At 37.1% G+C, this 72,089-nt stretch overlaps 1 pseudogene; it reads left to right on the top strand.

Annotated features, from left to right (window-relative positions):
- Positions 1 to 40,955: 40,955 nt before the first annotated feature.
- Positions 40,956 to 41,596, top strand: LOC128106585 (40S ribosomal protein S8-like; annotated as a pseudogene).
- The last annotated feature ends 30,493 nt before the right edge of the window (positions 41,597 to 72,089 follow it).

The following is a 72,089-nucleotide window of genomic DNA, read 5'->3' as shown; positions in this document are numbered from 1 at the left end:
AGTAAGGTAACCCAGACCCAGGAAGACAAACATGGTATGTACTCACTCATAAGTGGATATTAGGAGTAAAGTACAGGATAACCAACCTACGATCCACAGCCCCAGAAAGGCTAGAAACCAAAGAGGGCCCAAGCTTGTGTGGCAGACACTTTGTATACTGAGCCATCTCTCCCAGAGTTGGGATCCACAGCATACACATAAATGAGCCAGGTATGGTGGTGTACATCTGTGACCACAGTACAAGGTGGGCTGAGAAAGGTAGACCCCATACTCACCGGCCAGCTAGCCTAGCTAACTGAAGGGTACCAGGTTCTGGGAGTAACTTTGTCTCAACAAAATGAGGTGAAGAACATTTAAAGAAACTAGACATTGATCTCTGATGTCCACATGCGTGTACACACACACATGCCTGTGAACTAGCATGCATGCACACACACACACTACACACGAAGAAAAAGGACAGAGAAAGAAACAAACAGGTCTATCAGATGTGAGGAATTAGTTGGGCACACTACACCACTCATAATGCTGCCACACTCTGTGAAGAAATTGTGTTTGTGCCTCTCTATGCATCTCCATTATACCACACCAACAAAAATCAACAGCAAGTTAATGTACCCATATTAAACAAAGCTATTCCCCAAGTTCCTCAGTCCTGCCCGAGGCATTCTCTCAACTGAGATCCATGGGTCCTAGGTTGTATTAGAAGTCAGTCTGTGATTTGCCTAGGAGGATTCCAAAGTTTGCATTTCTTTCCAACGTATTTGGCTCTGGCTGACCACCAGAGCAGCATGCTGTGCCAGGGAGTCTGCAGCTGCTTCTCTGTGCTGGTATCACAGCAAGTGATCACCTGCTAGGAGAGGTGGACCTACCTAGCTGCTAAAGGCTCCTCTGGATTCTGTTTCTTGAGGCTGTGACTAGAGCTCTGCAAACCACAAGGTGTCTCTGCAGGAGGCTGCAGGGCTGAGGCTAGAACCCTGATGAGGGGGAGCTAGATTGCTCCTGTCTCCTGGCTTTTCTTGTCAGCCTCACCCCTACAGTTGCCCCTAACTCCAGCCGCAACTCTCCAGTATTTCCCAGAGGAGCCTCCTACTCTCCAATGAAGTCAGGAGAAGGGATGTTGTCACTTGCTCCAAGGATCCACATGCTAATAATTCCAACTCTACCTTGGTTCCTCCATGGCCATCACAGTCTGGGATACTTTCTGCCCTCTTTTCCAGTTCTCCAACAAGGTCTAACCAATTCCTGACACTGAATATATCCATCTCTATGTCCAACTCACATGGTTTCTGTTCTCATGGCTGGACCCTGGCTGATGCAATGCACCATGCCTTTCATAGAGTGTTAAAATGTTTACTTGTGATAAAATATAGGTAACATTAAAATTACTATTTTAGCCATGTAAGTCGTAGCATTAATTCATGTTTAATTATCACCCTCACTCATCTAAACAGTGTCCGTATCATCGTTGGATGTTCCCATCAAATACTAACACCCATTTTTTTCTCCCAGTGCCTGCAACCAGCAGTCTACTTTCTACCTCCAACAAACAAACAAACAAACAAACAAAGAGGAATGCATGGATTTCCCTAGGAGCAGAAACAGAAGAGATCTCCTGAGTAAAATGGGACTAGGGAGAATGTGAGGGCTGATGGGAACTTGAGTGATCAGGTTGGGAATACGGGGTGCAAGAGTCAGTTTGGGAATAGGAAGGAGAGCTAGGGAGAAACCTGGTGCCAGGGAAACTCCCAGGAATCCACAAGGATGACCCCAGCTAAGACCGTTATCAGTAGTGGAGAGGGTGCCTAAACTAGCCATCTACTGTAATCAGATTGATGACTACCCTAACTGTTATTACAGAGCCTTTATTCACTAACTGATGGAAGCAGATGCAGAGATCCACAGCCAAGCATTGGGCCAAGCTCTGGGAGTCCTCCTGAAGAAAGGGAGAGGAAGTTGTACCAGCAAGGGGAATCAAGATCATGACAGAGGAACCCACAGAGACAGCTGACCTAAGATCCTGGGACCACATGGACTCTGGACCAACAGTTAGGGATACTGCATGGAACTGACCTAGGCCCTCTGCATGTGTGTGACAGTTGTGTAGCTTGGTCTGTTTGTAAGACTCTTAGTGGTGAGGTCAGGACCTGTCCCTGGACACTTAGCTGGCTTTTGGAAACCTGTTCCCCATGCTAGATTACTTTGATGCACCTCAACTTGATGTGCTATATTCAAGCCCGTGGGAGGCCTGCCCCTTTCTGAATGGTGATGGAGGAGGAGTGGGTGGATGGGGAGGCAGGTAGATGGGAATCAGGGAGAAGAGGAGGGAGGGGAAACTGGGTTGGTAGGTAAAATAAATGAAAGGAAAGTTAATTGAATTAAATAAATAAATAAATATAAAAAATGAAATAAAAATTTTAAATAAAAAAAAAAGAAAGAAGAGTAAAAAAAAATGTCCTTAATACACCACCTCTGAGGGGAAATTGTGGTCAGTATGTAAAATAAAGGAGAAAAATGTTATTTTTTATTTAAAAATTTAGAATTTACAAAAAGAGGAAAAAAAAGCTTTAACCTGTCCCACATCACACACATTATCTGAATGAAAACAATGGAAAAAAATCAATACAGTCAATCCCTAATATATTACATACATACACTACTTTAAGCAAGTATTTCTGATATATGTGGTGACTGTTTCTATAGATGTCATTTTATGTTATCAATTCAAACATTACTTACAAAATGATCCCAGAAAGAGGACTATTTTAAATTCAGATAAGAAAATACATATTGTGATTACTATTAACGTGCAGTATGTCACATGGTAGCATTCTAGTCCAGTTCACTCAGGTTCTAGAATTATGGTGCTGAGCAGATATTTTATATGCAAATATTATATGAAGATCAATCTTCTGTCATGTTTCACTCAGTCTGAATCTGGCATATGTTAAAGTATTCCCCATTGCATTTTTATCATCACAAACAGGAAACTGTTCAAAGCTCAGAGGAATGTAGCGAACAGCCTGTTTATGCAGTTTCATCAAAACAGAGAGAACACAAATTAGTTAATTCATCAGTTTCATTTGTGTGGGTAAGTGACTCTACCTTTGAAATTGCACCATAAGCTTCTGAAAGGCTAACTGGAATAGTTTGAGGAAAGGTCTGGGAACAATTTGAACTATTTTGCTTTATTGAAAATGGTAATTTTGACAGAAGCAATGTTAGAATTTGACCCCCAAATTTTAACATGACCCCCAAACTGGGCTGCTTTGCTTTATGGTAGCTACTATTAGTGGCAATAAATAAAATTTTAATATTTTAGTTTTGTGTCATTTATTTTATTTGTGTAACAAAGGAAGGGATTGCTTAACTAAAATTAGTTATCCCTGATTCCAAGAGTGCCTAGTTCATAAATCCTCAAGTAATGGATCTTATTGTACCATTAAAGTTCCATTTCCTGTAAAGTGAAGGTATTTCCTCTTATATTTGGTACATGTGAAGAGAGAAATAGTATTTTACATAATGAGGTAAGATGCAAAAGTGTGTGAGATAATCAAGTTGTTAAAAACAAGAATAAATATGCAAGCTCCTCTCTCCCAGACAGTAGATGTAGGTAAAAGCACATTTCTCAATAGGAAAGCATAATTGGATTCCTGCTGCACTTTAGGTATCATCGAATATTCTAAGAGAAGGAACTGTAAACTATCGGCTAGACTACAAAGACAAACTTCAAGACACAAAATTTATATTGGTCTGTTTCATATTCATTTTACAGAGAAATTATAGATCTGATAAGATAAAACATGAGCCTCTCTGAGACATGCATAGTAATACTCTCTCGTGTGTCTTTCTGAACATCCTTTTCTCTATTAACTCCCATGCTTAAAATCTAATGCAAGTAGGACATAAAGAAAAAAGAAAAAAAAACTCATCAAAACAAACAAAACCAATTTCTTCATACTGGGTCACGTGAAATTATTTTGTGTGCTGAAGCCACAACTCTCAGATTGGTCTGAGTCTAGCTTCCTGGCAAACCTAGAACTCATGCTGCTGTGGATGACAGTTGGAGCTGTGCTTCCTACTTCATTCCCCTTCATAGCTGCAATCCGGGATCTTGTTGGGGGATGGATTTGAAACATTATGGGAGATGTAATATAGTTTGTTATAATTTACATATCATGATTACATCTCTCTTAGATTCAGAAAAAAAGTAAGTGATGAAAGTAAGTGAACCAAGTTGCAGCAGATTGGGTTTCCAACAATGTTTTCAGAAATGACTGTTTCCTGTGCTCACTTCATAACCTTGCTGTTTTCTCATCAAGCCACTGGATCTCCTTCCTTTCCCCATACAATCTCCCAACTGTGTAGTTTGTTAGTCAATCAAATGCAGCCAAAATGGTACTGTGCAGCTCCTGGGTCTGAACTTGGGAAGGTGTACTGCTTTCTATAGGTGTTTGGAATGTTTATTCCTGTTACCTACCTCATTCGTTATGTGCTTTATTGATGTAGAAAATGCCCCAAGACGCCAGGTGTCCATGGTGCACATCTTTAATCCCAGCACTCGGGAGGCAGAGCCAGGCAGATCTCTGTGAGTTCGAGGCTAGCCTGGTCTACAGAGAGAGATCCAGGACAGACACCAGAACTACACAGAGAAACCCTTTCTCAGAAAAAAACAAAACAAAACAAAAATGCCCCCAACAAAAGCAACTGAAGGGAGAAAAGAATTGTTTTGACTCACAGTTCATCACACAAGGAAGTCCTGCTAGCAGGAGCTTGAGGCATCTGGTCACATTGAGTAAGTAGTCAGGAAGCAGAGATTAATGAGCATGCTCATACTTTCTCATTTTATTCAATCCAGGACTCCAGTTCATGAAATGGCCCTGCTAACATTTAGGGTGGGTTTTCCTACCTCAATTAATCCACTCTAGATAATAGGTGTGCCCATAGGCTTGGCTCCTAGGTAATTCTAGACTGTGTTAAACTGATACTATCAACCAATCAGCCATCATACCTACCCAGAGAAAGGACCTGAGGTTGACCATATGTACACAGCCATATGGATCATGACGTAGATTTTCTATTACCAAAATATTCTCTACACGTTATTAAACAACCAAATGAAGCCATGCTGTCTACTCTGCCTCTGCTTCCATCTCTCTAAAGTGACTGCTACATATAAAACAGAAAACCAGCCTACTCAAGTTCTGAGTGAATTCTATTAACACATGGTCCTGATAGGCCCTAAGTTTAAAGCTAACTTGCTAGGCAAGAATAGGAAACAAAATCATAAATCACCTATTGCATTTTGAAAGATTTTGCATAGAAATCAACTCTTTTTGCCCATCTATAAATCCAAAGGCAATTGTTCCAGTACTTATTTTTTTGGTGTAAAAAAAAAATAAAATAAAATTACATACATGTGCATATATGTTTCAATTATCAGTTTGAATATAATATATTGAATGGGATAGACAGGGCTCAGGAGATTGCTTATTATGTAAGAGTGCTAGCTACTCAAGAGTAAGGACATGAGTTCAAATGCCCATCTCTGAGATAAAAAGCCAGATGTAACTCTGCATGCTCATTTTACCCCAGTGTTTTGGGAAGGATAGACAAGAAGAGCTAGCCTCTACTCTAGCTCCAGGTTCAATGGAGATGCTGTCTCAGAGACATAAGGTAGAGAGTGATAGAGGAGAATACCCAGCATACCCAATATCATATGCTGGCTTCCACATGCATTATCTCTAGCATGCATCTGAACATACTGCACACATACTCATATACCACATACATACCCAGGAGGTGTGTGGGGGTGCCTCTCAAGGATATAACATTTTCCTGCCATGTACAAGACAACGTGTTTAATCCCTAGCACCACAAGAAACAAGAAAAGACATGGGGTACATGAAGATAAAGTATAGAACACCAGGCAAGCAGTTACTGTATTTGTAATTATCAATTCTCTGTGACTAAGAGACAAAACTCTCAAAACCCTTAAGATGTGAAATTTAAATAAGCAGTACCCGTACTCGTACTCATGATGAAAAAGTCTCAAAACTAGATCAAATATGGGCACAAGGAATTCTAAGCATTTTTAAGATAAGTACATTTATATTTTCCAGTGCATATGATGAAAATAGGAAGAAATGCCTGAAGCATTGCCTCTGGATACAGAAATAGGGCTGCCGGTTCCAATAAAGTTCAAATCAGTGGAAATCTAAAATACTGTGCAGAATACATTTTCTGTAGCTCAGCATTATTTTTGAAGAAGAACATTATCAGTCTATACTTTTTGTGGATTCAATAACTTCAAATAGCATCTAAGTATGTTATTATTATTTTAAATATAACATTTGAATAGTAAGTAATAAAAGTTGACTATGTAATAGAAACAAAGTTATGGATCAAATTTTTGCATATTAAGTTATAACAATGGTTTAAGTTTGCCAATGCCATAGAAAACTATGTGATTAAATCAATTTCATTGACACTCATGAACATATTTTGTTGGTAAACTCAATGAGACGAAGAAAGAAGAGAGGGAGAGAAGGGGAAGGGAAGGAAGGAAGGAAGGAAGGAAAGCTGTTGCCTAGCATGCACATGAAAGATCAAAGTCAGCTGAGTCCCACATTAGCTATTTGAGTCAGGGAGGTCCTAAAAGCGGAAACAGTAGGAAATGAGGGAATAACACCAGCCAGAAGTGGTGAATTATATTCACCTGAAACACACTGAAGCTTGTTTTCTTCTCCCTACCCACCCTTGCTATAGGGCTTTAGCTTTTCCTTATTTGCATAAATGTCTCCTCAGTACAGCTTTGTGATTCAAAGAACCAGACAGAGGGTTTTGTGGAGGGACACGTGGCAATGAATGGAACCTGTAGACACATGTGTCCGTCAGGAATACACGTTCAGTCTGCTGTCCTTCAAACAGATCCCTCAGTGATTTTATTCATTTTTATCTCTATCACGATCGCATGAAATTTTATATCTTCTGCTCCGTTTCATCTTTGGAGACCAAGAGGCTTTCTTCCAGGACCATTCTCTGGGCTTTTGGGAACCTCTAAATGAGCATTTATGAAATCAAATTTTACATCCCCATAGTGGCTTCCTGTCTGAGATGAATTACCTGACTCTGGTTAATAGATAATTTTGTTTTCAAAGAGAAAAACCTCATCTTCCTCTTCCTTATCCCCCTTTTCATGGATGTAATCCATGATAAATTGTGTCTATTTTACCTGAAAATGTGCTTTTATATGAAGGATCTTTTTCTCTTTCTGTCACCAATCTCAAGGTCCGTGATCGTTCTGAACTACTAAAATGAATTCACAATGCATATTAATTGATTAGAACAGTGTTTAGCTGTGATTTTTCCACACACGTGTATAAGGTAACATGGTACTACTTTCTCCATTATCTACATTTATTCTCCCCATTCCTGGGACACTTCACATTAACTGATACCCCCTGGCGGCCCTGTCTACGTTTCCTTCATTTTTCCCCAGAACTCACACATGAAAGAAAACAAACTATTTGTCTCCAGGAGCCTGACTTATCACTTCAGAGGACAATCTCCACTCCTCTGCATCATCTTGTTTTTCTTAATGGCTCATTTTTTTTTTAATTCTGTGATCAATCCATTTCCCACTATGCGAATATCTGAGATGCATGAAAGTATTCCTGGCAGCATGCCAATTACAGTCTGTGAGAATATTCCTTAACTTCAGAGATGAACCTCAATGTCCACTTCAAGGCATACAGACCCCGTTCATCCTTGTGCCTCTCATTTTTCATTTTCCCCTGCTGTTCCTTCCTGATCACAGCCCAACCACACCATCACATCGCATGGTTCCTACACCGGCCTTCCCTGCTTTTACATGCTATTTCTTCTGTTTAGAATTGCACGTTTTAATTTTTTAGCCTATTAAACCACTCATTCTTCATGTTCCTGAAAATGTTCCCATCTTCTCTTAAAGGTTCACTCAGTGTCACACACCCAACCCTCTTCCAGGCACAATAGTTGCATTAAGAATGTCCTCAAGAGCTTGGTCCTACCCCAACTTGATGTGCCATGATATGTTCAAGCCCATGGGAGGCCTGCTTCTTTCTAAATGGACATGGAGGAAGAGCGGATGGGGAGGGGGATAAATGGGAGTCAGGAGGAGGAAACAGGAGAAGAGGAGGGAGGGGAAACTGGGTCGGCATGTAAAATAAATGAAAAGAAAGTTAATTGAATAAAATAATAAATAAATATAAAAAATTAAAATTATTTTAAATAAAAAAGAAAAATAAAGAGTTAAAAAAAAGTCCTCAAATACACCACGTCTGTATCACACAAAATCTCAAAACTCTGTTTAAATATGTGTCTGACTTTTCCAACAGCTAGAAACAAAAGACAAGGGATAAAGTCATGGGTCCTTGAATCATCTATCATATTCTGAAATTCTGAGAAATAGGACTCCCAATCCTTTTAGTATTTTCAGCACCTGGAAAGTGCCTTGCCTATATCAAGCACATAGTCCTTACTTGAAATATCAATGAATGAACAAAGGTACAAAGTAATCATGAGGAGAGCCTTTAGGCAATTAGTTTAATTTTCTTTGATTGCAAACAAATCAAATTTAGGAAGTACAAAATTACAGAAGAAAGTAACAATGCATAGGAAACAAAATTCAGGGCACAGAGACTGCCAGACCTGAAGAAATGAAGAGTATTCTCAGTAAGAACTGAGAATCGGGTAACAGTGGGTGCTTAAGCTCCATCTCAGCGGAGATGTCACATGTGGAGAGGAGGGGCACATCAGCATGAGGATATTGCAATGTGAGAATAAAGTTAGTGAAATATAATCCGTAACACATTAGAGATTACGTCTGAGTCGCCATTGATGCATCAGTGTCACACTAATGAAAGAAATAAAAACACTTTTCCTCGGAGTAGATAAACCAAGAGTGAGTCCTGATTCAAATTCTCTGCTTCATGATCCCCATCTTCTGTCCTGTCTGTCTACCACATGTGTGAAGCCTGAATCCTGCTGTCCTGAGTCCATTTGCCCATGTCTATCCTTGTGTGTGTCTGTCTTGTGTGTCTGTGTTTGAGTGGCATCTGTCTTTATCTGCCCCTAACAAAGTGCTTCATTCTGTGTTTATTATATAGTATAGAAAATATCACACGAGAAAGGAATGGGATACATCACAAAAAATTTTAACTGAGTTTTACAAGAGATGAATTCACTGGCTCCAACTGATCACAACTGACACACATAACAAAATTCATTTTTATCAACCAATACAAATAAATAGTCACTTTCAACTTTTACTGTAGATTTTAGGAAGTTGCTTTCAACTGTTGGATTTGCTGCTTTCAGCAAATGATACACATAGCTTAAGACCTTATCCATCCATTAGCTTAGGTTGTAAAAGTTGATTTCATGACAAGTATGTTTGTTTTTACATTATTCTTCTAAAGATAAGTCAGTCAGTTTGAGTACACAGTAGGACAGTAGTCTTAAGTCTTAAGTGACTTTAAGGCAGGTTACTAACTGGCTGTGAGGTCCAGCAAAAGTACCAGTTTCTTAGAATGTAAGAGATATCTTTCGAATATTGCATCACCACAATTTCAGAGACCAATAGGGCATGCACTGTCCAAATCAATGAATAAGTAAATTTTTAGCAGCTATAAATCATAAAATTATAGAAGACCAGAATAGATTTTAAGCAGAAGGTTGTAAATCACCTTGGAGAAGGCACCAATTATAACTGTCAGGATATTTTTAAATAATTTGCTTCAACATTAGAGTCATTCAAAGAAATAACCAGATCTTGAATTTCTCACTAGGAGCATAATGTGTAAATGCTTTGTCAAAGCCAAAAGGATTTGCTACAGTTAGTAATAGTATTTATTGTCATTTCTTTGTAATGCTCAAGAAGGCTCTTAATTATTGTTAGTCACTTGTGCCTTATCCTTTCTGGCTTAGAGAACACTAGTTCTCAGCTTTGTTATAGGTTCATTCCATAGGCTTCCCAGAACTTGATCTTGATTTCCATGAACCCGCCCCCCTTTGGCTCCATGCCTTTCGGGAAAATCCTCTTCTTCATATCTATTGTTTGGAGTATTGTTGCCTTTCAAGACAGAACCCACATGTTAACTTGTCCATGAATTCTCCTGGATTGTATGGACCCAGCTGAGAAGCTCTTCAGGGATGGGTTTCACCTCTCCCTGGCCACTGTGGTTTATCTCAGGAAGACCCTTCAGGGCTCTCAATTTTCTGCTTGTGCAGGCTCTTCAAGCAGCAAACTGGGTCTCATTTACCCTGAAATTCAGAAACTTTCAAAATTTCTCATAGATCTTAGAAACTAATTGGATGTTGAAACAATTAATGAACACTGGTGATATAATGTGTGTTTAGAGTTCATTGTAGCAGGCAATGAATTACAGTTAATGAAGGATGTTTGTGTGCCTGCTTTGTTTTTTAATATGTATCTTTTTTAAAAAAGAATAGTTAACAAGCACACAGGATATCCCTCCCTATCAAATAAGCAATACATCTAACAGTCATTCATGTGTTAAGTGGTAGTAAATGACAAATTAAATAAAAATAAAAAGATAAGAGTCTAAATTTTGAAGTTAGTTTAGCAAAATTTATCAAACTTTTAAGTCTCGTTAAGTTTTAGCTATCGCATAAAAGTATGAATATTCTGGAGGACCATGTAATTGATTTTATACACACATACACACACACACACACACACACACACACACACACACACACACACACGTTATTGTGTTTGTGTGCTTAAATCAGTATAAATATCTATTTTAATTATTTATCATATATTTATGATGAACGTGTTCAACATTCTTTTAGCTTTTAAAAACATATAGTACAAAAAAAGCCCACACAGTTCATTAACTGTAATCACTCAGTGTATAATGGAACACCCGAAGTTCTTATGTCTAATTATAACTTAGTGCCCATTAACCTTTCACTCTCCATGGCATTCCCCATTCTCTCAGCCTATGATAACCATCCATCTAATCTCAGGTTCTATAACATCAAAATATATTTCTTATCTCTTTGTGTCTGCCTTATTTCATTTCACTTAGCATAATGTTCTTCAGGTCTATAATGTTGTCTCAAATGACAGGACTTCATCCTTTTTATGTTTTTTTCAAAGCACATTTTCCATTATGTAGGTACCATGTTTTCTTTACCAGTCAGTGTATGGATACCTAGGTTGTTTCCATTTCCTGGATATTGTAAGCAATGTGTCAGTGAATGTAGAAATGAAATGTTTTTTTTTTCTTCCACTACTATGGATTAAATCCAAGCCTCTGTGAATACTAAGTAAGCACTCTTTCACTGAGGTAAATCTCAAACCCTCAGGTATTCCTTTAACTTACTGATTTCATACCCAGAAGTACAACTGCTGGTCATATGGCAGTTCTGTTTTAATTTTTTGAGGAACATTCATAGTTTTCCAAAAGTTTTTTTCTAAGTTAATTCAGATCAACTAGTAATGTCGCTAGCAATATTTCCAAACCAGTATGAATTCAAAGTGGATTTCTAAAGGATAAAATGTATGAGCAAATTTTCTATTTTTAAATAGTATGTAATAAGATGGGAGAAAAACGGGCATTTTCTGACTGTGATGAGTATTAATTGTCAGATCTTTTTGCATATGATGGAATTTCAGCCAAGTAGCTTATATTCACCAGCACTTCTCTTGCCTTTCATAAATTCAGTTTGCCATAGTAACTGATCCCCACAGTCATGATAAAAATAGAATTACGATAAAATGTTTTTAAAAACTAACAGAGATTAAGGGATTATATATAATCTGCTGTATCAATCACAATAATAGTTGTAATGGAGATGGCACATTCAAGAAAAAGACTTATTTGAAGTGAGAATGTCGAGAGTCACAATATGTGTCATTTTTTGACACGGTACCAACATGCTTAACACACTGAAGATTAAGATATAGAGAATAAATTTAACATCGCCTTCATAAAATTCTTATCAAAAATGAAAAATCTTTTGAATTATCATTATTCTGGGTATGGTCTATCGGATGGCACAGTTTCCACTCTTAGTATCAATACTTCAGTACTTCTTTTTAGAAACTTGAAAATGCTTTCCTTTTGACAAGATAATTCTGCCATGTTGCTCACTAGTCATCTTGGCGCCTCCACAATTATTTACTTCGCACCATTAATGGCCCGTTTCTTTCTTCCAGCTCAGGCAATCACTGTGACAGTCACAAGTCAGGGCTGGAGATGATGTGAGTTGCCAGTCCCCTTTGTTCTTTCTTAAAAGAAACATCAATCAGAGCTGTGTCTGATCACCACTTCCCAGAGAACAAGGCAGAACAGTCGCACTTCTCACTTAGTCATTTATGACAACGTCAGCAAAGCAAAGATTGAAACATTTATAAATTTATTTGGAGGTGCTTTGGCTGCACAAATGTGCTGAGTGGGACATTTCTTTTCAATGCTTTAAAATCATATTCTCTCTTTGAAAACTGTTGTAAGAGTCCAAATAATCAGAACTGGCATATTGGGAATCATGAGATGATTGCAAGTTATTTTTAAAGTGACTGCTGTGTGTCAGTCATTTCTATGACAAAACATTTACTCTGAAATTATTTAGAATGAGGTAACCTACCCAGTTCAAACTGTGATGTTAAGGTAATAAAGATTAAATCACTTTATAAAGATCTTTGGGAAAAGAATAAGTGGGACAGGGGAGGAGAATGATAAACTACTTAAAATTGCATAAATACAAAGAATAACTACAGCAATGAGGCATTTTCAGTATTGATGACATTTACTGGTTTTATATAGTGTGTGTGAGTATCTGTGCCTGTGTACAGGTGTGCGTGTGTGCTCGTGTGTGTGTGTGTGTGTGTGTGCGCGTGCATGCATGTGTGTGTGTGTGTGTGTGTGTGTGTGTGTGTGTGTACTTTTTGTAAGATTTTGTTTCTGTGGTAATTTTCACTAAGGTATTTTTGTATGTTTGCTATTATTTCAACTACAGCTACCTGAATGATTTTATGAACACTTAGCACATTTTTATTACATGAACTACAACTCTGTTGGCTCTCTTTGTATCATGTTGAGGGTAGAAGATATGTGCTACTTGAACACAGGAGAAATACCATGCTGCCTTGAATGTGGCATGAAGGATTTAACAGTACTGTCAGTGCTCATGCCAGTGTATTCATATTTAAATGGTGTTGTGAAAAATAAATTTTGAGTGTCTAAAATTTATCAGAAAGTGCTGCAAAAAGTAATAAGCTACATATCTGTTTAAGTTTGTTGAAATGAGTCTCCCCAATCCCAGCATGATGAACATGGTGATGATTTGAAGCTGACTTTTATGAAGTTTCCAGCCCCAAAACACTCTAAAAATAACAAAAATACTACATTATACTAATACATATTATGCTGTGCATAGGTGTGAGTGTTTCTCTGTTCCACAGGCTAGCTCCCAAATCACAACACAGAAACTTATTATTAATTATGAAAGCTCAGCCAATATGTTAGGTTTATTTCTGACTAGCTCTTATATCATAAATTAACCCATATCTTTTAGTCTACTTTGTTTTACATGGCTTGGTTACCTTTATTCTGTATTGCCCATGCTAATTCTTCTGCATCCTCTGGTGTCTTCCTTCTTCTTCCCACCATCCTCTCTGCCTGGAATCCTGCCTAGCTACTGGCCATTTAGCTTTTTCTTAAACCACTCAGAGTAACACATCTTTACATTGTACAAAAAGATTATTCCACATTTCCCCCTTTTGTCTAAATAAAAAAGAAAAGTTTTAGCTCTAATATAGTAAAACTATATTCAATAAGAACAATTATCAGATAAGAATTACATTCACAATATCCTGTCTATTTGTACATGACAAATTCAGAGAAAATACACCATTAACTATCCTCTCTTGATGAATCCAGAGTTTTGTACCTAATTTCCTTTCTATCCTAACTTGTATTACCAACCTAAAAAAAATTTTTAACCTCAAAACATTTTCTTAGATAAACTATTTCAGCTTTTATGTCTCTCAACCTTATACACTTTACGCTTGTGTGTGTGTGTGTGTGTGTGTGTGTGTGTGTGTGTGTGTGTGTGTGTGTCTTTTCTGAATTTGGTAACAAGGAAAACTGTAACTAAAACTATCTAATCTTCAACTTTATTAGAGACCCAAGAAATATGTATTACCCAAGTAAAGAGGAAGTACAGAGCAACAAACTTCCAAAACTACAGAAATGATAGAAACAGCTGGCTGCCTGGATAGTCACCCAAGGTTCCTATGTAACACTGAGGCATCCATCTTCTGTCTACAAGCTTAGAATATCTGACAGATTTTTTTGTGAAGCAGGATTTTTGAAGGACTGTCCTGCCTTGTCTTGGTAAAGTTTGACATTCACTTCCATTTGTGTCTAATTTGGATAGCATAGTGTCAGCAGTCAAAGCAAGAGCAGGTTCTTGCCCAGTGGCGGACTTTTTCCACAAAGAAAGCAAACTCCATATGGAGATTCTTTGATGCTCTTCATCTTCTGTGAAGTAGATTGGTGCTCTCATATCTCACTGTCATAAAATGCCTTATGTTATTCTTATATGCTATATTTTGAAGATCTCTGAAGTGTTTGAAGACCACCTGCCTATCTAAAATATATCTGTCTGACCTTGAAAATAAATGTAACGTGAATAAAAGTTTGATTGTGATAGGTGGCTAACTACTAACCTACATTTTTATTATCTTAAATAGTTTTTAATAAAACTTTCAAGGACTAGAAATTTACATTATATTTTTAAATGAGCTGCATAAGTACAGTACTTTAAACAAGAGTAGAAATATATGCATAGTATGTTCTAACAAAAGTAACCTTAAATTTGTATCAATATAGAAAAACACCATAAACAAGAATGGGAACATATACATAGTATAACAAAAAAAACCTTATTTGTATCAATACACAAAAATACCTTAAACAAGATTGGAAAAATATGCATAGTATAAAAAAAAACCTTAAATTTGTATCAATATGCAAAAAGCCATACCAATGTAAAATATTTACAACTAGTGGTTACTTTTTTAGTTTAAAAGTTGTTTCAATGATCTACCCTCTTATCCTATCACTTCTTCATCTCCCCTTTTTCTTTTTAGAACAAGATCTCTGAATCTAATCTCCTTTTCTCAGCTTTTTTCCTGACCATTGCCAATAATAAATTGTAACCAACCCTGCTAAGTAATGACAAATGTCCATAGCCTACTGAATGACCAAGAACCACCACCGCACCTCTTGGAAATGTAGGCATCTTGTTCTCTAGACTGCTTCCTGTTGTCTGAGGGGGTGACAGCATCTCTAGGGAACCCTGAGAAAATTGAGATAATGATCAAGTCCTGGGAGAGCTAGCTGAATCATTTGCTGGCTGTCTCTGTGTAATGGGAAAATGTGGGGCTTATCTGAAGTCCTGGCTTGAGTACTGCATGAGGCTGGACCATCTCAGCTGGCCACTTTGAAACTGTCCTGAGCAGTTTGTAGTCCAAAGGCGACCTTTGGGTGGTGTTTGTCAGCTTAGTGGTGTTACTACAATCCAGGTGGAATCGTTGTGGGGCCCCATCATCCTTTTGGAGACTTCAAAGATCACTCTTAGGAATGGTCACAGCTCACTGTAGAAAATGTAAACATTTTCAATGTCATATGCAGCAGATCTCAGAGAGGTTAAAGGACCACAATTTGTTAAGTGTGTCCAGGGCACACAAACATAATTCTTAGTTACCTGATTCAGACTCAAGCCTGAAATCATGTTCAAGAAGCTAGATGAAGCCTTTTTCTAGAATTAGTTAGTACTATATATAACCATCAGTATCACAACACTAAGTTTAAATATATAATTAAAGATATATGTTAATCTTATAAATTCTGAGATAATATTTATATCTTAAGAAATGTTTGAAAAAGTCAAAATAAAACCAAGAAATTATGAGATTAGTGACAATAGAATAGTCCCTTAATTTTGATTTTTGTTCTGTCCCATACCAGGTGACTCTTCTGACATGAGACAGAGAGTTTGGATTTTTCCTTAACAAGCATCCTTGAGTTTAGAGAAGGAGAGAGTCATGCTTCAAGTCCAAAGCCAGATCTAACTTTTAGTTGAACAGGAACTACGAAAAGACCATTTGCCTTATATAACTGCAGAGAATAAGAGAAACAAACATTTGGGAAGATTTATGAAATTTTATCATAGTGGAAATGTGCTATATCATTCGGCCAGTTTACTCTTTCTCTTGGGACATTTCCTCTGGATGATTCATCCTTTCTCTTCAGATGTCTCATTTGTCTGGTGGTCTTTAGATTCCTTAGTTGGATGCCTTCATTCTCCTGGAAAGACAAAAACAAAACCTTGCCCCAACCCTAACTTTGGGGAGTTTCCCTTTTGGGCAAGTTATATATCATCAAACGAAAGTCATTTGTTAGTCTTATAAGTTAGTTTAGATTGAATGGCCTTGCTGGTTGATGAACTATCACCTCTTCTAATCAAGAGGTCTCTCCTTTTGAATCTCATCTTTATCAGTTCTGATGATAGCCATGGCTTTTCTTTCTCCTGTGGAAGCAAAAGCAAAATCTCTTTCCCAACGTAACACATATTCTGGTTTTCATCTGAAGTCAACACATCTTTAAAGTATGTAGACTTATTTAATTCAGCAGTTTTTTCTATTATTCAATGTCGCTCTGCAGTTGTTATCTGTTCACTAGCATTCAAAAAAATTCAAAATTAACCAGGTACCATATAGGGTCCAAACTCCCTGTGATATAATATTTCTCATCCTTATGTGGCTTATTTTCTTTATTACTTCTCTCTTTAAAGACCTTATTATTTTTAAACTACTTATTTTTATGACTGTCTATACTCTTTTTCTTTTTTTTTTTCCTTTAGCCTACACACATTGTTAAACACACTGTAAACTGTTTAGAGGTTTTTGTTTGTTTGTTTGTTTGTTTTTGTTTTCCATCTGAACCTGCTTTACTTCATATCTTTAACCTTTTATGTCTGCATGAGTAAAATTTTAAACTGCTACGTAGCTTAGCTCACAGCTTAGCTCATGGCATGCTGGCGACTCAAGCCCACAGGCAGTGCCTGAGAGATGCATCTCTCTACTGAGGCCCTCATGACAGAATGCAGTTCTAGGAAGCTGCCTTTGGCTCCATTTTTTTTTTTTTTTTGAGTTTGGAACTTTTTTCAAAAAGCTTTCTCAGGTCTTATGAGAAATATGTGCCCCTACACTGGATGTCATTTGTTGTGAGTCTCTCTGTCTTGCCAGCCAGCTCTTAAATCACAATACAGAAACTTATTAAATATGAAAGCTAGGTCGATAACTTAGGCTTGTTTCTAACTAGCTCTTATATCAGAAATTAACCCATATCTTTTAATCTATGCTCTTTTATGCAGTTTGGTTACCTTTATTCTGTGTTGCCCATGCTGCTTCCTCTGCATCCCTTGGCACCTTCCTTCTTTTTCCCAGCATCCTCTCTGCTCAGGAAACCTGCCTAGCTATTGGCCGTTTAGCATTTTATTAAACCTCTCAGAGTAACATGTCTTCACAGTGTACAAAAAGCTTATTCCACAACAGTGCATGGCTGTTTAGAGGAATTCATCAAAAAGGACCTAATTATTTGTATCCACTTAAATTTTAGATGTAAGTTGTGGATCTTATTCAAAAATGAAGAGAAGTTCTAAAACTGAAAACAATGAGAAGTGAAAGAGAAGGTGAGTAGAGGCTTGGCTAATCAAAAGAAGACTATTTGATCCTAGCCCTAGGGAGTCTCCATGATCCATGGGAGAGACAGAGTAGAACAAATTTCAAGATCCATGAATATCAGCTAAAGTAGAACAAAGAAAACCACAGACACAGACGAATAACAACAAAAGTATCTAATCACTAAACATAACTGAAAATGAATAGAAGAGTTTAAGGTTGAAATATAGTTGAGTAGAGAATAGATTGTTAGGAAAATAAATTAATACAAATATGAACAAAAGTCACATATTTAGGCACTGCACTGAGATTCTTACTATACTTTTCTCAAGCAGTAAATTAATTGCAGGGATCGTCCAGCCATTTGTTATTTGATTAAAAAGACTAGAGACACAATCAGAGGGCCTGCTAGAAACCACATAAGCCTATGGTATCTGTGAGGACAAGAGGCTCAAATCCTGAGGATTTTTCATACTTATTATGAAGTACCGTAGCAAGGAAATTGTAGCCACTTAGTTCACCTGATGGGACGACTCCAAAACAAACTCCTTCAAAGAGAACTGGGCACATAACTCAAAATACAGTGCTAAACTCACATGCCTGAGGACCTAGATTTGAGTCTCAACAACAGAAGCGAGGGTGTGTTAACAAAACCAATGCAGCTTAGATGTAAATAGCACTTATGAGTAAGAAATTCTTTCAGAGGTGTATTTTGAAATAGCTGAAACAAATAGGCAATAAAATATACATGAGCAGAATGCAGCATTGAAAACACAAAGAAAAGAAGATTGTATTTAAGACAAATAAACAAAACTAATCTATCCCAGAAAGAAAATCCTGGAGGGCTTTTTATAAAATATATATAAATGCTATGAAGAAACAATGTAAACAAAAGATGAGAATATAGCAAACTGACAGTCAAAGATCAGGGCTTAAGGGCAGGTATATATAAACAGCTACTAGAAATATCATAAAACAATATAATTGCTAATATTTTTCTGCAGGAAAATGTGTCAATGCACATCCCACAACAACTCTTCTCATGGGAAAATTAAGCAGGCTTCCAGGAAAAGAACACCGGAGAAAGAGAGAAAATTAAAAACAAAATTATGAGTGTTGTGATCATGGACAACTTTATAGGCTCGTATATAAGGTATGTAAAAAGAAGCAAAGCTGAAACAATAACAAAGGACAAATTATTTGCTCATCTGTAGACAATACGTATATTTGAAAACCTGGATAAAAGGTGATTTTATAGACAAAGATATCTGACTGCAATATAGACAATCTATATTATCAACCTTCCCTAGAAAAAATGGTAGGAAATGGTACTGGAGGGCACTTTCAAAAGTACTTCTAACTACTTTAGAAGTTAAATGGCTTCTTACAAAATTCTAGAAAAGTTTAAGCATATTCCCACCCAGGTTATAAGCATGTTAACTTCTAAGTTGTATGTGTGAAAGAAGTATATTTATTGATGAATAGGAAAAGCCCATCACACGTTCATAAACACAGACTAATCTCACAAAAAGTGTAAGGCAGTGGCCAGCAGGAAACAAAAGCAGCATCTGCCAGCACTTGCAAGTTACACCCTAAAAGAGACAACTTTTTCCAGGAATGCAGGGTGGGTTATGGAGGAAAACTTTAACAGTAGAAACATATACACTCTGACCTACCATGATTTCTCCAGGAATGCCGCACTGATTTATTTTTAAATCTACTGAAATTAATCATGATACACATATTAATGTATTATTTTAATCAACATGGAGTAAGTTTTGACTTGCAACAATAATTTTACATGTACAGGAAATCAAAAACATCCAAACTCAGTGTAAAGCTTATTATAAATAAGGGCATCTTCGTAAACTAAATGGACTAAATGATAGGGAGCCGTACTCACTGCCATCATTAGTCCCTCAGGAATTATCAGTATAGATAAAGACATATTTACTTAATGTCCAAGAATTTCTTGAGAATTAAATTAAAAATAAACTAGTAAAAACAAAAAAATTTGTTTAGATAATACAATACAATAAAATATAAAGAAATGAGTACCTACGTGTCTAGAGAAAAACAGAATATATCACTTAAAATAACAGCAATGAGACAAATAATAAAAATATTGTAATAAACACAAGAAAGCTATACAGGATTAGACAGTTAAAGCATTATGAAAAATACAGAAGCCCTTTCACACTTTCAGTTCTTGACATACAAATGAAATGTTTTTTGAAAAGTCCTAATAAACCTTTTAACACAGAAAGGCTGAATAATTTAATAGAAAATTTCCCAGCATTTCTAGAACCAATAGAAATAAAAATAAAATTAAATAGCAAATTTCTGAAAACTCAGAAAGAAGAGAAATATATATAGAAGAAAGAAGTAGGGAAAAGAGAGTAGTAAAGATAGGAGACAATAAGAAGCAGCAGCTTGGCCGGGCGGTGGTGGCGCACGCCTTTAATCCCAGCACTCAGGAGGCAGAGGCAGTCAGAGCTCTGTGAGTTCAAGGCCAGCCTGGTCTCCAAAGCGAGTTCCAGGAAAGGTGCAAAGCTACACAGAGAAAACCTGTCTCGAAAAACCAAAAAAAAAAAAAAAAAAAAAAAAAAAGAAAGCAGCAGCAAGTGTGTGTGTGTGTGTGTGTGTGTGTGTGTGTGTGTGTGTGTGTGTATGTGTGTGTCCATAGATTCGTAATACTATTGTGAAATAGTGTGAATTTCTTAAACCTTTCTGGAAAATTCCAAAATAGTAGCAGAAGAGAATGTAAAAGAATTATTAAAAAAAAGTAAGTCAAAAAAGTAAAAAATAAGTAAAAGTCAAAGTGCCACCATTTTCAGGAGGTCTGTGGTGCCTGCTCACTAAGATCATCACAACTGTCTGTTGCCTATTCAGGCAGCCTCATAGAAGAGGGGTGGTGAGGAGGGTCATGTTTTCTGGAAAAGTGTTTGGAATCGGCACCTAATTTATAAAATTCTCCAGCACAAAATCTTGGTTTGGATATTTATTTTATTTTTTTTTAGAAATTAAAAAAAGTTAAATTCAAAAAAGGTATAAATGACTAATAGTTAATTGCATCATTAATCTTTTTAAGATTAAATCAATGCAAAGTAAAAATATTCAGACCCAAGTGCATATGATGTTCAACACAAAGAGTTACAAAATTGTTTGCATTTTAATGCAATCGTTTTTGTTTTTGTTTTTGTTTTTTTAAGAAAATGTGACCTAATGTCCTAGGAACTTAATCAGATGACAACCTCCTGTAGCACAAATCTTAAAAAGTCTTATTAATAAAAGCAAACCTGGAGCCAGGTATTGCGGTGAATGCTGAAAGATCAAAGAAACAGAAACAGGCACATCCAACCTCACCTTGCCAATTCCTCAGCTGATCCTGTTTCCTCAAACTGGAAGCCTCTGAATCCCCATCCCGAATGAATCTCAGCGGAACTGCTGCTCAAAATCTTAAAAGCTTACCCAGCTTTAGTTCCTTGTCCTCATACCTTATATACCTTTCTTCTTCCTGCCATCACTTCCTGGAATTAAATGCGTGTGTCACCATGCCTGGCTGTTTCCGGTGTGGCTTTGAACTCACAGAGATCCAGGCGGATCTCTGCCTTCGGAATGCTAGGATTAAAGGCGTGTGTGCCACCATTTTCTGGCCTCTATATCTAGTAACTGTTCTGTTCTCTGACCCCAGATAAGTTTATTAAGGTGCACAATATGGGGAACACAATATCACCACAATCTACCTGCTCATCTTGTTAATGACGAAGGACACTTCCATGGGAACCATTCTGCAGTTGCTGTTCTTGGAATTTGCATGTGTGTTTTCCCACACACACTATGCATTATTGGTCCCACAGTGAGACCACCTTGAATTGAACTAAGAGGGTGCTATTGTTTCCAGCCAAATAAGTATGTGTTTTAATGCCATTCTTTCTATCCATGTTCTGCGAAAGCCCCATGACAATCCTATGACACTATCTTCATTTAACAGATTACCTTAGTAGTGGCTGTCACCGTGACCCCTAGCATGCCTGAAATTACATCACACATTTAACCTCTAGGCAAATTTCTAGATTCTCCACAGTTGTGTAGAGTGAGACTGAATTTGATATGTACCTACTGATGCTTTTCATAAACTCAGGGTGCTCCTTAAAATCGCAGTGACCTGAGTACTCTTCACTGTTTCTCTGCTTTCTAATCTGCCAAGGAAGAAATGCATTTTAATAGCTTCTAAGAAGTTGTAAATCAAAACTATGTAGACTTTGGAAATCTGGAAATTTAAAAAAATACATATTTCTAATGTAGCAGACAGAAAGGAGAGAAGATCATTTAATGATCATGTTTTAATATGAAATAATTGTGGATGCTAAGGTTTAGTAAGATTACCTTTTCCTTTGTGTAACTACTACAGTATTTACCCAGAGGTTCAATTCATCTGTAAGTTATTAATCCTGAAAAAGTAAATTGAATAGAATTATGGGAAGTGAGATTCCCAACATTCCTGCATCATAAAACCACATCTGTCACTTATTTTTAACATAAAGTTTTAATCTAAGAAGTTCTCTCTTAAAGGTTTCTTCAGTAAATTTGCTGGCAGTTGAGAACAAAGCAGTCAGTTCCTGAGTTTTGACAGTTCTGTCTGTCGGCAGATGCCTGAGGAGGACCGCCTGTGGACACGGGAGGATGGAGTCCTTAGGTTAGGGATGTGTGAGGGCAGGTGGGCCTTCTTGCCTATCCTGTGGGCAAAGCAAGCTGAAACACAGCAGGGAAGGGAAGGGAGAAGACAAGACAGGTCTGAAATGAAGAACACATGGAAATAATTAGCCAGCTAGGCAGCTGTGTCACAGCCAGGGGCCACAGAGTGCACAGGAAATGGAAACTATAAGACAATGAAAAATAATTACTTAAGAAAAACAATTCACTGCAGTGAAACTGAAATATTAGTTATCAAGAAAACTCAAGTTACTAAGAAACAATTTTCGTGGTGCTTTAAGAAAGCTTGGTTCCATGAAGAAAAGTCCATTAAGGAAATTTTCTAAATTCATTTCTCTTAAATCTAAATCCAAGTACCTGCTATTTCCTGAAGATCATTTGTGTTCTGATCGACTGGTAATTCCTGCAGCACACAAACAGATCCATGCAACATGTTTCTCATCTCACTCGCCGAAACCAACTAGAGACATTGCTATGTAGTCTGTCCTTTTCTTGTTTTCTCATTTAATAAGTTGATCCAAATAATAAAATGAAAATGAACTCCAGGAGGCAAGCTTTGCCTAACGAGAAATAAATGATGGGAATTTCACATAAGACTGAGCTTTTTACCAGCTAAAAATAACAAGAGGCTAACTCTGTATAATACCCATGCTGTTGGATTCCGACTGCTTCAATCCCTGTATTCCTTCTACCCTTGGTAGCCAGAAAAAAATGTTGCCAATGGTTCAGCTTCTGGTATACAGTTCCCTCTCTATACCAGTGATATAGTGAGAGCTCCATTATCAATCAGATCATTGTGAAAATAAACAATATATTTAAGACAGTGAAAATAGTGCCTGTGGATAGTAAGCATTAGGCAAACATTCAGTATTTCAGAAAATTATGTGGAAAAAAGAGAATTAGAATCTAAGAAAAAAGGAAAAGAGGAAGAAAGAGGTACAAAAAAAATTATTATTTTCTTCAGTGTTTCAAGAAATCACTTTTAAATGTCATAATTTTGAGAATACATTTAAACAAAAATTGTTCCAATCAAAATCAGAAAATGTAAATCAATGCTCATCTATCATGACTATAAAGAGTTAAATTAATTCTGGAGAGTAAAAGTTACTGGTCAGAATGGATTTATTATATGCTAATTTAATCAGGTATATGTCACTTTCATAAATACTTTGTATGTATATTCATAATGTACACACAAACATACTCATCCACGTATATGTGTATAAATGAATTTGAAAAACATAAAGATTGAACCCTATAGCATCAAACCAAAATAAGGTTTGTTATATCATACCTCATAATGATGTGTAATATCAAAAGATCGAGCAGTTTAAGTATCTTGCTTAATGTGCCACTTACAACTTGTTTTAAAGGCAGCTAATTGAGCCAGCTCGGCAGCACATGCCAACAATCCTAGCTTCCTGGAATAGGGAGGGCACAAACATCCCAAGCTCCAGACATCTCTGGGCCATAGAATGAGTTCAAAGTCATTATGCACAAAACAGTGAGACCCTATCTCAAAACATAAAATGAAAAGGAGGCTGGGAATGTAGCTCAGTGCTAACATGATAATGTGCTGGCCTCATATGCTCAAGACCCTACATCCAATCCCCAGTACAGAATGGTTTTTAAAAGTACCTAAGCAGAGTACATAGCCTGTAGCTGGAAGTTTTCCTGTGTCCCACCTGGACCTGCAGCCTCTCGAACCCAATTAAACACACAGAGGCTTATATTACTTACAAACTATATGGTCTATGGCAGGCCTCTTCCTAGCTAGCTGTTATATCTTAAATTAACCCATTTCTATAAAGCTACACTTTGCCACAAGGCTTATGGCTTACCAATAACTTTACACTTGCTTCATTTGGCAGCGGCTAGCAGCACCTGCCTTGCCTCTCCTTTCTCTTCCTATCTATCTCTTTGGATTTCCTGCCTGCCTCTAAGCTGCCCTGCCATAGGCCAAAGGGCTTTATTTATCAACCAACCAGAGTAACACATATTCACAGCATATAGAAAGGCTTCCACAGCAGTAACCTAAGTATTGATACATTTTTACAAGCCACTGACATCACAATGTGGTTTCCATTGGAATAGAAACTGGCTGCCCTTCTTTCCTACCTTCTTCTGGGAGTTTTCAATATGATGTCCACTGGTCGTTAAGTTTAAATTTTCATTTTACTTCTTGTGAAAAACAGAAGACATCCTCTCACCTCTTTATATCAGAAAGTGTTACCTCACATCCCAGTCCTGTTCAAAAGACACTAACCCTTCCCACCTCTGTGTTTTTAACATGGTGTTAAGATGAACACTTTCTTTTTAAACAACTATCCATTGCTACCTGAGATAGGGAGGTATAAAGTAGCCGCTGGACTGTGCAAGCTGAAACTACCTAAGCATGGATTTCCGCAGTAATGGTATGAAAGGGGTTGAGTTCAAGTTCCAATAATGCTTCTAATTGCTTTTTGATGATTTTCCAACTTTTATCAAACTAATTTTTTTCTCTACCTGTAGTTAAAATTATATCCTTCCCCACTGCACATTGTACATAATAATGATGAAAAGGAACCTAAAAATAGCCTAGTCTAGTCTGTTCTCTTTTGCCCTAACAATGAAGTAATTTGGTAGACTGAACCACAGTGCCTTCATCACCCTCATGTAATCTAGGTAAGCACTCTAAACCCAGGCAAAGCATTTTCAGATCTACATTTAAGGATGATTTAGGGACATTATATCTTTGTGATGCCTGAGGGAAGAGTGGGAAGGAAGATAAATGAAAGTGAAATCCATTAAAATAAAACACATTGAAAAACCACCATCTTCTTCTACTATTCTTAAAGTCTCTGCTAAAGTAAAACATTTTTTAATTTGCATGGATTTATTCAGAGTATCGGGTATTATTTGGGTAATATTCTTCTCAGAAACAAATTTTATACTTTTATATTTTCAACCTTCACTGTATTTTCTATAGCTATATTCTTAATTTTTGAATAGTTTTCTCACTAGGATTTGGGGAAAACCTTTTTTTTTTTTTTTTACCTTTTTAGAGCTTTATTTGGGGGGGGTGGGGAGAGACAGAGAAAGACAGAGAGAGAGAGAGACAAGGGGGGAAGGGAGAGAGGGGGACCGAAGGGGGGAAGGAGCGCAAAGGAGAGGGGACAGAGAGCGGGGAAAACCTTTTTTAAACATTATTATGAAGTACATTTTAACATTATTCTGGATGCAACATGAAACAAGTCCTGTTAATTAGACATTCACATTCCATGAAAATAAAATCAGTGAAGCGATTTGAGAAAGTAACATAAGGCATAATCAGGCCTTCAAACACATCGTAGATCGTGGGTCTCATAGGTCTGAGCCTCCTGATGTTCATATTATGGTTACTGTTTAAAATAATAACTTCATTAAAATTTAAAAGATTTTATTCATGCAATTACTCCCAAAGCAAATAAATTAATTCCTTGTTCTATAATTACCTTTCAAAGGCTTCCAATAATAACTTTCCACATAATTGGTCACAAACATCTAAATTTCTTACAAAGTGTATATGAGATAAAAACTAATGACTCTAAAATAATTTTCCAAGTTTGAGTATGAAACTACCTAGTCATTTCTCATCTTCACATGTATCTATGACCAATCATTTTTTCCACTTTTCACTCCATCCTTAACAAAGGACAAAATGTAAGAGATTGAATTTGTTTAAATTTAAATACTTGGCCAACATTATATTTTTGTGAGATATGGAGTTAGAACTAGTATTGTTTTAAGTATTTAAGTGTTTGTTCTCTGGTTTGCTAGGAGTTCTGCACACATAGAGCTAGCAAAGGAGAAGCTATACTTGTAATATATGTCAACCATCACCAGCCATTGTTCATTGGTAACAAAAGGAAAAGAAAAGAAAACTGAACCAATCAGAATTCTTTCATGGACGCTAGAATAAGCATTTTGATATCAGCTCTTAACTTTCAAATTTCTATTTGTGTAAGTAGTCAATTTTCTCTGTCATCTGAAACATACAAATTCTATTCCTTGTGTGGTCTCCAAAAGAATTCATGCACAAAAATTAATTAGAGAAAAATATTTTTCTGATTTTTCTGATAACTTGTTATGAAGGAATGGGTAAAGGGCACTTGCATTGTACCTAGGAAACACTCAAAACAAAAACCACCCAGGAGGTATTTCTTATCCCCAAGTCCCACCTTGTTACAGTACAGTTCTGTTCTCCCCCAAACCTCCATTTCTCTTGATTCGATTACTTGTCTGTCTCTCTAGATCACAGGCTCCTAATATATAAAACCGTTCAGTTTAATTCTAGCTTTTGCTCTCCAAATGAAGACTCAAATTCAAATCCAGGGATAGCAAACTCAAGTCAGAAATGGTTGTCAAGGTATGCTTATGGAGGAAAATTATATGGTGCTGTCCTACATAGTTTAGCCTTCCAGATCCTTCTGTCCCTTAACAAAGTACATGTCTCAAGTGAAACTTCAAACTGTGAACTCTTCCTCTGCTTACAATACTTGGTGTTTATGGGAAATTCAAAAGAATAATGATAATCTTCATGGTCAACTTGACTGTATTTGCCATCACCTTGGCAATATATCTTTGGCTGTGTCTGAGAGGACATTTCCAGAGAATTTTAGGTAAGGAGAAATAACCCCACCCTGGGTGTAGGTGGTGATATCACATTGTCTGGGGGCCTGGACTGGGGGAAAAGAGGGCAAGTTAACCAACTGCCTGTACTCACTTCTCCCTGCTTCTGGACTAAGAACAGATATGATCAGCTACCTCCTGCTCCTAGCATGCCACCCCTGCCACCATGGCCAGTATCATTTCTTACAGCATGAGCCAAAATGAATCTTTCCTTCTACCCTTAAGTATTTTGTCACAGTGATGAGAAAAGTAACTGATTAAACACATTAACTGCTATTAATTAATAACAGGACAGGTACAAACTATGGTTGTTTTGCCTCTGTCAAAATGACAGTAGAGTCAGTGAGGTAGGGTATGCAGCAACTGGATGCAGGAATAAAAACCAAAAGGTGACCCAGGAGCTGGCAATCATTATTTCAGTCATTATTCCAGACTTCTTTGACTGAAGGGCATTTCGACAGAATCCCAGAGTCACTGGCTACATTTTAAACTGGTCACTGCTTTGAAATGCTTGCTGTACCCACAGATCTCACTGGAGATCCTCAATCCCTGCTTTATCATTACTGTGCTCCATCTTTCTTAAAACGGGGATGGAGATGGTTTTTATTTTTTCCAAGAATTTCATAATTATCAGAAAATGCAAGTTAAAGGGAGAATCGGGAACAGCACACACGAAAGGCTTCCCATAGCTGCCACACAGATCTCAGCTGTTAGGTCAGGGGCTGTGCCACTGTAGTGACTCCTCCTGAGAGTTGGTCGCCAATGCTTTTATTTATCACTAAAAGCATCAACACAGCAGAAGAAGAGAAGCAGTGTCTCGGTGTCCTGGTGCTGTTATGAACGCTTAGGATCATTTAGGATGCCACAACAGTTTCCAGGGGCCATACCTTGGTCAATGGGAAACCTGAGATATATACTCCTAAGACATAGCATTAATCAGAATGACCTAAAATATATGAGAGAATTTGTGTGGAAGCTATTTCCTTCTAAAAGAATACAGATTCTAAAATCATTGCAATATGCCAGACACCCCCCCCAAAAAAGTTTCATCTCATAAAGTAGCATATAGTTTGATGAGTACAATAATGAATACTGAAAATAGCATCCTATATTGTTAAATACATGAATGTTACAATACATTTTGGGGATATTGCAAATAATTTATCATATCAAAAGAAAATAAAGCTTTGCATTTTGGTATCCCATGTCCACTCAATTCAACAAAACTTGTATAGTAAGTAGCTATTTGTAAAGGTCCACTTTTTCTTCCAATTAAAATAATTCATTATGCATCCATACATATATTTCCTATATGGTAGACAGTTTTTAGTTTGAAAACATAAATGCATATAATTATATTGCTAATATAATCTTCTACCTAATTTTTAGAAACAAACTTGAGCTAAGATCATTCCTAGAACCCACCGAAACGTTTTCAGAGCTAAGGAGATGGCTCAGTGGATAAAGTACTAGCCATACACATGTGAGGTTCAGAGTTAAGAACAATAATAGCAACATAAAGCTGGATGCATTGGCACATCTCTGTAATTCCAATAGAAACAGGCTCTTCAGAAGCTTCCCAAACAGGCAGCCTGGTATGTGTAGAGATTAAAAAAAAAAAAAAAAAGAGGCCATATTCCAATTATGTGGAAGGCCTAACCCAAGAGGTTGTCATGTGACCTCCACACATTCACAGTGGAACACACACACCTCCACTCACACATGCATGATCTGCACATAGACACACACATGCTGCATACACACAAATGAAAATCCTTTCAGAAATCCTAAAGAATATTTAAATGAGATATCTTCAAAAGACCCTCACCTATTGAGAAGCCACTACAGACTTTCCACTTGTAAAGTTTCCACTTAAAAAAACCAAAAAGACACATTTTTATCCTTTCTGACCCCAACTGTTTCATTAAATGAATGAATTCTTAAGGGGACACAGCATCATTAATAAATTAATACAGCTTAATAAAACTGTCTCTAAAACTCAAAGACTTAAGATTTCTGTAAGAAAAGTTTAGCTCCTCCAACGATCCTCAATTTACAGGAATCAAAGATCAAAATGGTCTACTTTATTTTCACAGGTTTTTGTTTGTTTGTTTGTTTTTGTTTTTGTTTGGTTTTTTGCTTTTTTGTTTGTTTTTGGTTTTCTAAGACAGGGTTTCTCTGTATAGTTTTGGTGCCTATCCTGGATCTCGCTCTGTAGACCAGGCTGGCCTCAAACTCACAGAGATCCTCCTGGCTCTGCCTCCATAGTGCTGGAATTAAAGGCGTGTGTCACTGCCGCCTGGCCACAGTCATCTAGAGTCACTGGCTCCTACTTGGTCATGGAGCTGATGTGGCAGCCCCACTGACAGTGCCGCACCTAACTCACTTCCTTAGAAACTCTAACACTGTGGATGTTGGCCATGGAGCCCTAAGGCTTTCTTCTGTTTTCCAAAGATGTGATAGCAGAAAAAAATTAGCCTTTCTGAGTTTTAATTTCCTTATTTAACAAGACCTTATAAATATGAAGTCAGTTTCACATGAGAACTGCCCCCCCCAAAAAAACCAAACTAATGTGAAAACCTATGGTTATAATGAACATAATTATAGTCATAATACTCATTTGTTTAATTATAACATAGTAATTGAGCAATAAACAGAGATTCTATTTTGAATAAAACATGCATATTCTATGGGTAATTAGTACAACAGGATGGGCAGACTCCAGCTCTTGTTCACATCTGTGTGTCTCCTCTTGTAGGAAATAGAGATTTACTGGACCTCAAACACATCTATTTGTCTGTACTTGGTCTGAGGCTGCCTTAACACTACAGTAACCGACTTGGGAACTTACAACAAAGACTGAATGTTGGACAAGCTTAAAATATGGAGAACAAAATTGATCATCACCAAATTAAATTTTTTGACAGTTGAGCTCAAGCCATTTCTTTTCCTAGTATTAATGCAATATTACCTGAATAATCAGGCCAAGTAGTTACGACCTGGGAGACTGGCAGGAAAACACAGAACAGCCTTTCTCAGAGATTCCCTGGCCCTAAATATCTACCCTAAATAAAATGAATACAGTACTTTAGGATATTTGCTAAGTACCAGTCAAAGGTGCCTACATTTTAAACCAAGACACTAAATTCTGGCCAGTGGAGCAGCACCATTGACAGGACCTACAGTTTGTTACAAAGGCATCTTCTCTGGCTCACAGGGAGCCACAGAACCACCATGTGTGTTTTCAAAGGACTTGACTACCTAGAGCAGCTGCAAAATTTATGCATCATAAATACAGGAGGAGAATATGATGCACAAATCAATGTTTGAAATCTTAACTAAGGTCTGTATTGACCCAGTAATATGTGGGGTGTGGTTGCAGCTGAAACACTGGAATTTGCAACAGACTGATACACAAAGTAGGGGTGGTTGCAGTTGGATTCTAGAAAGGGAGATCAAGGGGCATTGCATTTAGGATAAATCTCACTCAGAAAGGAGCTTTCAATTACATGTGCCCTAAGTCGCAGATTATTGTATAAACTGATGACATGACTGTTCCATATTATGTTTAAGGGGAAGGTTTTTATTATGGATAAAGAGAGAAAACAGCCAGAGGAATCTGGAAAAAATCCAAAGCAGAGAGAGAAAGTAGTACACCTAACATAACCAGTAGACTGGACCTAGCCAATAGAGAAGCAAGAATAGAGCCGAGTGATAGAAGGAAAGACAGGAGAGTGTAGGGAAGTGAGGGGGAGGGTAGACAGAGAAAGGAAAACAGAGAACACAGAACAGAGCTGAAGTAGCAGGGTTATAAGGAGAATGAGTAGCTGCAGGAGGGAAGCTCCTGAGTTGGAGGAAGTTTAGGGTAATTGAGGAGGTGAGAAATACTGAGAAGAGCTAGGATGCTAGCATGGACTTTGAAATGTGTAACACATGCTTATGATATTGAAGAAACCTGAAGGCTAGGATTTGCTACAATATGCTAATAGGCACCATACATAGTCATTTGTCCCTTCTGCCTTTTAGAATTTGGGGAAATAAAGTTTCCTTTAAGTGTGGAGGGGATCATGGAGTTGTCCTGGCCTAGCTGCCTTGAGAGGCATGCCTCAAAGAGGTTTTTCAGGTTAGAGTCCATGGCTTCTGGGGCACTGTGTGCTTTCCAGTTCCTAAAAGATTAGCACACTCCCTCAGGCACTGAAGCATTCAGACCACTATGTGGTTCTCTTTCCTTCCCTGGAAGGCAGCATGGACGCTCAACAGGACAGTTGGTCTTTGACATATTAATCTTGTGTGTCCTGAATAGCTTGCAAATGTCATTGTATTCTGGTACTACAACTGTACTGATCCTGGCAATTGCCATCATATTGTGTTTCTGATAAAAGTATAGTAAGTCTAATTGCTCACAATAAAATTGTCACAGCATCAGTTGTTCTGGGGCTCCTCCAACCAGCCTGATTTAATTCTTTGAGGCCATATCAGCTGACTTGGCTTTGTAATGAACACTAGTCTACACAAGAAAGGACTAAACCTCTTGTATTGAGCTCTGTAAATTTCTAAAGAACTTTTGTTGTTGAATTGACTTTTATTGCTCCAAAGCTCTGAAACCTTCTGGTTTATATCTACTTTTTAAAAAATTTTTATTCATTTTACATACCAGTCACAGATCCCCCTCTTCCATCCTCCAGCCCCTCCAGTTCCCTTCCAACCCACCTCCCATTTCCTCCCACAAGAAGGTAAGGCCTCCCATGGGGAGTCAGCAGAGCCTGGTACATTCGGTAGAGCCAGGACCAAGCCCCTCCCGCTGCCTCAAGGATGTGGGAGATATCCCACCATAGGTAGTGGGCTCCAAAAAGCCCGCTCATACACCAGGGATGGATCCTGATCCTACTGCCTGGGGGCCCCTTAAGCAGATCAAGCTACACAATGCCTTGATTATGCAGAAGGTCTAGCCCAGTCCCATGGAGGCTCCAGAGGTGCTGATCTAAATTTCATGAGTCCCTACTTAGCAGGGAAGACACCATGATCAAGCTGGTTTATATCTTAACCTAGTTGGGAATGACATTATATATTACTTCAATGCACTCATAATTAAGGTTCTGTATGAAGACTCTATCCTTACGTAGAAATATTCTTGTCTGGATAGTCTAAGTCCTTACTATGAAACAATTAATTTTCTTTTGTCAAATTTCAAGATTATGAGGTTAGAGTTGGAGAATGGCTCAAAAGTTAAGAGCACACACTGTTCTTGCAGTGGACATGAGTTCACCTCCCAGTATCCATGTCAGGTGACTCACAACTGCCTGTTAACTCCAGCACTAGAGGATCTGATGCTTGTGGCCTCTGCAGATGCCTAAACTCATTTGCATATATCCATACACAGATATGTACACAAAACTAAATATAATAAAATTAAATCCAACATGATGAGATCATTGCCTCTCATAAAAACATATATCCACACAATTAAAATGCTTCTGCTATTAGATCACATGTAAACTATATTTAGAATTTTTTAAAGTCTGGGAGGCAAAATTAATACACAATTAGTTCCATAAATTAATTATGCAAGAAGAGAATAAAATTCGTTCCGAAATTAACCAATTTTCATAATTATTTAACTATTGATTTTCAATTTAATTAAAGTTAAACTAGATTGCAGCAAACTAAAGCTAATACCAATTACTACTTGCAACTCTACATTTTGGATAATAAGCATTTTGCCATAAGCAAGGAATAGAAAAATTATTTGAGGTCATATATTTTAATATTACTTTTACCCCTAATTAAATCTATTTAATTAATACTCCTAATTAAAACCACTCCTTAATAGCTTACTGGTTACTCCCTTCTCTCTAATTGTCCTTTTTCTACTTTGTGAATTTAGGATTAACTCAATTTAAAATGGGTTGTAACTCTATTTTTTTTATTTTTATTTTTTATATTTTAATTGTCAAATAACTATTGTTAAGCAAATATAACAGAGTAAGGTGTGTGTGTGTGTGTGTGCGCGCGCGCGCGCGCGCGCGCGTGTATTTACATATAACAGAGGACAAAATTGCAATCCAAATCCTATTAAGGCTTCTATTCAAAATATGAATAAAGTTATAATTCATTCCTAAAGTGAGTGTGTGTGTGTGTGTGTGTGTGTGTGTGTAGGCAGGCTCATGACTAATGTCCCCTCCTAGTGATAAGGGCTACTCTTAAGTAATCTCTAGGAATAAAGTCAGTAAAGAGTCATGATGATCGCTGAGATGTAGTAGTTTAGGTGAATACACCTCTCTACTCCCAGCAGCCTGAGGTTCTCTGATTACAAAAACGAAGAAATTTCCCTTTGAAATGCATTTTCTACCTATATTTAGATCTCATTATCTACTGAGGAGCAATATGAATTTCAGCTTTCCATTTATGGAGTAAGTCTAAATTTAATCTAATTCTTTGTTGGAGGAGGTTCCAGAGGGTGATAGAGTGGAATAATACAAAGGGGTAAGATAAAAATAAGCCCTGGTCTACACATTGATCCGGGTCAAATGCTCTGGTTGTTTTATACAGAGGGAGGAGAGTGCTGCTCACCAAGGTCTTCAGGACAGGATGTGCACAGTGACAGTCCTCAGAGCAGGATCTAAACATGACATATTTGTTAGAGAGTATTGATCAGAGCAGGAAATGTTCACAGTGAATAATACATGAAGTGGCAATGTAATTCTCTGAGATGGCAATTTCCTGGTGCAACTTGTCACTTTTCCCCCCATTCAAACTGGACCTGTGCCTCTCTTGCCAGTAGGAAGAGGAGTTCCTCAGAAACATAAATGGAAATTAAAATTAATAATAATAGTAATAATAATTCTGGACCTTTAGTATTCAGCAGCCAGCTTTTCATTAAAGGTAGAATAGAAATCTTAACCTGTGGCCAGCACTAAGAAGGAAGAGGCAAGAAGATCTCTATGAGTTCGAGGTCAGCCTGGTCTACAAAGTGAGTTACAGGATAGCCAGGGGTACACAGAGGAAAAAAAAGAAATCTTAGCTTGCTAATCAGATTCCGTTCTCTCTTCAATTGAAACTTACAATTATCTAAATTAGAGCAGGGTGTGATACTTTTTACATGTAAAATAAGAATTGCAAGTAATTGTGGAATAACTTGGAAAGATCCAGAACACTGTAAATTTGTGCTTTTACTCTTTGTATGTGTGTGTTTGGAGGGGCAAAAGTGGAAGCCATTTCATCCATAGTCAGACAAGATGAGCTAAGTTCCCTGAGATGGTGTCACAGGTCCATGTCATCTTGATGAGTGGTGGGACCTATAGACAGCTACTGAACTCATCCATATCCTGTAAAATGAAAGACAAGACAACTTTACAGCCTCACAAGTACAGTAAGAAGACCTGCATCTAGCCTTATTAACTTTACAGTGATCTTTATAACTGCTAATTAGATGCTAGAAACCCAGAAAAATGGGCTTCAGAATAACAGAAAGCAGGATGTACAACTACTGCTTGAGCACTTGTCCATTGGCTACTGCATACCATCATTTCAGATATGCCTGTATGAGCCCATATCCATCTATGGGAAATGGAGGGAAGAAGAAATTTTGAAATGGACTTAATGAAAATCACCCAAGTGATTAACCAACAAGGCTATTGCTGATGCATGGGAGGAAGTATAGGCTCTAAATAGAAATTATAGTTTTAAGAAAAATCAGGGAATTTTTCATTTTTCTACACTTGAGGAGACTGTGGCAGTAGAATTCCTCATTTTATTTCTTTAGTTATATGTGGGTTAGCCCTCTGATGTCTTTCTTTCACTCCTCAGTTGATGAGTGATTTCAGAATTCCAGACCTAAGGCATCTTTGAGGAAAGAGACTGTAATAGAAACAGAATGAGCTCTTCTTCAACGCAGGTGTCCACCACATGTGTTTCTGGGTTCTCACATTTCACTGTTCAGAAGAAGTTCATCTCAGATCTGAGTTAAGTCTTACCCTATGACTTAGGAATCAAAAGTTCATCACTCCAAGTTAATTATAAAATAAAAATGGTATTTCAGAAAGAAAATTAAAAAAAAATGTTCACCACTCATCTGCACTGAGTGCCCGGCTTGAGGGATTGAGACCTTCTTTCTTGGTTTCAGAAAAGGAGACAGTGTCAAGGTCTCTGAATTTTTTGCATACACAATTGGCAGAACACTTCTGTGTAAATCAGTTCACAAATGCTCCCTACATCTACCAATAACCTTTATACATTGCTCTCCATTGCTGTTTATCATAAATTCACCTACCACACTATTGTTCACATTTTTATCCTAAAGATACCCAGAATGTTTCTATTACAGACTTGTAATTATTTTTTCAGTCCATTACCTTTACCAAATCTATCTGGCATGATATAAGCGAGTATATGATAAGGCATAATAATACTGGAGATGTGGAAAGAAAACTTGACACCAAAGAGAATACTGAAAGACTAAATAAGCCACCAACTTTACAAAATAATGTTTTTCATATGTGTGTGTATACGTGAGTGTTCCCATACATATGATGTGTAGTGTGAGGCATGTCTGTCTGTGTGTAGCAGTACACGGGTATGGGTGCAGTTTCATTAGCAGCTGAGGTTGATGTGGAGAATTATCCCCAGGTTGCTTTTCCACCATTCTCAAAGAAACAGTGTCACATATTCAAACTCAAGGCCCACCCTAGCTGGCTTGCTCTGGGGATACCCTGTCTCTAGAGTTTGATGCTAAAATTATAAGTTGGGTTCTATGCCCATCTGGCATTATAGGAGTTCTGGGGATCCAAAATAGAGCTCATGTAGCCAGCACTTTAACTATTAAACCACTACCCAGCCAGAAACAAGTATTATTAAGAGAAAAAAAACTTAAATTTATCTTTAACAACTGAAATATCCATGAAAAACTGATCTAGTGACATCCATAATGTTTAATAAACATGACACCTAACAAAGAAGGTGAAGACAAGAATGTCCACATGTATGAGCCTAAAGAGTTTTATGATGAGAAACAGAAATGGATCAAGAACTCTAGAATCAAGGATCCCAACAGTGGCAAACCTCTCATTTCAGTTACAGAAAAATTGCTGTAAAAAGAGGGCTCAAAACAAGAGTAGAATTATTCTCTTTCACAAACTAGCTCTTTCAATCTGACTCACCCAATAGAGAGCAAAGACAAAGAAGAGGAAGCAGGACCCTCCTAAAGAACTAGAAACTCCACAGAGCGATGCTGCTCACATCTCCTGGGCCAGAAGCACAGACACACAGAGGCAGAGAGCTGCAAAGCAGGCCGAAGGTATTTCAGTTTGTGGCTAAGCAGCATATCAGATCTCTATTATCTCAAAAGAGGGGAGTGTGGATTTTGAGAAACAAGTAATATTTTCCCCTCCCCGTAATAAACACCAAACTTCTAGCCTCTGGATATTTTATGGAGTAGACAACATATCCCTACTTGTAAGGAACCTTTCCAATGTTAAAACTGAAGTCACCTCTCCAGGCACTCTCTTAGTCCCCCACAAACTAGGGCTTTTGGGCATCCTATTGACTATTTCTTAAAAAACAATACATAATACTTTATACTAATCTCATCCAAACTGCCTTATTATTTTATAATTATTTAGCACTAGCATTAAATGTATTTTATGTTACTTAGAATCAAATAGTACTTTAACTTAGAAATAAAATTTGCCAATGCAAGTTATCAAAAAATTGGAGGAACAAGAAATAACTAAAATATTCCCTAGAAGATCATGTTAAGTAGACTTAAGGGAATGTTGCTATGTTCATTAAATTTTAATGTTCTTAAAGCAAATTTTAATTTACTTTATCAATTATTTATGTTTAAAACACAAGAGATGATAAATCTGACTTTGAGGTGTTATACTCATGACACCACTTCAGTTAGAAGTTAGGAAAACAGAATCCTTTAATGAATAATACCTTAATTTGAGCTACCTAATGCGATCTATAGCCCGTAGAAAGTTCATTGGAAGAACAGACGTTGGAACAGGGGGCAGGGCACGAGAATGTTTACTCATTTATGTTTTTGAAAGTCAGATTTTCAGAAAATTATATAGCTAAGTGCAGTCACTAGGGTTACCTCAATAAATGCCTTTAAAATTGCAATTCCATGTGATACTATTTGATTTACTGAAAGTCCATGAAGGAAATGCATGTGAAGAAAAGTGACCGACACTCATAGCTACCACCAGTTCCTTCTGCCAGCCCATTAAATAGTCCTCCAGGGTCTGTCTTCTGTCCCCACGGTCACCAGTTTTAACTGTCTCCTCAGCTGTCTCATTGACTGCCATAGTTTGAACATTGCCCTTATGATGTATTGCTCATCTCCAAATCATCATCCCATATCTGGGACTTTTCATAGGAACCAAGAATATGAATCAAATCCACCTCTTCTGATTCAGGATACAAATCATTTCTGGTGCTCAGTGTATATATTAGCAGGTAGGGTGTCCATACTGTTGCTCCTCTGTTTTCACTTCTGGTTGACATAAATTCATTGCGTCCTTGACTCTTTTACTTCTGGAATTTTAAAGGGATGCTAGTTCTCACTCTAACCCTTTATAATTGTGAAACTTATTTTCTTTTCTTTTTTAATTTAATTTAATCTTATTTTACAATATAATTTAATTCTACATATCAGCCACGGATTCCCTTGTTCTCCCCCCTTCCGCCCCCCTCCCCTTCCCCCCAGCCCACCCCCCATTCCCATCTTCTCCAGGGCAAAGACTCCCCCGAGGATTGAGGTCAACCTGGTAGACTCAGTCCAGGCAGGTCCAGTCCCCTCCTCCCAGGCCGAGCCAAGCGTCCCTGCATAAGCCCCAGGTTTCAAACAGCCAACTCATGCAATGAGCACAGGACCCGGTCCTACTGCCTGGATGCCTCCCAAACAGATCAAGCCAATCAACTGTCTCACCCATTCGTAAGGCCTGATCCAGTGGGGACCCCTCAGCCATTTGTTCATAGTTCATGTGTTTCCATTTGTTTGGCTATTTGTCTCTGTGCTTTATCCAACCTTGGTCTCAACCCTCCTCTTTCTCGCCAATTGGACTCCTGGAGCTCCACCCGGGGCCTAGCCTTGGATCTCTGCGTCCAGTTCCCTCAGTCATTGGATGGGGTTTCTAGCATGACAATTAGGGTGTTTGGCCATCCTATCACCAGAGTAGGTCAGTTTGTCGTGTCTCTCGACCATTGCCAGCAAACTTATTTTCTTAATAACAACTTCTAGCTGAGTTCAGGTCCCCTTCATCGATTAATAGTGCCACTAAAATTTATAAAGTATATTAGGTAGTTAAACATACATATTTTTAGCCAAGCTGACATAAAACCTGAGCCGGTACTTCGGGTGGAGACTAGAACACTGTTTACCAAGAAATCAGCTGAACTGGAGAGAAATGCGCTTAGAGGTCCCAGAGTAGCTGATTTAACACAGCAAACATGAAAGTGATAATCAAGCCTGCACTCATTGTCATAGTTCAAGCAAGAGGCTAATCTGGAGAAAGCACAGAGTCTGCTGTTCTGTCTTATTCCATACGATGGTACCAGCTAGGGGTCAGGTACATTCAGTCAGAAAACACAGGGGCAGAACCAACAACATCTGCAGTTCTTTTAGCTCAGGGCTGAGATGGCAGTGAGACAGTACTGAGTGCCATGTCTGGTTGGTGAAGGGTCTTTCATATCATCATCTATCTGATAAGATTCCAGCTGAGGCACCATAGCCACAGTGAGGAAGGCATCTGCTAAAAACTTTCCAAAATGAGAGCACGGGCTAGCAACACAGAATGGAGTAAGAGTAAATGTGTCTAGATTCATTTTAAGATGAATTTGTTACCTGAAAGCTAATTATATATGTGTGTTTGTATGTATTATGTGTATGTATGTATGTATATATTATATATGTATGTGTATGTACATATATGTGTGTGTGTGTGTATATATATATATATATATATATATATATATATATATATGACTTCATGTCAACTAAGTTGGTCATTTCTACATACCTAGGGCCCTCAAACAGCATTGCTTTTTGCCAGTTTTTTTATTAGCTGATGAGATAAACATGACCAATAGTGATTTTCTTTTCCTTTAGATAGTCAGAAATTCAAGAACTACAATTTGGGCTGAGTCATACCAAAGATTATTTTCTTACATTTTTTTTCCAGTTTTTTTTTTTTTTTTTGGGGGGGGCAGGGTTTCTCTGTGTAGTTTTGGTGCTTGCCCTGGATCTCTCTCTGTAGACTAGGCTGGCTTCAAACTCATAGAGATCCGTCTTGCTCTGCCTCCCGAGCGCTGGGATTAAAGGCATGCACCACAGCCGCTTGATTTTCTTACACTCTTACCAGGACATAAAAACACGACCTTCCAATTTTCTGATTCAGTCTTTTAAGAAAGCATATTATTTTTCCCTTTCAATTAGTATTGTCCTATAATACACTGTGTATGTTTTAATAATATTGTAGCAAGTGTACAGACTTTTTACTCTATGGGATACTATCTATGCGCTACAACCTCAGCAGACATACCATTCTTTAGCATAACTGTAAATTACGTTGTGTGCATGTACCTGTTTGTGTGTATGCAGAGGCATATATACATCTATGCACTTTCATGCAGAAGCCAGAGGACAACCTCTGATGTCATATTTCAGAAGCCTCCCACCTTGCTTTTCTTTTAAGATTTGTTTCTGTTCCATATGTTTGAGCATGTATGTAAGTGAACTGCATGCTTTCCCAGTGCCTGCTGAGATCATAGAGGGGGGTGAAACCCCCGGACATGGAGTTAAACAATGGTTGTAAGCTACCAGGTAGCACTGGGAACAGAACAACGTGTGTCCTCTACAAGAAGAGTAAGTGCTCTTAAATCTCTTTAGCCCCATTAATCTTTCTATTTTTTTTTTCCTTCCAGGGTCTCTCACTGGCCTGGAATTCACTAATTAGGCTTAGCTTGCTGGTTGGTCAGGGAACCCCAGGGATCCTCCTATCTACCTTCCTGGTGCTGGGACTCAAGTGTGCCAATGGGCCCCGTGTTTGCATGGGTACTGGGGACTGAACATAGGCCCTGGTGAATCAGGTACTTTACCAACTGATATGTCTCCTTAACGTTACTTGGGTCTTGGGTTTTAAATTCTTATAATACCGAAAGCCTTCCTCTCATTATTCAAAATGTTCTGCGCATATTAGGTTAAGGTTCTAACATTATAAATTTACTAGGATACAACATATGGTATATTGTACACCTCTGAGCTGTAAACACCACCTTAAAATTAAAACAACTTTGCCAGGTGACAGTGACACACGCCTTTAATCCCAGCACTTGGGAGGCAGAGCCAGGCAGATCTCTGTGAGTTCGAAGCTAGCCTGGTTTACAGAGAGAGAGATCCAGGACAGACACCAAAACTACACAGAGAAACCCTGTCTCGAAAAAAAAAAGTTAAAATATTTTCAAGTTCTTCGTCTGCCATCTGAAATTCCTTGTTTCTTCACAGGATATTACATACATATGTGTATTCAAATGCTCATTCCTTATGATAAGATGTTGTTAAAATAAAACCATCTGAACTAAAAAATGTTTTAAACTAAACATGCATTTAATACTCCTAAATGAACCTGCCAACTTAGTAACACATTATACTGTAGATTATCAGCTACTTACACTTGAAAGCGGATGGCATCTGGTAATGGAAACTGACCATCAGGATGAGAGTGTCATCTTTACTTATGATTAGCCTGAGAGAAGGTCAACGTTAAAAATCTTCTGTATGGTTTCTGCTGGGTTCTTATAACTTCTGCAAAACCAGGTAGTTGCTATGTCCAGCCAGCATCAAGTGGTTGGCATCTCTCAAGACTACGGGCACAAGCTCCTCAAGACCTGGGCTAAGAGAAAGCTCTACCACAAAAAGCAGAAGTAGGAGCTTGGACAGCCTGATGTCAACACTAAGATTGGCCTTCGTCGTATAGACACAGTCCAAGTTTGAAGAGGCAGTAAGAAGTACTGAGCCTTAAGATTGGATGTCGGGAACTCTTCCTGGGGCTCTGAGTACCGTACTTGCAAAACAGGGATCATTGATGCTGTCTACAACGCATCCCATAACAAGTTGGTCTGCACCAAGACCCTGGTGTAGAACTGCATCGTGCTTATTGAGAGCACAACGCACTGACAGTGGTTCCAGTCCCACTATGCACTGGCCCTAACTGCCCAGTTGGCTCCTGAGGAGGAAGAGATTTAAAACAAACAAACAAAACAATTACAGAAAATTCAATAGAAATATTATGACAGGAGAAAGTACACCAAAATTGGTGGTCTTCGGGAAGAGTGGCTCCAGCAAGACAGGCTTCTTGCCTGTATGGCCCCAAGACCAGGCAGTGTGGCAGAGCAGAGGGTGAGGTTCAAGAAGACAAGAAGCTGGAGTTCTATCTGAGGAAGATCAAAACCTGCAAAGGCAAATAAACCACCATTCGTAGCTCATGTAATAAAGGTGATTATTCTTCTATGTTAAAGAAAAACATGTAGTCCATGAAATTTAAAGCAAATTTTAGTTAAAGACTATGTGCGTGGGTGTTACTTCATTTCTTTTCCTAATATGATCAGGTTAATTTGTTTTTAAGGATTCTTACTAATGTCTTCTAAGATACCAGTTTCCATACTACAAGTTTATGGTTGAATTTATGTATATATCCAGATCTTTATTTACCATTATTTTCTCATAAACGCACTTTTTTTTTAAGTTTAGCAAAAGGGAGGCTTTGCTTTTCTCTTATACTCAATACTGAAGACACCAGAAAATCCTATAAGCTCCCAACAGAATTGAAGCCAGAGGGCTTTTGGGCACAGCTCAGTGTTAGAGTGCTTGCCTTGAAGGCATGTGGCCCTGAGTTTGATCCCCAGCACTGCAAATAAATAAAAAGGAATCAGCGTCTCATCCTACCATAACCACCTGCCATCCCCGTCACCACCTTGAGCAAAGCCATCTGCACCATTTTCTTAGAACATTGCAACAGCCCAGTAACTCATCCACCTTTGCCCTGAACCCCCTCAACTCTTAATCCCCAGCCCAGAAGGCAGAATGAAGTTTTTAAAGAAGAGTTAGAACATGTCACTCCTCTGTTCAAAGTCTTCCAAGAGCTTCTCACATCACTCGAAAACACAGAAAAGCACAGAGGTATCCTGCCCCGATCATGATTTCAATAGTCTTTGCTCTCACAACTCTATTAACCCTTGCTTACTCTTCTCAAGTTTAGTGGCTTCTGAGATGTTGTTTGGAACAGGCATGCTCCAGCTCCTACTCATTCAGGACATATATGCTCACTGTTTTCTGCCTAGCATTCTCTTCATACACTTTTCTGTACAAACGTATAAACCCCTCTCATCGTGTGAGAGTCTGTCCTCAAATATCCTGTGGCAGGATCAGATGATTTCATTTCAAAGTTTTAATCCTTTGTCTTATTAGAATTACTATTGCTGTTATGATGAAGCACCATGACCAAAGCAACTTTGGGATGAAAAGCTTTATTTGGCTTATGCTTCCACATCACTGCTCATCATTGATGAAAGTTTGGATGGAAACTCAAGCAGGCCAGGAACCTGAAGGCAGGAGCTGATGCAGAGGTCATGGAGGAGTGCTGCTTTTTGCGTGGGTTCTCATGGCTTGTTTACTCATGGCCTGCTTTCTTGTAGAATCCAGGGCTAGCAGGTCAGAGATGGCACAGTCACAAAAGCCAGGGCCTCTTCCATCAATCTCTAATTGAGAAAACACTCTACAGTCTTTCCTATCGCCAGATTTAATGGAAGCTTTTTCTCAGTTGCGGTTCCCTCCTCTCTAATGAGCCCAGCTTGGGTCAAGTTGACACAAAACTGGCCAGCATATCCTTCATCTCTACAACCTTACTACATTTCAACATATTATTTTCTCTCTCCATAGTACTTACAATCATAAACACATGAACACATACATATATTTACATGCACACACACAAACATAGGTATACTATATAAAGTAATAGTGTACGATATGTATCAAATTTTAATTTATGTCTTTTGATAATTTTTATATCCAATTAAAGTATTAATTCTATGAAATTGAGAACTCTTGCATGTTTTATTCATTGATATATCCTATTTTTAACATATTTAAGTATGTGTTTATTTATTTTTCTCTGTGTATATGTGGTATAAGTTTCTGTAGGTGGGATTGTGTGTGTCTTTTATCATTCTCTCCCCATTCCTTTCAGGGAGGGTCTCTTCCAGACTAGGGTTTCAGTTTCGTAGGTATACTGGAAGTCCACAAACCCCAGAGATCTTTCCATCTCTACCCTCTTAAAGCTGGGGTTACAGAAGTGCACTGGATACCCAACTTACCAAGTAAGTGTTAGGATTCAGACTCCAGTCTTCATGACTAGAAGTGTTCCTTACCTCTAGGCCCTCAGTGTCATATTCTAATACTGATAATAAACTCTGAAAGGAAGTAGACATTCAAATATTTGTTGAATAAATGAATAATTAAATCAATCAGAAGATACATAATAGGGTTAGCAAAATTCCTATGACACTTAGGAAAATAAGTAGAATTTAGTGCTGCTTCTTCTCCTCATTAGTAGAAACTATAGAATAGAAATTAGAGAGACAGAGAGAAAAGAGAGAGAGAGGAGAGAGAGGAAAGGGGGTCAGTACTTCATAAAATATAGACTAACCTTTAATGAATGACAAATATTATAGACAAAGACTGGGATATAAGGCAGTAGTAGAAATAGTAAAATACTTGCCTAACATGTGCAGGTCCCTACATCATAACCAACCAACTAACCACCAAAAAAGTTCATACAAACAGCAGTGAATGATACCTTTAGTCTAAGGAAAAATTATGGATGTTTTGGAAAAAAATAATATTCAAAAGTTTTCTACTATTTGGTATATAAGACCAAAATCAGTGCTTTTACTGAGATCCTATGCTAACTAAGCACATAGACATGTCTCTGGAAACAGTTTACAAGGTAGATTAAAGTTTGTTCTAGAGTTTAAGTTTTCAATATGAAAGCTTTATACTTATTTTCAAATATAACAAGTTAGAACAAATCTGCTATTTTCTTTAGAACACTTAGTACTCAAATGGAAGGTAGCATTGATAATTGACCTCTAACATTCACATGAAAAAATTAATGAATGATGTTATGGATGTTTTTCAGTTTATTCAATTAATGTCTGTGTTTTTGAAGGCACCATTATGTTTCTGGCCACTTTTCCAATATAGTACTCTGGCCACAATTGAATGATTAATTTAATTCCATATAAAGATTATGATTATTGTATTTTAATTTAATTTCTCTTTATATGCATATGTGATTAAGCTGCTACAAGACTCCAAAGTTTAGTTTTACAGGATTATGGCACAAACACAGGACAAATTATGAATTATTTGTGCTTATTAGAACAATAAATTCTAAAAAAAGTATTTTAATTTAATTGCATCTAGAAATGTTGTTCTTGAAATGCATTTTATGAGGCACAGATGGATGCATTTGTTAATAAAATCTCATTCTTAAGGCAAAGAACTGAGGAAAACAATGAAGAGTTAGAGAAGAGCTCAGCATTCTACCTCACACCCATAAACCCTGTATGTGAGAGGCTAAAACCCCAAGAACACTTCAAATCCTAGGCTAGCCTGGGCAATATACTTAAAGTTCCATGCCAGTCTTGAATGAAACTTGTAATCCTTTCTCAAAAGATATCCCCAGTTAAAAATAAAAAAGGAGGGAAGGAACGAAGGAAGGAAGGAAGGAAGGAAGGAAAGAAGGAAGGAAGGAAAGCAAAATGGGAAAGACCCACAAGAACCTGAGAAGGGAAAAAACAGTAGTGATGTTGCAAACAGGATTCCATTGTGCAGTAATGAAGCCACACACTGAAGATTGGGGTCTTGCATTCCGAATGTCAAGTGAAAGCATTCTGTTGATGTCTACTGACATCAAGGACAAGTAAGAAACAATGGATACAGGTTAGAAATTTTAAATTCACCAACATAAGACAAATTTTCACATTGAAATCTATCTCTTGGTCAACCAGTAAAATTTCTGAGGCATACATCTGACTACACTTCCCCAAGGCACAGAGAGAATCCAGATGGCAGACTCTTGCTTCAGACTAACTGAGTTCAGATAGAAGCAAGATAAAGTCCTGACACAAGAATGGAGAGTGCTACCAGCTTTGATGGCTTCTCTATTATTTCTTAGGAAAGGAGGTCTGGTGTGTTCATACTATTATTAGTATACTTTGTGGTTCATCCATAAATCTAAATCATCCGGTATTAAAAGTAGATGTAACCTTCTGGAATTAAAGATCTATTGTGAGACCTTAGAAAACAGTATATATTTTACTGTGCCTCCAAGTGTAAATGAACATATGTACACAATTTTAGGTTTTCAGAGATTTCAGGAAGCACAAGTACAGACTACAACCATGTAGACTAAATCCCTCATGTTACAAAAATTCAAGCATTTCATTTGCTGTGGGATAATGTTTTTGTACACTGGTTTAATAAAACACTGATTGGCCAGTAGCAGGAAGTATAGGCGGAACAAGTAGACAAGGAGAATTCTGGGAAGAGGAAGGCAGAGTCAGGAGACCCCACCCTGCCATCCAGGGAGTAGCATGTAATGGCACACAGGTAAAGCCATGGAACCGACATATAGATTAACAGAAATGGGCTGAGATTAACTGTAAGAGCTAGTCAGTGGTAGGCCCAAGCTAATGACTGAGCAGTTTTAATTAATATAAGCCTGTGTGTGTTTACTTGGGTCTGAGCGGCTGTGGACCGGCGGGACACAGGAAAACTTTCAGTTACACCATTTAGAGATTCTGAATGCACATATTTTAAGCTTATATCAAACCAAATAGAAGACAGGATAGAAAAGATGAAAACCTCACAGCTTATTAACTGAAATTCTGGCCAAACGTTACCAGTGGTTTATTGATGCAGAAAAAGAATAAAATGTCCAAGCTCAGCGATGGTTTAAACAGAAAGCCATGAGAACACGTAAAATCTGCTTCTGTTTATGCTTCTATCACCTTCCTGAACGGAGTAAGGGATAGACATCACAGAAAAGGTGATGAGTCTCAGAGCATGATGAAGAATTCAGCCAGGTAAAGAAAAGGGGATTGCAAACAGTGGAGAAAGCAAGTGGCACAGGGATCCAAGGGAAGCTGAGGATTGCCATAGAGGGAGCCTGATGTACTGAAGCAGAGAGTGGGCCATGAAGGGAATGGCCAGTGGAGAATGGTTGTGTTCTAGAGCTCATGTCACACCTTCGGAGGTTTTAAACTGTGGCTCAGATTCTCTGTGTAGAAAACCATCCTGGCAGAGATATGAAAACATTAGAATGAGAAGAAGGGCAAGTGTTCATGGTGGGAGAAGTGAAAGAGAGTCTGTGGTTTAAAGTAGGGACCTGCAGTTGCCAAAATGTAACAATACAAAAGATGGAAATCCTTGCAGGACTAAGAAGCATTTACCAAAATGCAATAGCACTTGGTGTTTACCAACAGAATCAAGTAACTTGCCCTAGGTACATAATTAGTAGCAGAGAAATGTCTAGTGTTAGGCTTCTTCACTCTCCTCCCATTTTTCCTTTCTAGTGTTCTACACCAGTTCCACTTATTGTTTGGTTAATTTATATAGAGATTTCACATTAGGGATTGAAAATTATCTAGTAATGTTGATGACTTTCTCTCAAAAATATTCCAACTTTCTTTTAAACAAGGAAATCCAGCCCAAACATATTATTGGTTTTAACAAAAGTTTCATTGTAATTAAACCCAATCACTGTTCTTCCACCCCTTACAAATAATTGTAGTTTGGTAGTGTCGAGATTAAATTTTGACCTGCTGATAACCAGGTGTGAAAGCAGAAGCCTGCTAAAAACAATAAGTGTGCCATTGTGTCTGCTTGTACATTTATTAGGATTTTGCCAATTCAAATATTTTAAGAAATAAATATCCCCATCACTATAATCTCCTCAGCTATGCCTTTGACCAAAGATGAACAATTGCTCTCCAATTTCATCATAAGACAATATCTATGACATGTTATATTTTCTACAGAGATCACTGTGAGTTATTGGCATGTGAAACATTCATTGTGCCCTTATATCCTAAGGACTAGAAAAATAACATGCTTTTTGTTTGTTTGTTAGTTTGAAAAGTCAAAAAAAATCTAGAAGACTAAAACATCACATGCTTACTAATTTCTTCTGTCATTTTTTTAAAGAACAATAATTGTATATCTTGCTCTGTTTACTAAAACAGATTGTTTTCACTCTGTATTATAAACTGATATGGTTGTTGATGGTAAGTAAAAAGGAAGCCAACCAGTGAATGAAATATTTGGGTGGAAAGAAGGATAGAAAGATTGTCCAATTTAAGTAGAGCAAGTTATTTTCAGAATTCAAGCTTCAAAGAAATTAGAACTCAACATAAAATCAGATTACACTGATATGAAATACAACACCTTCCAGATATTACATTTTGTGTATTTTTCTCTTATTTCCTAAAATAACTGTTATCTATTATTTATTAAACAAGTAGTTTGAGGGAGTTGCCATTCTTTTGGATACTGTGCTTGCAATGGAGACAGCTCTTAATAACCCTTGTGTCAGACTCAAGAAATTCATGCTTCTGGGGAAAATAGAGTCAAGAAACAGAGATTTTAATAGTGTGTGATAAATAACAAAGGAGGTATATTGCAGTATCACTTTCTAATGATCTGAGTGATGATATGGAAAAAAAGCAGACAAGAGTATAGGCAACAAAAGGCAATGATTTCCAATCTGTCAGAACTCTGGGTTGGATTTAATTATATTTCTTGGTTGTTTTTCAAAACTCAGTATTTGTCTCTTCAAAATCTTTATCTTCTGCAAAGAGAGTAAATTATTCTTAATCATTAAACAAAGGTATCAGTGTTTTGGGGTGAGTAACTATACTGCTTTTGGTCACACAGTGTAAAAAAAATGTTTTCTCACCAGTTGGACCACAGCTTTTGTAGTTTCTTTCTGATGTTTATGCATTGAGACATATTGAAGAGCCAAGCCTTCTCCAATACATCCTTTGTGAATTGATCAAAACATGTGAGCTGGTAATGCAGACACACAAATTTATTAAATTGTAAGGTGTACAGGAGAATGCCATACTTAGCTACTTCATGTGCTGTGTTTTTAAGCTATGTATCACCTATGAAAACACAGAGAACATACATGGGATGATGCAGGGAAAGTGGACCTAAAGGGTCTTAGGTCCAATAGAGAGGATGCATCAGGACACCAAGGTAAGACCTCTGCCAGGATCAAGATGAGTTCATCTGATTCTCCTGCTTATAATCCAGAAAAGTGATTTAAAAATAATAATCATTAAGGAAATAGATTAGGGTTTAGAAACAATCTTGTGTTCTGCTTCTAACTAGGTAATTGATATGGGTTATGTGTATCAAGAAGGTCAGTTTAGCCTGATTTTTTTTTAATAAGGAAATATCTGGAATAAATTTCCATGCCTGCTTCCAACTTTGAGCTTTGAATAACATGAAAATCATTATTAGGAACCAGCAGGACAAAGGGCTGTTGAAAATAGAGAAATGAAGCTGAGATGAGCTGCAGAGATGAACTTCCTTCCATAACAAGTCTGGTCCAAGGCCATATCCCCCTTCAAAATTTTAATGACCATACAAAATTGATTTTACTTTGTTTTTAACAATAAATGGTCTTTTAAAATACCTAAAAGAGCCGAGCAGCAGTGGCGCATGCCGTTAATTCCAGCACTCCAGCATTAGAGAGGGAGGCAGAGCCAGGCGGATCTCTGTGAGTTCAAGGCCAGCCTGGTCTACAGAGCAAGACCCAGGGCAGGTACCAAAACTACACAGAGAAACCCTGTCTCAAAAAAAAAAAAAAAACAAAAAGCCTAAAATAAATATGTAGTTAAGCAAAATTAGTATGAACAGCTCTTTTTTTTTTTATATATAATTACAGGAATGTCTGCTTTCCTACTTGGAGTCAATTGAATTATAAACCCACACCACCAACTAGAGCTTTGTTACTGTTGTTTCAGCTTAAGCTTTATCCTCAAAGCCGATACTGTTACATCTCTCAAAGCTCAGAGACCAGGAATCTTGCCTATTTCTTGTAAAGAGAGGAATATTCTAAAAGTTTTAAGATTATCACCAGCTACCAGAAATGGTTTGTATCCATTTTTTTTCAAACTTCCTTTACATTCAATTTAATGCATTTAAGAGTAAATTATTCAGGAAGTTGATAAAGATTCATTACTTCACTGTAGGGAAGTCTAAAAGAGCAGTCAGCAGCAGCTGTGTAGGCTCGCTGCCGATTTACTCCACATATAGGGCATAATGGAGTCACAGCAATTTGGGTAATGTAACATTATCTGTGTTGATTGTAGATATTACAGCAGGATATTATGCTTTTGAAGAGTGCAGTAAATGAAACAACTACATGATGGGTAAGGAGGTAGTCTCACTCTAGGAGTAAAGTTTTCTTTAGAAAAAAAAAACTAAAATTTTAAGCATACGTAAGAGGAGTTTAGAAACAACTTTCTCAAGAAAGAGGCCCATGCAGGGGCTGGACAGGACACAGTGACACATCTCCAAATGAAATACACCACTTTCACCTCCACAATTGGTAAATATGGAACTGACCAGATGTTGTGCATACCAAATTGACAGCCTGTGTTGATTTTGACTCAGAATTAGCTATGTTGTTGGGCTAGGTGGTGAATGCGGGGGAAATGTTTCCACAAAGGAGTGAGAAATTTCTCTTATTGCCAAAGGATGGGTAATAACTCTTATGACAAATGAACCACTAGCTTAATATTGAGATTTCATCTGTACTCCAATATCCCATGCATCTAAATTTGAAATGAATGAAATATAAGGTGAATTTTGTAGTCCTTATTGACTTTAGATTTATGACTTAAGATATGGTCCTAATTACTATAATGCAAACCTAAATTTAGACCAACAGTTATAATCAAGAATAAAGCATAGGCATATTTTTTCCTGAATATTTTAGAAATGCAATTCTACAGGTTCTAAAGTTTTCCATCAGTAACTACTGATGCCTATTGGGAGTTTGTTAAGAGCCAAACCTCACAACTTCATAAGGGGGTATTATCGTTATAATATCTGTGCATTTATGGAAAGTAAAATAGCTTTAGTTTATGTCCTGCTACTAAGTAGGTTAGCTAATGATTGAACCAAGCAGATTAGTTTTTCCAGACCACAAACAGCATAGTATGCCTTCCAATCACACCTTTGATTTCATTTATTAAGCAGGCACTGAATAAACACTTATAATTTGAAGATACCTTCAGTGATGTTGCAGATAGTTGGGATAAATACCATACAGTTACTACTCTCAGCATGTTCATAATGACAACCAGGAAGTACAATACCATACAATTCTGTACTGCTGTAACAAATGCTGTTTGGTTTGCTCCATATCACCTCAGTCCAATTTTGATTTGGTCTTCATCTTCTGTGGATATAATGTTCATTTGTGATCAATGCCTGTGATATGAAACATTACTATTACTGCTCTAAGATGCCAAATAGCAAGTTGCTTTAATTCTTCTAAAGCCTCAATTAATTCATTGAGAATTTTAGTATGGGAGGAAGAAACTTTTTCATTTTTTTTTAAAAAAACCTCTTTTGGAACAGATGAACAAGGGTGCTATTAAATTTAGCTTGTTGTGGGTATTTTACCCTACTTACAAATATTTGTTATATGGAAGAGACCTGGAAGGAGTAGGATTCTCATCAGAATAAACACAGACCTGGCCTATCACAATCCTGTGCTGCTGACAGAAGACATGATACTTCTAAATCACAGGCCAAGGACCATAATAACCAAACATAAGCAATAGCAGGAGTATCTGACTGTTTTTGATGGTTCTCCCAGTGTTAAAATCCACTGAATGGACAGAGAGCCCGGGGGGAGGCTGTGCAAACAGAATGGCATAATATAGCAGAGGAACGCTGGGTGAAAATAGAGACTACTTTCATAGCAAGCAGTAAGCATGCCTATTCTCTATGCAAAGATAAAAATAAAATAATGATATTTTTTAAGACTGTATGTTTCATTCCTATTGAGCATTACCTCGACTTTCAAAATGTCCAGCTGCATTAAACAATACAGTTAAGTGGGGAGAGGGAAAAAAATAAACAGTCAGAATCTGAGAACTTGGGTTCAAGGACAGATGGGAGCACAAGAGGTCTACAGCAGACTACTTCTCAATGATACCAAGGGTACAATGTAAAAGACAGGGAATTGTGTGTACAAGTCTCAGGTCCTGCTGCCATTTTCATGAAGTTTTTCTGTTGTAGAATATTATTTTAAGATGTGTTACATTTGTTTGTGCTGTGGAATATTTGTTTAATGATGTAAGATGTATTGCATTCTTTTAGGGTGCATTTGTTTAACTCAGAGAAGCTGTGTTACTTTGCCTGTCTAAAACACTGGATGGTCTCATAAAGAGCTCAACAGCCAACAGGGAAGCAGGAGAAATGAATAGGAGGAGAAATCTGAGAGAAAAAGAAGAAAGAGCAAGAGAACAAGGAGAGGAGGATGCTAGGAGCCAGGCACCCAGCCACAAATTTAACCACCACAGGGTAAGAGTGAAAGTAAGATATACAAAAGTCAAAAAAGATAAAAACCCACAGGCAAAAGGTAGACAGGATAATTTAAGAAAAGCTGTCTAGAAATAATCCAAGCTAAGGCCAAGTATATATAAGTAAGAATAAGCCTTTGTGTGTGATTTACTGGGAGTTGAGTGGCGGGCCCCCAAACGAGCAAAAACAAACAACAACACTTTTCTTTCTAAAGAACAGTGTTTTGATTGGGTTTTCCTCAGTGTAGCAGTGCAGAGGGAGTGGAATTTTTAGGGAAAAGCTGCCACCGAATAGGAAATTTATAGTCAATCATGAACTGCTCTAAGAAGAAAACAGGGTAGGATATTTCCATGGGATCTTAGTGCCTGGCTGAGAAGGAAGGAGCCTCACCCCCTGATCTCTTTCTGCTGCTGGTCTTACCTCTTCATCTCTTCTCCTTACATTGCTTCCACTGAAATGCCATCTGCTATGATCTGACATAGCCAGGGGCCCCAAGGAATCCAGCTTTTGCCAGTACAGGCAAAAGGCTCTTGATCATCAAAGTTGAATATAAACTCCTTACTTTATAAATGACTCAGTCTCAAGCATTTTGTGTTTTCAAATGAAAACAGAAATATAAAATACCTAAAATGGTAGAACAATTTTAAACCAAAAATCTCAGAAAATTTTAAGTAGCTGATATGTGATCTAGAAATTACATGAGTCTTTTATTTTTTATTCTCTCAAAAATATTTATTTTAATTTCTTCTGACTTTCACAAGCAGGAACATTATTTTACTTGACCCTATATTGGACCCATTATGACCTATACAAACATCTTTTAAGCAGACGCATTTCTGGTCGATTATCTCCTGGATAAAGAATATTTGCATTAGGCAGTATAAGGACAGGGTTAGGGAGTTTGCAGGAGCCAACGTGCTCACACTTTTTAAAAGCAAGCTAATGTTCCTTTTATTGCTGGCTCCCTCTGCTTCTCCATGACCTGAAGAAAGTCAATTAACTTCTATGTGTCTGTACAATGAGGATAACACTGCTTGGTCACACACCTCTCAATGGTGTTGTAAGGAAAAACAAGATAATGCTTATAAAGCATTTACAGAAAGTTCAAAGGAAGCATAGACAGAGAGTACAATGCATTCTTAAATGTGAAAAATGGTCTAATTCAGACTCTTTGACAGGGCTTGGCTAATAAGAAAAAGCATTTTTAACACTTTGCTAAACATAGTTTTCTCCCGAGAGTATGCCATAAATACACTGTTTGCTTAGATGGGACTCTTCCTGCCATATTCAACTTCACCAAAGCAATAACATAGTCCCACTTAGGCAGGCAAGTGGACAAAGCTTGTATTAGGATATGAGAGAGAGAGCCTGCTTATCTGCTTTATCACTGTAGAAAGGGACTAAGGAGTTTAGCATGACACTTAAAATTGCTTATTCACTCATTCTACCTCTCTTTTGATAGAGGCAGGTTTAAGAACTCACTGTGTCCTGGGCATGAGGCTAGGTGTCAAGCTAATATATTACACAAAGAATGAAAGCTTTTAGGCACAGTAATCTTAGGATTTTTGACAGTAAGTAAGTATTAGTAGCCTGCAGTTTAATAATTACTCTGTTTCCCATTGTGTGTCTATGACTGTGAGGGAGCAAACCCTCTAGGGAGAATCTAGAGTCTATTTCAGATGGATAAAAGATAAGCAATGACAGATTCCTTTCTAAGGAAGAACTATAAAACAATATAGAGAACCAATATTTACAAAAAGACAAGGTGAGAGGGTTCATAGAACACAACCCATAAACTATAACATAGATATGTATTTTCTTATACTCCCCTTCCATTTTCTTTTTATTTATTTATTTTTTTGATACAGGGTCTCTCTATACATATACCTCATCATCCTTCCTTGGTCTGTTGAGTGATGAAATTATAGCTGAACACCACAGAGCCCAGCCCAGCTTCTAATCTCCTGGGGGAGAAAAATGGATCAGACATCATCATAGCAATCATTGGAAGCTATCTAGGCCACTGCTACTTAAAAATATAATCCATAGAAAGCAACTTGAGCACTGTCTGAAATCTTATTAGAAATGCAAATTCTAAAGCCTCAGCCAAGAGCTACTAAATCAAGATCCACTGGGACCCAAGAATCAGTATTAACAAGCTCTCCAAGTCCTTCCTTGGCTCCCCAAATATGATAAGCATCGACCTAAGCTATCCTTCTCATTTCCAGTCAGCTCACAGTCATCTGAAATGTCAATCTGCCCTTTGTAAAAATCCCATCAACAGAATTGTTCACATAAGGCAAGCACAAAAGCAAAAGGCTAATAGCCTGGATTTAATGATTTAAAAGCAGTGTGATTCATCTAAATTAGTACAACATGGCTTAATATGAAAAACTTAAAAGAGAAGCAAAGTGCATTTCTTAGATGGTGTTTCAGCTGCTCTTAGACTGGTTTTCCTTCTTCAAGCTGGATCTCAAGAAGGCATTGTGATTGGTTCGTTATTGCCATGAGTCCACACAATGAGTCCATTCAGTCAAATGTTTGTGTCTCATAAAAATCCATATACTGCATTCTAAAGCCAACATGTCATGGTATTAGGAAATACCACTTTGGGGAAAGAACTATATTATAGAACAGGATCTCATAAATGGAAGTAACTACCTTGATTATAACTGTTTTATTTCTTTTGTTCTGTTATCCACAATATGAGTATACACAAAATGACTGACATCTACAAGCCAAGAAGTGACCCTGGGAGACATCAAACCTGTCAATGTCATGATCTTGAAATCCCTGGTCTCAACAACTGTGACAAATGGGTTTTCTTGTATAAGATACCTAGTCTATGCTTTGGGGGTTATACAAGCTAGAGGTGATGAAGACTATTCTAATTCCCACCACAGGAGTCCTGACTTGGATTCATAGTACTTAGCATAGTAGACTATGTTTTCATAAATCTTTTGTTTAATGACTTATCCTATAGTAGGGAAGAGATGGGGGAAAGGCAATAAATTAATAGCATTGGTTTAACTCTTCATACATGAAGACTGAGGTTATTAGTCTGAGTATTCTGTCTCTTTGGACACATAAGCAGTCATAGCAAGTGGCTAGGATCTTAGGCCCTGGAGCTCAATGCTAGGGGTTCACTGCAGCTGCTGCCTGACTACCTGTGCCTAGAATGGCTTGTACAACTTATTCTACCTCTCTAAGTTATCAGTAGCCTCATCTGTGACACAGAGGTGATAATTTTTTAATTTAAAAGGCTTTTCTCAAAAGTAGATTAGTATCTGTAACACTTCAGAGTAGTTTCTGGTATGTAGAAAGAACAATATACACTACATCACTTAAAATACCTGGGGGCAGGAGAGAGATTTCAGGAAGCGGATTGCTTACTATACAAGCATGTAAAACAGAGTCTAACCCCTGGAACCTATGTAAAAATCTAGATAAAACATGGGCTAGTACCTCCAGTGCTGGGACAATGGAAAGAGACAAACCTCACCCAATTAGCAAGCTCCAGGCCAGTGAGAGACCGGATTTCAAAACACAAAACAAATGACTACTACAGAATACATCTAAAATTGGCTCTTGACCTGAGCATGTATGCACACAAAGACATATACACTCATACACATGTGCACCAATACACATAAGAACATATGTATACACATAATAATGATTACTACAATCTTCATCATCTTAATAATATAGGTTAAGGTGGTAAAAACTTGCTATCTCTGAATGGTTTCAAGTATTTGACTCATTATCTGAACATTTTGTATGATTTAGGTTTTTGTTTTTCCATTATGTTGGGGAGAAGATATTGAACCACTTCATTTAACTGTCCCAAAATTTTTCATGTACATGCAAATACCTGTTTTAGCTATTCTATTTCAAATTATAAATTAAGATAACTTTGAGAGTTCTACTTTTAAAGTATTTGAATATTCTGATTATACAGTAAATTTCAGTATCCAAGTTTTTCAAGCTAAATTCATGCTCCTGCCTTGAAATCACTAACATGACTTTAATTGGAAAACAAGGATGATGCATTTCTAACAAGTGCGATCATTCTCATCTGATAATTATTGTAAATTACTTAATAAGAAAAATTTTGAGAAAGTAGTGGGGGAAACATGGACTGTTGAGTACAAATAGATGCCACACACAGGCTTGTCAGAGTGGCAGTCGCATAGACAGTGGTTCAGTCTTGAAAGGTTCCTCTGCTCACTATGCCCTGCTGAAGCATTGTCTCCACACTGAAGCCAAAGGTCTCATTCCTGCATGGCACACTGGGTGTTTGACTTGATTCCCAGATTCTGGATGTTTTGATATGGGGAGTGGGCAAGGGCCTTTTGCCCTGTGTTGCCATGTGCTACTACAGCTAGAGGGCTACTTAGCCACACTAGATCATTATAATCCTAAAACGTCTTTACAGAAATATATGGAAAGCCCTAAAAGGCAATCCAAATAGGGTGATTCATCTAGTAGTTGGAAAACATATACAAATACATTCGAATACATTTTATTTTATTGAACAGTAGTCTGAGTAGTATATAGATCAAAGAATATAAATGAAATAATTTCCTATGACTTTCAAAAGGTCAATAGAAGTGACAGCCTACTGGGCAATAAGTCCTTTATGACACCAAAGAAAGCACACAGGAATATGCTGTATTACAAAATGTGAAATCAACATTATAAAATGGAGTCATTAGACCAACTCTATATGATGAATCAAGTAGTTACGATTTTAGTTATTCAAGTTTCTATTTAATATGTAAAGTGAAAATTGAGTTATTTCAGAGTTTATGTGCTATTTCTAAATCTTTATTAATATATAAATATTCTCAGTTAAATGTTTAAGCATATTAGTAGTTATATCAATAACTTAATGACTATATTACGTAAATAAAAATAAATTAACTGGACAATATAATATGCAATGCATTATTCCATAGTTCTGGAATATGTTGTTGTTGCTATAAATATTTGAAAGGGAAAGAATTCTCTGTATATAAAAAACAAATAGTGTTTTTAAATTCTATATTTTATGAAGAAAGAAATCCCATAGAAGCCTAGACCTTATTCTCATTAGAAGTCCCCTTCTTTATGGGAAGAATGAAAATACCTCAACACTGCTGCTGCTCCTTCTGATGTACTTATAGTTCCTCGGAGTGCATTTGTAGTAGGAGAGATTGTCTACTCTAATAAACTGGGTTAACATTATGGCTGAGCAGAGATTTGCACTCTTGGCAAAGCAAAGCATCCTGTGGGGATGATGGGAGACATAGGAAGTTTAGACACGTTTTCCTCCACCAACAAATATTTTAGAGCTTTCCTAGACAATGCGCTTAGTTCTTTCTCTGCACTAAAATGCTGGGTCCCCCTCTTCAGTGAACTTTTAATATTTGGGGCAGACAGATTACAATATACACTTCATAGGACCTGTCCCTATGTAACTGTTATGGGAGGCCTGGGATATATAGTAATATGGCAAATCCCCGGGCTGTTGCTGTGGTTCAAATAATATGGATTGAGTTAGTAGGGCTCACAGTTTATGTTCTGGGAGCTTGGTTCTTGCTTAGGAGGTGTCAGAGGTGGTGGAACCTTTAAAAGCTGTCTTCTACTGGACTTCAGCTCACTGGGAAGATGCCCTAAGAGAAATTAAGTTAATTCTAGTGGAGAACTTTAGAAATGTGACTTCTTATAGCAGCCTGACTTTGACCTGAATCAACCCTGTGCTTTTACTTTCTAGCAATAAGATAGCTCACCCCCACCTGTGCTTCTGACATTTGGCGTCATCTTTCTCGAGACACTCACCAGGGCCAAGCTGCTGACAAAGCCACGCTTTGAACATTCCTAACTCTTACCTACATAAACCTCTTTTACTTATGCGTGTTTCTAGTCTTGGGTATCTTGTGATAGTAATGAAAATTGGGCTGATACATCCCCTCATTGTCTTCTATGGAAAAAAAATCATGTAGAAGGAGATCAAGGGAGGAGAAGAAGAAGGTGGAAGAAACAATCACAAAGCCCAAGCATTGCAAAAGACAGAAGGCTTTCAACCCTTTCATGAAAGGAACAACTGTGGTATTGAGCACAATTTTTTCTTTTAATTTTTATTTTCCCTAATTTTTGGGGGCATACAGAGGTCCTTGTTCTTGCATAGAAGCACTAAGAGAACCAGAAATGTTAATCACACAGGGATATCTCTTCAGTGGAGGATTTGAATATCAAACACCTACATTCCATCCAGAAACCTGAGAATGGATTTTGCTAACATCCTGGTGACCTTTTTGAAATCTGTGGAGGCAGACTATACCCAGTTCCTCAGAACAGTCATTCCAAACTCTTCCTTCCCTAGACCACTACCCATCCTTAGGGTAGACGTCACAAGTACTTTATGGCCTGCTGACTTTTATGCTACTTATCAGAGACCATACTAGATTCTAGGTCTTTTAGCTATGGAAACCACCCTCATGGTCACATGTGCTTTATAAAAGAGTTTCTATGTAGTCCTTAAGCTTTATGGTATACCTAGGTTGGACTGATTGTTGCCTAGAAACCTTTGCCCAAATTGTACTGTGTTTTAAATATGCTGATAATGAACTTCTTGGCATTAGTTCCCCCCACCCCCAGTCTGACCCACATTGACAAAGTTAATCTGCACCATGTTTTCATTCTTATCTCTTTGCAAGGTTCGATTCCCTGTATGATACCTGCAGGAACCCCCTTGCCTTTCATTCAAAATAGATTCTTTTCTCATACAGTGTATCTTGATTACAGTTCCCTCTCGATCTACTCCTCCCAGTTCCTACCCATCTCCCCTCTCAACTGGATCCACTCCCTTTACTTCTGTTGTTAGAAAAAGAAAACAGGCTTGTATGAGATAACATCAAAATAAAATATAATGAGATAAAACAAAAGCAATCACCTCAAAGTTGAACAAGACAAACCAACAGAAGGAAAGAAACTCCAAGATGAGGCGCAAGAATCAGAGACCCACTCATTCACACACACTTGGGAGTCCCATAAAAATACTAAACTGAAAGCTATGAAGCATATAGAGAGGACACCGGGTGCAGACCAATACAGGCCCTGTGCTTGCTGCATCAGTCTCTGTGAGTTCACATGAGCTTTTGAGCAAACTTTTCTAATACTCTCAGTTTAAAAATAATGATTAAGAAAAGTAACTACGCCGGGCGGTGGTGGCGCACGCCTTTGATCCCAGCACTCGGGAGGCAGAGGCAGGAGGATCTCTGTGAGTTCGAGGCCAGCCTGGTCTACAGCGCGAGATCCAGGAAAGGCGCAAAGCTACACAGAGAAACCCTGTCTCGAAAAAACCAAAAAAAAAAAAAAAGAAAAAGAAAAGTAACTACAAAAAGTAGAGCTACAGGGATCACCTCTAGGTATCCCATCCTTTCTTTTCAAGAATGAGGAGGAAACATGAATACAACAAAACACAACTGACTCATTTTTGCTTGCATTTGAGTGCACACACGCTATTCTTTTATTATTTATATAATAAACGAAGTTTCAAAGTTATAAAAAGGAATATGAATTATAAGAGAATGCTGCACTCATATTTTGCTTGGGGCAATAGTAATTTGTCAACCATGTCTAAGCTGACAGGTATGGGATGAATTTAACCAAAACTTTTAGTTGACCAATTAGTTGACTTGCCTATATCTATAAGATAAATTTATAACTTCATAGTCTGATCAGTGATCTTCTTTTCCAAAGATAAGATAATAGAAAGCTGCTTAAAATTTATACAACCTAGGTAAAGGAATTTAGATAGCATAATAAAGCAAATTTGGATGAAAACCTCTGAGCTCAGAGTGCCTTTATTTAGTGCGCTGCTCTTTATAGATAATTTTGGAGATTGCCTCTGACAATACAAGAATGCTAAAGTTACATAATAGCTTATGAATCAATGAGAGCACTAAAACCTGTTTATCACAGCAAACCAAAAAAGGTAGCAACCAATTCCATTCCTAGTGGTAATGACAACATTTAAAAATAATTTCACATACTCAAGCCAAAATCATGATGATCAAATGCCAACTCTTGATTATCTATACAAATGAAATATGGATAAACAAAATGATATGCAATTCAAAAGTAATTTGAGTTCTATTCTTGGATTTTTTAAAAAAGTGTTTATATATGTTCAAGGAAAAAGTTCATTGAATGGACTCTGTTTGCTTACACAGATCTCTTGTTAACTCATCAACATATTGTAGGAAATAAGAAAGCCTCTTCAGACAATATATACCACCATTGTTAAGTGATGAATAGATTTGGCTGTGATGATCACAATAAATGCATTTACACATTTATATCAAATTGTGTGAACTGATGCATTTTAGGATACTTATTGCTTTATATATTTGCTTATTTTTTATTTTTATTGTTTTTTTAAATTTTAATTTATTTGCATATGTGCCTGTGCCTATGGGTCTGTATGCACTCACCCCCATGCAAGTGTCATGGCATGCATGTAGAAGTCAGAACAACTTGCAGTAATCAGTTCTTTCCTTTCCTTCTACTGTGGGTCTCAGGGATGGAACTCAGATATTCTTGCCTGGTGGCAAGCACTTTAACCCACTGGGCCATTTCATCAGCCCATTTTATTTCTGTATTCACACATTACTTCAATAGTTATTTACTAAAGACTTATTTTGAGTTACATCAATGTAAAACCTTATGTAATACTCTTTTGTGGGTTATGCCATTGAGATACAAAGCAAGGAAGATATAAATGAAGTAATTTGTACATGGCTTGGTGAAACTGGGTCCAGAATTCATTTTACTCACTTAAAAATGCTTCAACACTGTTCCATATATGGTCTCCTTTTTTCTTAATTAAACTTTCATTATTTACTTTGCTGTAAAAATGTATCACAGATTAAGATCCTGGCTATTAACTTTAATTACAATAAATATATTCACAAAACTAGAGAGTTGGGGGAATAAAAATATTGCAGACAAATAAATGAGTAAAAGGGAATGCAAGGAGAAGGTATTTTCTGTTTGTATTCTGCCACATATTCTACATTCTCTTTTGATACTCAGTCCTCACATCATTGTCTGGGGAAGGCTCTCTTTTGTGGCATTCCATGTTATTTTTGTCTAAAGAATGTTAAAAGAAACTGCTCTGCAGAAATCTAAGTGTTGATAAAAACACATTGAAAATCATCTTGTCAGAAATACAAAATATTATGTATCTCTTGAGCAAGAGTGGGAATGTGGTCTTTAGAATACTGAAGTCTTCATTGTGAGGATTATCCTTGTGCGCCTGAAAAGCTATATTGCATACTTGGTTTTTTCTTTACTTAAGCTTAGTGAATGATATTATTTGGAGTTTAATCACTATTAGAAGTTACTCTACAGAACCAAGGGGAAAAGATCTGTAGAGCATAGACCATAGAAAGCTAAGATTTAAGAAGCATTTGGTTTGTCACAGCTAATGGGAAATGTGTGAGTGTAGTTTATACAGAATATAGACATGCCCACATTTCCCATGATTCTACCAGGAAAGCGCAAGCCACATGTTGAGTAAAGGTGGAAAGTCCAGCAGAAAAAGTCTTTATAGATACTGCCATTACAATAGCAACTCTCATATCAACCTCAGACAATCCAAGGGAATGCAAGTGATCAGGACAGCAAACTGGAGCTATTTCCCCCCTAAAACTAAGTGACATTAATTGGTGGTTGAAAGTCTCAAATATTTGAAATGAATGGAAAAAATATCCACAAAACAAGAAGCCAAGAACAGAATCACCAGTGTTACCTGTTGATAAGCTGCAAAGCATCCATTTTATAGAATATTTTGTTAACTTATGTTTGGATATTTGGGCACTTGATGTCATCTGTTTGGAGAAAAAATGCTAAGTAACTCAGTCAGATTGAATCATATTATATGACTTGAAGTGAATTAACCTGAAACTTTCAAATGGGTTTGCAGTAATGTTTGGGATAGAGTCAATGATGGTTGCCATAGCAGAAAGCTAAAGGAAAAGGCATCAAATGATAGACACAGAAAACAAAGCATGCTGGACAAGGGAGAATATCTCCCCATTCACCTCTGTGATCCTAATTATTTTCTAACAAATACCTTGCATCCCCTTTGCGAAATGTATATTACATGGTGAATAAGAGTCGACGGAACAGAAAGTTTGCTGTGAAAGTGTGTCTCCTAGAAATGTCAGAGAGGCTATACACATGAAGTCTGATCAACATAGCTGCTTCAGCACAATCTGAACAATGATGACAGCGAAAGGCACAAGAAGGGGGAAAGTGGTGTCTCAACCATAGACAAAAACATGGACAACTGTGGAATGGCGAGAGAGGGAAAAATTGTCTTCCCCAGAGAAGAGCCCGCAAACTGTTTATCCAATACTAAGTTGTCAGCCCTTAGATCATTTATAAACAGTTAGTATCATATAGACTGAGCAGATATCAATGTGTTTAGGAATATATATATATAAATCACATGTATATGTGCATATATGTATCATATACATATTTAGGAATAAACATAATAAATAACATATTTAGGAATATGTGTATGTATGCATGCATATATGTATAATATGTATTCCAGTCTATTATTATATTACATGTTCATAAATATATTATTATAAATATATTCCTAAATACATTAATACTGTTATCTATATTGTATGTATATATGTGATAAGTATAGGAAAAGATGCCACCAATTTAAGAGAACAAGTGAAGAGATTTATGGGAGAGTTTGAAAGGGAGAAGGAAAGGTAAATGATGTAATTATATTATACTTTCAAAAAATTATTATAACAACTCTCTATTTTACTATTATTTAATTGAAGGTATTATTTAATAAAAACAAAAATAAAACCGCCATTATTTAGCCTAAGTATAAGAAATTCTTAAATGTACAGCAATTCCATTACATACATCCGTACAGAAGATGAAAACCTGAACTACTTTATAGACTTGCTATTCCTTTGACTTTATGCAGATTACTTTTGCAGAGACCAAATCATTTGCTTTGATTTGCATTCCAGATTATCAGTCTCTAGTTCTGAACCATATGTACACACAATCTGAATGAAGATTACATACATCATTTCCTATGCTAATCACCATTGGAGCAAAAAGCAGACACTAAAAAAAGCCAGCTAAGTTCTTAGTAATTTTTTTTCTCATGGAAAATGCAAACAAGCATGTAAGTCATTTTACTTTCTGCTTTGTAAATAACCACTCAAGTATACTGCTTCCTTCTGAAGAGGAAGTGAAGAACAGGGGTATCATTTATCGCAACAACCTGCATCCAAAATAGCAATTACCTTAGAGATTTTGGGGGGAAGAAAATGACACGTTTTATGCCACACATGGAGGAGCTGATGCTGCACTCGGCCTTTGAAGTTCATTTGGTCACTTGATGACTCTCCTATGTTTGTCAAAAGGTATCCTTGGAGAATAATGACGTTGGCAATTAGGTGTCATCCCATGAAGTTCCCACTAAAATCTTAGTTCTTGGAAAAATTGAAACTTATTATCACTGAAGCACTTCAGTAATGATCAAAGTTTTTGTCGGATTATTGCAATAGATCATTACATACCATCAATAATTTGTTTGCAATTAAATACAACCTTTATAATAATGTCATTTCACTAAAGCCAAAATCCCAACTGAGAAACAGTGAGTCAGGTTCACATTGGCATTTATGATCATCTCAGACTATTGTCAATGATAATAATGATTCATAAGCAACACAAGGACTGAGGAATGCTGAATATAAATATCTATGTCAAAATATTTTGAAAAACTGGCTCTAGGCTGTGGCTGTAACTAAGTGGCAGAGTACTTTCCTAGCATGTACAAAGCCCTGGATTTAATCCCCAAAACTGCCAGAGAGAAAAACATAGAAAGAGTGACTTCAGGTATACAAATATGTGCACACCCAAATGATGGAATTCTTCCATCTGGCTCCAAAGACACTTTGTGCTTCTAAGTGGCATCCCAGACAGAACAACAAGCCTTGGAATATCAAAGTAGGAATCTGATTTTAAGTGTTTTAATCTAGAGAGGTACTCAAGATCTTTAAGCCAGGAATATTCTTTACAAAAAGCATCCACCCTTATCTCATGGCTCACCACTTGTCTTTTTTCTTTACTTTTGCTGCTGAGATAGGTTACTTTCATTCCTTATAATAGCTGCTGCCTCCTAGCAATGCTATCTGCATCTATTCTTGCACAGAGACAGGCTATTTTCCACAGTACATTGTTTCCACTTATCTCTCAAAACCTAAAAATGGCATTCCATATCTGTGAGAATCTGGATTCTGGCTACTTCTGTGACTCATTCCTTTCCCACTCTTGCTCAATCTAAATTAGGCATACTATCCCTCTCTAAAACATATACATGAACTCTTTCTCTCCATTTCCCTCTCTTTCTCTCCTTCTCCCTCTCTCTTCCCCCACAGACACAGTTTGTGTGTCCTTGAATACATTTAAACATCAGTGAAGAGCCCTGAATGACCATTACCCCTGGAGAATATCTCTCTGCAACTACTATCTGTTCAGTCCCCTTCCATGATTTATTTTTTTTCCAATATGGCTTTATTATCTCACTAAATATAGCACTGCCTTCCGAATTTACATGATACACAGATTAAATAACACTCTGCCTGCTTTGTCCAGTGCAGAATCCCCAACACACAGGACCACAGGGGCCCAGGAAGTAGTTGTTCAGTGAAATAATTTATTCCTTGAGATTCAAATGAACACTGGTAGTCTAGGATGCAGTGTTAGAAGTGAGTGTGTGTGTGTGTGTGTGTGTGTGTGTGTGTGTGTGTGTGTGTATTTATGTTTATGCCTATATGTGTACATTTCTTAAAAAGTTATAAAATTTCACTTGGAGGAAAATGGTACTGCAAAGCAGAAACAAATAGAAATTACAATTAACAAGAATTCTATCATTCAAAAATAAATATTATTAATATAATAGTGAATATACTTCTGACCTCTTTCTTTACCTAAGAAATTTATATCCTTATGTTAAATGTATTCTCAGTTGAGGAAGATGTATTTTAAGTCATTACTAATCATGATCTAGATGAGCAAAATATTGATAATGTTGATTACTTTTTAAAAATTTTACAAGCCTGGGTAAGTTGGGTTTGCCATAACTAAAATATTTCTCTGCCTAATTTTTTTAAAACAAAATAAAAAATATTGACATTTGTGTTGGTTGGTTTTTCAATTTAACAAACCTAGAGTCATCAGAGAGGAAGGAGCCTCATTTGAGAAAATGCCTCTGCAGGATTGGGCTGTAGGCAGGCCTGTAGGATATTTTCTTAACTGTTGAAGGATGGAAGAGGGTCCAACCCATTGTGAGTGTTGCCACCCCTGGGCTGTTGGGCCTGGGTGCTGTAAGAAAGCAGGCTAAACAGCCAAAAGGAGCAAGCTCGTAAATGGCACTCCTCCTTGACGTCTGCATCAGCTCCTGTCTCCAGGTTCTTTCCATGTTTGAGTTCCTGTCCTGACTTCCTTCAGTGATGAACAATGATGTGGAAGCATTAGCCAAATAAGCCCCCTCCTCCCCAAGTTGCTTATGCCGTGGTATTTCATCACGACACTAATAACCTCAATCAAAACAGAATTATTTATTGTTTGTATACTCTTACTGTTTTAAATGAAAGGCCTTTTCATAAGAGACTGGTATTTCCTATAGGGAAATGTGCTTTAGAGTGTTCAAAAACATATTATCCCAATCCATGTTATCCCATCCAATGTCCAACCATTTCTACAGTCATGGGGGAGTTCTAAATTTTAAGCAGTATGAGATCAGAAAAACAAAAGAAGAGAAAATGGTGAGAAGAGATGATGAGATGTAATACTTCTATGGAAAAGCATATGAATCTCAAAATGAATTCAACACAACGCCATTATTCACACTTTAAATGGTTATTTACAATATAGCTTTTGCTCATTTTCTTTTCAAAATGATCAGGGGATTTTAAATTATTTTTATTTTTACCCCAAAGTCATGCCATATTCTTTTTAATCCTCCTGATGCTGCATGTAGCCAATTTTGTAACTGCTAACACTGTACACATTCACAGCCTTTGGGGAAATGTCTCATTCCTTCCAGCTACTCAGCCTCCTCCAGCAGCCTGTGCTGTAGGCTCTGGTGCCAGGTGATTTCTTTTGAGATTCAAAAGATGTTCTGAAGCAGCTAAACATGAAAGTATGACAAAAGAAGAAAGACAGAAAAGAGGACAGAAAACTATTTTAGTCTTTAAAAGGTCACCATGAAATTTGTATTTGAAGGATAATAGCATAAATAGCCACAGAACTCCATAGAAAGAGGCCTTTCCATCAATAACCCAGATCTCTGCTTTCTGTCGGTATCCTCTTGTTTTCCTGCTTCAGTGGTCCTTGATGCTAAGACAGGGTTGATGACTTCAAAGCAGAGAGTCAGTATTTTATAGTATTTGTCTTCTGGAGAATTCTTTCATGGAATAAACAAAGAACTGTGTTTTCAAATACAACCAATTAATGCAGAAAGGAATAGAAATGACACAATGAAAATTCTAAGTTATTACATGTTTAATTGAATTTAGAATTTATGAAACAATAACCAAGTATATGTTATCTTCTCAACTCATATTTTCTAGTAAAGGTAGAATGTGTAAGTAAACTGCTGTTTAAAAAATAATGAATAAATAATGGACTTGTGAATATGCAATGGAATTCTGTAGAGCTTTAAGAATACTAAACTAATATGAAATGATGTCAGCAAAATGGATGTAGGACCCTGACTGCTTTTTCCAAATGGAGTAAAAAAACTCAACAACACATGGACCAATATCCTTCAAGAGAAATAGAGAAACATGATGAGTTTTCTGAACACCAGAAAAGCATGAAACCCATCACGCTGAAGCTAGCTCACTACAATTTCAGCTGGAAAATCCTCCATCTGGCTACTTTTATCTGGAGATGAAAGGATCTGGAGCAACCACGCAATTCTTGCCTTTGGGGAAGGGTTCCCTAATGGGATTAGTTTTCTTGTTGCCCAATGCATATTACTGAAAGAACATGTTTCTGATAGAACAGACAGTCCTCTGGATGCCTAGGACCACTAAGGATGAAAGAGAGAGAGGGAATTTGAGGCAACTCCAGAGATGTGTTTTACCATAGACAGATCCTGGAAGGAGAAAGTGATTGGGATCATCTCAAATAAATTAATAAAATTGAAATCCTTCAAATGAGCAATTACATGTACAAGTCCAAACAAGCACACCCAAAGAAAAAGTCTGTTCCCTACAGTCTCTGCCCCATGAATAAATTAGGTCTTTCTCCAACCAAATCAAGCCTGTAAAGTGAAGGGGCTTCAAATGTACAGATTCCTACACAGGACAGAGAAGAATAAATGCATAGCAATCAAAGTGATAAAATCACTTAATTCTAAAAGAAATTAAGGTGTATAAGCTAACTGACAAGATGTTCAAAATAACCACCATCAACAAACTCAGAAAGATGATGAGTAAAAGTATCCACAAATGAATCAAAAATACAGGAACCCAGACCTGGCAATGAAGAGGGATTGCCTCCTGCCCCAGTGTAGGGTAAAACCATTTAAATCCCATACATAAGCATGTATGTTAGGCAGATTCTACAGTAGTAGGTTTCTGTGTGCCTTTTTCAAATACTGTTAACTTTAATTACCCATCTCTGTACTCCCTCCACTACAATGCTTTACCATGTTTGCATCTATGTTCATCAGAGATATTGGTCTATAGTTCTCTTTTATTGTTGGTTATTTTTCTGATTCTTGTATCAGGATAATACTGCTTCATGAAAAGAAATTGGAAGTGATCTTTACTTTTTTATTTTACAGACTAATTTGAAGGATATTGGTGTTATTTCTTCTTAGAAAGTCTGGTTGATTTTCATGCTGACTCCATCTGGTCCAGGGCATTTTAATTTCATACTCTCTCATTTAATTATCTCTCATTTAAATAATTTAGGTCTACATTTTCTTGACTAATTTTGGTAAAAGTTTGTAAATTTTGTTAAATTTTAAAAGAACCAACTCTTCATTGCACTGAATCTTTATATAACTTTTGTAATTTTTCCATTCCTACTTCATTGATTTCAGCCTGATTTTGATAATATTTTCTCATCTGTTTTTTTGGAGATGTTCTTCTTCTTTTTCTCACACTTTTGGTGCATCATTGGGTTATTAATTTGAGATATCTCAAGTACTTTGACTTGGCTATTTAGTACTATAAAAATCTCTCCTTTGCAGCACTTTCATTGTCTTCCATAGATTTTGTTTTCATTTTTATTCAATTCCAGAATATTTTTAGTTTACTTTTTGATTTCTTCCTTGACTCAAATACTCTCCATGTATTTGGGTATTTTCTGTAGCTTCTGTTGTGATTAATATGTAGCGTTATTTCTCTGTGGTTAGATAAATTGCATTTGTTATTTCAGTTTTGAAGAAAGTTACATGGGCTGCTGAGCATTCCATATTCTTTAGTGCTTGGGTAGAATATTCTGTAAATGTCTGCTAGTTAATTTGATTGTGATGTCATTTAGCTCCAATATTTCTTTGTATAGTTTTTGTACATATGGGCTATTTATTGAAGTTTCAATACTGTCATTCTAATGGAGTTAGTCTGTTGTTTTAGATTTAGTAGTATTTATTTTATTAAATTGTGTGAGCCTATATTCCATATGTGTATGTTTAGAATTGTAATATCTTCTTGATGGATTGTTCTTTTAATGAGCACAAAAGGCCTCTCATTTTTTCTTCTGGCTAGTTTTGTATTGAAGTCTATTTTTTCAGATGTTAGAGTAACTAGCCCCTCTTATTCCATTTGCTGGGAATATCATTTTCTATCCTTTACTCTAAGGTGATATCTATGGCCGATGGTGAGGTATGTTTCTTAGAGGCAGCAAAAAGGTAGATACTGTTATTTTTCATCTAAGCTACTAGTCTGTCTCTTTTGGGGGGTAATGCCAATCAATATTAGGAGTTAAGATTTAAATGTATATATTAATTCCTGTTATTTTGTTATTTTATGAGTTTTCTTAGATCTTTTATGGTTACCAATTCTGGAATTGTTTCACGGTCGCACTATCCCTTCTAGTATCATTTGTAGAGCTCGTTTAGTAGTTATAAATCCCTAAAATATATGTTTATTGTGAACAATTTTTATTTCTTTAGTTGTAGCAGATAGTTTAGCTGGCTATAAATGTCTGAAAGACAACTGTTGTCTTTCAGAACTTGCAACACATCTTTTGAGGGCCATTTATCTTTTAAACTTTATATCAAATTGTCAGCTGCTACTTGGATGAGCCTGCCTTTATAAGTGGCTTGATCTTTTTCTCTTGCTTCTTCCAGGGCCCTTTCCTTATCATATGTGTTTATTGTTTTGACTATTAATATGTTATGGGAAGTTTCTTTTCTGATCCTATCTATTTGGAGTTCTGTGGCTCGTGTGTGTGTGTGTGTGTGTGTGTGTGTGTGTGTGTGTGTGTGTGTGTGACCTCTTCCTTTTGATTTGGACATTTTTCTTCTCTAATATTATTGAATATATTCTCTCTGCCTTCACTCTGGTATTTTCTTCCTTGCTCTATTATCCTAATCCAAAGAACAATTCTTTCTCTAGTGTTCCAGAATTCTCCCACATTCTACTCATTTTTCAAGCCACGTCTCTGTCTTTCCTGAGTGATATAAGTCCTATGCCTGGTCTTCCAAGCCTAAGTTTTTGTTTTCTATATGATTCATTCTATTGGTGAGACTTTCCAAAATGGTTTTATCTGGTTTGCTGAGTTTTATCTTTCTTTGTCCCAGCAATATTTCAGTTTGGCTTTTCTTCATCAGCTTTCTTTCTTGAATTATATTTTTATATTTTTTTCAACTTTTTTTTTTCATTTTTTCACAACGTCACTCATTTCTAGTTTTTGTGTATTAGAATGTATTCATGTTTTGTGTTGTTTGAGCATACTTACAATCATTATTTTTAAAATTTTAAAATTCTTTGGAAATTCTTACAGGTCCTTCGCATTAGTGGCTGTTATTACTGGGTTAGTAATTGCTGGAGAAGACATGCTCTCTTGGATTTCAGCATTGTTTTGGTTTCTACAAGATTGGTGCATCTGAAGAAGATTGTTGGTTGAGTTCTCTTTCTTTCCTCTCTTGTTAAAATCAACTTCATCTTTCAGTGGAGACATTAACTATGTTCAAAGAGGACCAAAGCAGAGTAGGACTGATTTGCATATTTTCCTCTCTGGGCTAATTCAGTAAGTTCTGGTGTGGGGTAGACCCGCCCAATCGAGTGAAGTCAAGTTTTCTCACTTGTGCTGGGAGGTTTCTGGGCAGTGCATGATCAGGGAAAACCAAGTCTGCACTTGCTGCAAGAGTTCATGTGAGCTGGGCTTCTGTAACAGAATTCCTGGCTGCTGTAGAAGGCACTATTGTAAGAGCCTGGCTGTAGTCAGTGTACAGGAGCATGGCTCCCAGGATGAATAGACAGTCCTCAGCAAGGAAGCAGAGTGCAAGAGACCTCTTGGCTCAGTTTCTGTTGTAGGAGGTTTCCTTTTATAACTGTATCACTGTATACTTATTGTACTACATTATACATGATCACCTCGTTCTGTTACTATTTACTTTATACGTTTAAGTAATTCAATGTTTGATACTCATAATGGTTAAATTTCCTTGATGAACTGATCTATTTAACAGTATGTAATAATGTTCCAAGAGTATTAATGCAAAGAAATTCACACATTATAATTAACTTGGCAAAAGTCAAAAAGCCAAAGGATGTTAAAGCAGAAAATAAATGAAAGCCCATGGAAGAGAATGAACGTAAGGATATTAGATTTCTCAGTAGGACTGCTGCCAGTCAACAAAAGTTATTTAATGAAACTCCCAGTGAAGAATATTATATTCAGCAATCTTATTCTTCAAAAACTAAAGAGAAAAAATTTCATAGATAAACAAAACCTTAAAGAACTTAATACTACCATCTTACAATAAATGTTTACAATAAATGCTAAGAACCGTCCTTCAAGTTATATACAGAAGCAAATAAACAGAAGAAGATATACAATTCATTAGTAAACATTAATAGATAGGTAAATACTGAATGTCATAACAGTTTAATTATGATAAATGACTTCCAATTTTAAAATAAAAGTTAAAAGGCAAGAGTACCAACGTAACTATAATTATAAAATATCAATAAGTGTACAATTTATACAAAGATGTAAAGTCTTTGGGCTGAAGAGGTAGCTCAGAGGTTGAGGAAGCCTACTTTTCTTGCAAAGGATCTGAGTTCAATTCGCAGAACCTATGTCAAGTGGTTCAAAACCCCCTACAAGTCCAGGTCCATGTTGACTCAACACCAAAAGCACTTGTACTATTTGTACTTTAATGAATAAAGCTTGCCTGGAGATCATAAGAAAAACCAAGCCATTATAAGTAAACACAAAAGTCATGCAATGTTAGCACACTCCTTTAATCCTATCACTTGGGAGGCAGGGGTCTGTCTTGATCTATGTGAGTTCAAGGCCACACTGGAAACAGAGCCAGGTGTGACCGCACACACCTTAAATTCCAACACTAGTTAACCATGGAGGTCTGGAGGTCTGCACAGACAGACAGGAAGTGACAGAGCTGGGCAGGAAGAGGAAGTGATATAGCTAGACAGAGAGAGCAAATCATTATTTAATAAGATCATTTAGAAATTCATCTACACACACATTAAAAACAAAATGAAATCTTTAAAAAATTAATGTAGAGTCTTTTGTCACTTAATCTCAGGTAAGTGTCTGATAAATATGGCATTTGTCAATTCATTGTTACAGAAACATCATATAATGCATTTATACAAATCTTTCTTGCATAAGTCAATCAGTTGATGTGGCCTCAATCCTATGAAGAGAAGCAGCAAACGAGATGCACAGACTGCTATTGGTATAACATGACATAGTGATTTAAAGTAACTTTTTTCAAATAACTATAAAATACTCTCTAATAATAACACTGAAAGTATAGTAAAGTGTAACCTTTATAATTATCAAATTATAAACATAACTGTATGGCCATATTGTTATAGTGCTGATAGCCTAGTAGCAAGACTTTCACCAACATCGTCACAGAAGTAAGACATTGTGCTGGGATAACCACAGTTACTGTGGCATCATTTGGCAACAAAAACCATTCATCTTCATTATAACCTTATGCATGTGTGTTCATCCTTAGTTAAATGTCAT

This window comes from Peromyscus californicus, unplaced genomic scaffold (assembly GCF_007827085.1).
Source record: "Peromyscus californicus insignis strain IS unplaced genomic scaffold, ASM782708v3 Scaffold_9__1_contigs__length_137607984, whole genome shotgun sequence".
Classification (NCBI taxonomy): Eukaryota; Metazoa; Chordata; class Mammalia; order Rodentia; family Cricetidae; genus Peromyscus; species Peromyscus californicus.
This window is presented reverse-complemented; position numbering and strand designations above follow the sequence as displayed.